This window comes from Cryptomeria japonica, chromosome 3 (assembly GCF_030272615.1).
Source record: "Cryptomeria japonica chromosome 3, Sugi_1.0, whole genome shotgun sequence".
In the NCBI taxonomy this organism is placed as follows: domain Eukaryota; kingdom Viridiplantae; phylum Streptophyta; class Pinopsida; order Cupressales; family Cupressaceae; genus Cryptomeria; species Cryptomeria japonica.
Window position 1 is genome coordinate 4,997,527 of NC_081407.1, and position 72,089 is coordinate 5,069,615.

Genomic DNA, 72,089 nt, shown 5'->3' on the forward strand with positions numbered 1-72,089 from the left:
TCCACCTACGGCTCCCCCTCCCATATCCATAGCCTCCTCTCCCCCACCGACATCCCTACTTCCTGCTCTAGCTGCTCCCTGTATCAGTGGACCATGTGATAGTCGTAAAGGCTGCCCACCTCTGCCTCTCCTCTGCAATCGTCCTCCTCCACCACCTCCATCTCCAAATCCATCCCTACCCTCAAATCCACCACCCCCATGCTCTCCCCCTCCTCCAAATCCACCAAAACCTCCTCCACCACCTCCCTCTCCCCCTCCCCCACCTCCATCTCCTGCTCCTCCACCACCCTCACCATCTCCTCCTCCACCCTCACCATCTCCTCCTCCTCCGTCGCCATCTCCTGTCATCCTCAAATGGTGGTATGGGCTCTGTAGGGTCTGAAATCCATGGAATCGGATGTCCGGTATGATACTGTGTGTACTCCTTTGTCACCCCCTGCATCCACAATATCTGACATCATCTACCATGGTCTCGCATGTAATGTCCAGAACTCTTCCAGGGCCTACTCATAAGGTAACACTGGCCCCCACTGAAATCTCTCTCGTACTACCCGTGCATACTCCCCCGAACCCCTCAGCAAACCCTGCCTCTGTCTAAACTGTCTCATCACTCTCCCTGGAAACTGTCTCTCCACATAGTAGGATGTACAAACAATCAAAAAACATGTCACAAATACATACAGTAGGGCCTCTCCATCATCCTCCCAGGGCTCACAATCAAGGTATGGCCTCCATATGACCGTATCTAAATCATCCAATGCCCGCCGCCAAAACTCCAACATCCCCAAATGGGGTTGGCTCATCAAACCTCCATACATAAACACATAGGGATGATCTATCGCCCTAAACCTCAAGTATACTAGTTGTGTGACTGGCAGGTGCTCCAAGCCCAGATATGAAGCAAAATGATCCCTACCCCTAGTGATCTAGCCTCTCGGTACACTGCCTCATGTAAATCCCTATACAGGTGTGCTAACGCACATGGCCCCCATGCATAGCGGGTCCCCTCAACCAGCGACCAATCCATGTGAACGTCGATCGGGGCAAAGAAAACCCTCGATGATCCCTGATAACACTGATGGTAGAGGCTCATACAATGCTATTGTATCCTCCCATGCCACAGAGTCATCCTCAATATACACGTCATCGACGAATATCCTCTGCACGACTGTCGTCCCCAGGTACCGATCATATGTCATAAGCTCCCCCTTGATCGGGATATGCAGTATCCTCCATACGTCCTCCAACATCACTATCATCTCTCCCATCACCAAGTGAAAGGAGCATGTCTCGCTATGCCATCACTCTGCCAAAGCTGTTAGTAGACCGCGATTCGTCTGAATCACGGGTAGGTACATCATGTCATACAAACCAATCACACAAACACAATCTATCTTTGCCTCCGTCAACTACTCCCACAGCTGCTATGTGGCAGGATGGCTCTCCCGCATATGTAAGACACGAAGATCCTCCTACACATATCAACTCATATCGGTTATTTTGCTACAAACTTTCTTAAGTTTTAACCTAGACTATCAATAGATACTTTGATCATGTATCTTCGGGTCTCAACAAGTAATCGATTATGGAAAACCTAGACTACAACAAGCATTTATCACAATGACCTAGTCTCAACGGGGTTGCTATGATTCCTCAAAACAACTAATCAATCCATCAACATAGGCATCAGGAGATATTTTCTCTAACACTGGGGAATTTTTACTACAATTGTGCTACTCTACTGACAATAGCACTACAACTTGTGCACAAAAGAGCTACTACAATTATACCATAGCGCTATTAAATGACAAAAGCGCTACAACCTCTACCAACAATGCTATTACTATGACCCAATTGCGTTAAATCGACAATAGCGCTACAACAACCATGCAATAGCGCCACTACAACACAATAACACTACTTTAGGTGACAAAAGTGCTAAAACAAAGTTTTAGCGCTATTGTCTTACTTGGACTTTGACGCTTGAAAAAACATGACAAAATGCATAAAAAGAAAAATTCAAGATTTGTGTACCAGTGGTTCCTAGTCCTCTGGCCGCTGGTATCGACGGATCCGCTGTAACCGGTGATATGCTATCGACACAACCATGATGACTGTTGCTCACTCCTTCGCCAAAGGTCACTATCAGAACTCTAAACTGCCATGGAGATAGGTGAAAATGAGTTTGTTTTTACCCCTTCCCCTCAATATAAACCCCCCTGCCCTAACCCTAATTCACCCCACTCACCGCCATGGTCCCCATGAACTTCGGAAGCCTCTAAATTCTCTATTTTTTCCCGTTCTTTCACCATTATTTTTAAATTTCTTCTAGTCTACCTCTCCCCAATTTCTTTCTCTTTTTCGAGAGATCGCCCGATTTTTCAAAAAAAAATCGGCCCATCTCTCGAGGGGGCATACCACCCCATTAAATTAATATTTATGGGACATATTTCTTCACACCTATCTTTCTTTCTTTGAAACGATGCGATAAATTGCATCGTCTCAAAGAGGGGCAAATATAGTCACATAAATTTGTCCACTTAATTAAATGAATATTTACTATTTATTTGATTATTTAACCATCAATAATCAGTTAATTAAATTAATATTTAATTACTTTCATCCTCAACCTCTTCTCTTATTAATTAAATAAATCATTCAATTTATTTAAATTAATTCATTAAGCCACACTCTAATTCAATTAAATGAATAAAGCACATTTATTTAATTTAACCCCCTTTCCTCATTTAAATAAATAAAAAAATATTTATTTAAATCCCTAAACTACCCTCCACTTGCATTATCCCAGAAATGCAAGTTGCACCTATTTGGTTGAAATAAAGTAATTTTATTTTAATTAAAATCCTATTTTCTCTCACCCACCAAACCCACTTGCTCTTTTAATCTCCTTCTGGACTCTTCTAACCCATTCTAGATTCTTCTAAACCATTCCTAATTAGCCTAATCACCCTCCCTAATTATTGTCACATTCCTAAACAACTTGGAGTCACTTCTCAAAGCCTCAAAGTCTTTGAAAAACATTAAAGGCTTTATGTCTTCAACAAGTTAACCCCTAAAGTCTTCCAAACCATTAATGGTCCTTACATAACCATTTATGGCTCTTACATGACCATTAATGGTTAAACTCAACTCACCCACATGGTTAGAGACTTTCCCTCTAACTCAACCCTCATTTAACTCATGGGTCACTTCAAGCATTCATTGCTTTGATCATGGTTATCCCCACTAACTCTTGCACAAGAGTTTGTCTATTGGATAAAGGCATTATTCATTGGATAAAGGCTTTATTCATGTAACTCAAGGCTAACCTTACCTCCCAAGATAACCTTCATGTAGTCTCAAGCATTTAATGCTTCTTCCCTCTCCTCTCAAGCCATCTCATGTTGACATTTGTCATCCTGGGATTGGGTTGAAAGCCCTCACATGGATCATAAACCCATCAATCCTGACCCTTGTTGAGATTACTCAATCTCAACCATCCATTGCCCGATTTTTCTTATAAATAGAGCCCATTCCTTCTTAAAAAAGACCCAAAAATCTTGTATGCATCAAACTTATAGTAAATTTGAGAGAGCATTTAGAAGCACTTTTCTTTGTTATTTTGGCTAAAATTAACATAGATTAATTAGGAATTTTCTCATATTTAGCTTGTTTGCATTTGCATAGTTATCTTCGTTTTCATAAATCTTGAATCTCCATAAGACATCCATAATAGTGCAAAAAGCTGAGAGCTACAGTCATGTGGAACTTGGGGAGGAGGGGAACAAGGGAGGATCAACTATGAGCATGTTGGAGGGCATCTTGGAGAGTTTTGTGTCTTTCCTTCGTTTTTGTATGCTCTTCATTATCTGTTTAATATCTCTCTTGGTATGCATGTTTAGGATCATAGTTTCATTTCTCTTTTGTTTTTTATTGTCACTAACAACACTAACGTTTGAATCTTATGTTTCTTTGCATCCTTTTTAGCATGCATCAATTTTAATTTAAAATATAATTATTCTATCATAATTAAATTTTTAATAAGACAAATATTTATAGATTAAATTAATTATAATAAATTTTTAATTATTATTAAAAGACATAAATAATTAAAATAATTTTAAACTTAACCAAAAATGAAAAAGAAAAAAAGAAGAAAAATTACAATTAAATAAAGGTGATTATTTCTTTTTCACTATTTTTTCTTTAGTTTTTTTTAAACTTAAAAAAGATAGAATATTCTAATAAAAGAAATAATATTAAGAGATATTTTGACTAAAAGTAGATAATAATAAAATATAGATTTTTTTATGCATATTATTTTTCTAATAAATAATTTTAAAATGCATATTAATTTGTATACCAAAGGCATTCCTATATGAATTGAACCACCTACTTATTGAAATCAATGGTTCAAAATTGAGGAGAAGAATGCAAGACTATCTCCTCAATTTTGAACCATTGATTTCAATAAGTAGGTGGTTCACTTCATAGGCTATGGCTAAACTAGCTCCAAAATAGCACGGAATGGATCAATAACCTTTGTGTTATTGATTTTTGCGAAAATTACACATCGTTGATCGTGATCAACAAAATTAACTATGGCTTTGATTTTTGAAAAAAAAATCAAAAAATCAATAACATGAGTTTTCAGATGTCATTAACGTGCCATTTTGGATCCAGAATAGTCGCACTTTGGCATAATGATTATAATAAAATATACATTTTATAATGAAAAAATATATATTTTTAAGTATAATCCTAATTTAATTCTAAAAATTTATATAATTATAATTGTAATAATAAAATTAATCTCAAATTTAATTGTTTTTTTGTAGTGTAATATTATATTATTTTTATATTTATGTATTATTAATTATAATTGGTTTTAATAAAACAACTATTAATAATTATAAAAGTGAAAATAAACATTTTTTAAATAACTTAATGAAAAATATTTAAAGTTATGATTAAAAGTTATTAAATTATTTTGTATATATTAAAATGATTAAAAAAATTATGATTTTCAAAAAGCATCAAAAAGTCCTTTTAATTGGTTTTATTATCTATATTTTCAGATAAAAAAGAATTATTAAAATTTATATGTCTATTTAGAAAAAATATATTTATTTATGTAAAATATTATAAATAATAAAAAATGATTTTTTTTTTTTTAAATAGACATTTCAATTTTTAAAATAGAAAGAAATCCAAAAAAAAACCTAAAAAATCTATTGCTCCTAAAAATTTGCTCCTATAACACCAATTCTTTTAAACTAATCATAATATAGATAAATAATTTTTATAATATCTTAAATTTAAAAATATAAATCTCAACTTTACAAAATCCAATTTTCTTTTTAAAGCAAAAATAATGATCAATTTTGATTGGTGCAAACCAATTGATTAAAGCGCTTCAGTGACTGCAATATTATTGCCTACGACAAGTACTAATAATATAATTATATGATAATTGTAACAAAGGAAATTTGCTACCTCAAGGATGATAAATCCAAGAGAACAAACCGACCCTCCAATACCTCACTCAAACTAGCGCTAAGATGAGCCAGGGGATAAAAATAATAAACTAGAGCAACTACCTACAACCTAGAACTCTCGGACGGCTCTGTCAAGCCTATCCTGAGGACGAGCATGCAAAGGTGGGACACCAATGCAGTGTGTTGTCATCATGTACAGATGAAGCACAGAGTGCGTATAGAAAGCTCAGATTGCAAGGTCAATGCAATGAAACATAGAAAGAAAACAAACTAAACTAAAATATATAGAATACAAAATAACTGAAATAAAACGAGAGAGAGAGAGAGAGAGAGAGAGAGAGAGAGAGAGAGAGAGAGAGAGAGAGAGAGAGAGAGAGAGAGAGAGAGAGAGAGAGAGAGAGAGAGAGAGAGAGAGAGAGAGAGAGAGAGAGAGAGAACTTACAACCAGTCCATGGTTGAAGCCTCCTACAAGAAAATAACTCTCTCTTGCCACCATCAACCTACACACAAGCAAGAAGGGAAAGGACAGGGGCGTGGCGCTCCTATCCCTGCCCTATTTTGGGGCAGGACCCTTCCTAGGGTTGCATTGCTAGTTGTGCCTCGAGTGGGAACCTCCCCCGATGTCTGCCCATGATGAAACTCAAATCTACTAACATATATTTAAGGGCCATTCATCCTCTCATTTTCATAAGTAGGAGAGGTGGAAGTTGGATAATGTTGGAGTGTGTTAAGTTGCATAAGCGATCAAGCATTCAAGAGCATTCAAGCATTATTTTCCAGCATTGATCACTCTCAAGTCTCCCTTCAAGGCTAGGTGTTTCATTCAAGTCAAGGATTCAACCATTGAAGAGGAGATTGATTTCAACATACAATTCCACACAAGAACTTCTATTAACATTGCTATCACAACCTCCCGTGAGTTGATTTACAATTCAGTCTTTCATTTACATTTACTTGCAAGTACTTTCTTTCATTACTTGGTTAATTCCAAAATTGGGATTTGACCTAAAGGCAGACCCCCAATCCCAACCCATTTTCATCTCTTTTCTATGTGTAGGTTGTAGGTGCGCAAGTGTACTTTCAGATTCGGGCTTCATTTGTAGAGGCAGAAAAACCCTTTTCATTTCATGGATTTTTCGGAGACCGTGTACATTCCCGCCACGGTCTGGACAACTTTTCCTCAAATTCACAGGGCGACTTCTTTTCAACATTTTACTGCCAGATCCAAGTGCACAACTTCATCCCATATTCCGATCTCAAGTTATAATCGATTTTTTGTCACTTTTGCACTACATAATTCAATCAATTTCCTTTCCAAATCAAACAAGGAAGAGGGGATCGACTTAGCATTCCCAATTCATTCATAATTCAATCTACCATCTTCTTGTGGGGAAATTGGATCTAGTGATTTATCATCTCCTTCTTCCTAATGTAATGGTGAAAAGTGATTTAATGGTAATCGATAGCGAAACTCTCATCTCTCTTTGAGGGAAAGGGTAGTTTCCTTCTTGATTTATCATTCACCATTTTCCCACCATTACACCTTGCAAATGACCAAATTCTACACCAATCTCCCATGTAATGATGTGAATACAAATAGTGATCAAGGATTTAGTGTAGCTCAATATTGTATAAATACTTTATTTCCCAAATCCACAAATAAAAGCAACCAATGCGACAACTAAATATAGATTTGCAATATGACTACCATGATGTGATAACTGCAAATATTCATGACGGACCTTGAAAACGTAAACTAAGCATCCACTTCTACAAAATTCCTTCTTATTTTGAAATATCACTAGCCATCAATAATTACATTCACTCAATGCAAAGCCTAACATGTTTACTGTGGCACGATTATCAAATGAACCCAATACCTGCACCTTACAGTAGTATGCTAGTTTGATTAGCACCAATTATTATTTAAATAGGACATTTGTTATAAAATTGGGATAAAAGCTTGAAACATCCTTATGCACCATTATGACATCAATCTAACCTACAACCATAACAACATCATTGTCACTTGGATCTGCGCATCCACAAAGACTCATACCTACAAGTTTGCATAAACCTCATTCACATTAATGTAGGCCTACCACTAAGTTGTTCATCCTACTGAAACTTTTAATCTTATTGTGTCATGGAGCAACAAGAAATCAAATGTCTACGGTTTAAATGTTTTATTCCCATTTACAAAACAACAATAATAATTTCAACGCTACTTGCAATAGTACCATCAAATTGGCTCATTTAATATTAATAACAATAGAAGCTGCATAACTTAATCCCTCATGCCATGATCAGTTTTCATCCAAAGATGCCCATTATTGATTTGTCATAACCATGACATCAAGAATGCAATAGAACATCTGTGCAATACTTCTTGGATTACTGAAGCATGCAAGGTCACACAAATTAGGCCCATTTATTTTGCAAGGAATCGTAACCTTCTAATCTTCTTAGGCAACATAAAACTTATGTCTCTTCCGCTATCCTACAGTACTGATTTACATAGATCGAGCTTACGGATCAAATACAATTATAGGCCATGTCATCAATCATATAGTAAAACCTTTGTATCACACTTTGAAGTACATTACTAATCTATCCATTGATCGGTTTTACCAACCACTGATGTAGCTTGCACAATCTTATATTGATGCATATTGATGCCATTAATAGTCTTAACGGCCCATGGCATAATCAATTATGCAAACACTTGGAAGATACCCACTACAACACATCCAAAACAAGCATTTGTTATTAGATTTGAAGACTTTACCACAATTAAGCAATATAAAACAACCAACATATTATGGAAATTTGCAACCAAGAAATTTGACATAGATATGAAATACATGTGTGTGCATTTTGCACCACTGCAGGATTTTACTAATATACATGTACACATTTTGCACCACTGCAAGATTTTACTAACTTCTTGATGGTATGATGAAAGAATAAGAATCCGGTCAATTACTGAGAGGGGGGTGAATCAGTAGATAGAAAAACTGATACAAACTTCACCAATCTCAAAATTAATCTCTCAAAGTAAACTTAGAACTATCAATGCAATATCATTGTCAAAATAAAAACTCTCAAGATAAACCAGTTGACTGTTACAAAAAATTAATAGTAAACAACTTCAAACTCATAAACATCCAAATGCTTTTACTGCCATAAATAAAACTTCATTTCACAATGCTTTTGGTTATCATGACTTATCAAAATGAATTAAGTAGTTAAGAAAATCAACCATAAAAATATAACCACAAAAACATTCACCACTTGACACAATATTTTTGACGTGGAAACCCAAATGGGAAAAACCATGGTGAGATGAGATTCACAAAATAACTATCTAAACTCTTTTGAAGTTTGCCCTGTTAGGAGCCTAACCTGTTAAAGCTTTACAAAAGTCCTGTTAAAGACAGATCCTGTTAGAGACCACCCAATTAAGGGATTGACTATAATGTCTTATTAGAAGCAACACCCTGTAAGGAGTAACCTCAGTAGAGGATTTGAAAATCCAAGCTAATGCATCACCTTGCTAGAGGATTTGAATATCACCAAATTTGTTAGAGCTTACCCAGTTAGGGGATTTCAATTATGCTGTAATTGTTAGAAAACAACAGGAGTTTGCTGATCTATTTGAATAGAACTACACTTGCTTGTTCAGATCCTTTTCATGCTCCTATCTGCCTTTACTCAAACTGCAAATACATCAACCGGTTTGGCAACCACACACTCAACTAAAATTTTGCCAACTCTGAAAGTAAACAACTCATCAACCTTATAAACAAATCAATTTGGTTGGTAACACAACAAAAACCTAATTCTCTCATAGAGATTACAAACAAGTCAGTTCAAGTATGACCGTTGGATTAAATAACAATCTCTGCACATCAATCAAGAAAACCTCGATCACTCCTTGATCACCGCTTCATTGAACTCAGTAACTCATCACGTGCTTTTCATTACATTCAATATACTTGGTCATTCCATAGACAAAAACCGTTTCATCAATGCGCCAAAATCACTTGAAACTCTCTTCATACAATAATCATGTGTCATAATCATTACCGCTCATCATCAGATCATAAACCAATATAACCAATTCACCAAACTTAATCGGTTAGGTTTATCAAATCAACAGGTAGAGTTTACCGGTTCAACTCTCCAATACATAGCAATACCGGTTCACTTCCATAAATTCTTCCTACCGGTTACAATTTCCTTTAACTAGCTCTACCTACCGGTTACAAAACATCATTACAACAATATCAATAATATTATTACCGGTTAATTGACATCAATGACAACCTAACATATCATTAATGCAATCTTCATGCAAATGCCAACACTTCCGACTTATTTCCTTGTGCTATTGTGCTTTCTTGCCATGTGACACCATCCACACACATATGCAACTATATGTATTAAGATTTCCTTCGTTCATGATAATATATTAGACTTTTTTTTCATGGAAAGAATGAAAGAAAAAAATATTCTTTTATAGTTTATGATGTTGGACGATTTGTATATGAGTCTACACATGGCTTATAGGAATATGGGACTACTTTGTGCTCCTTGAAGGAAACACCTAACTATGCTACAAATAAGACATACATAACTTACCCCCCAGTGGTATTTGAATTCGTGACCTCTTTCAAGTTCACGAATTCAAATACCAAGTTCTCCATTACGAAGAAATGTGTAATATCCCAGTCAATACAAACCCTCTTCTCTTGATTGTTACACTCTTGTACATTTAAGTTGCATGACATTTACTTACTTGTCCATGACATCATATACATGCCCACCTATATTATAATAAAAAACATCAAATTTCCTTTTTCATTTTCTCCATGAAACTTTTGATTTTTACATTTAAGTAATGACAATGGAATTGAAATTTAGCAAAATGGTGACCAATAGCTAAAGATTTAGTTTGGCCAATGTGAAAGCCTAACACTTTGTGTAATATAGTCAATCGATAAATGAAATCATATCAAGCAAATAAATGAATTGGTTTATATGCCAAATAATAGGGTGGTAGTGGTCAAGGGGCTAACAATAACATAAACTCCACATGCAAACAAATGGTTTAGCGACCTCGATTTTTGTTTATGGAAAAACTAACATGCTACTAATAAAAACCCTAAATTTTGACTTGGCAAGTAGTAGATTTTGCATGGACCATTAGACATAAGCATATTATAGTTACATACCACATAAGATATTGTACAACTACCACTAGTGGCTCATGTTCGGGGACACATGACTAAAACATGCATGGTGAGGATCCAAAAATCTTTCGGAAGCAGATCAAATGTTGAATCCATTGGGCACCTGCAATCTTCTCCAATTTGCATGATACCAAACTCATATAATCAGTTTTTCATTGGGTGGCCGGAGGCCACCAAAAAATAAAAGAATCTAAATTTGCTCCTATCAAACACCATATTCTCTATAGACTGATTCAGTTTGAAACTAAAAGAAATCCCACAAGTTACCTGTTTATTGATAATACTAACATTTCTTACCTTATTGTTGCATCCAAGCCTATCAATGTCATCATTGTAAAGCTACACTTTGTAATCAAGAAATAACTAAAAAGCACCATCAAAGGACAAATCACAGATATGTACATTTGAAAATCTATCCTACTAGTCTAAAAAATGAAAAATTTCATAACCCTGATAGCATAAATTTTAACCTCGTTTTCCTTTTCATAATCAAATATGAAGTATTCATAAGACAACCCAAATGACCCTTGTAGGTTATCAAAATCACATATTAATTTGCAACCAAGAAACGAACTAGAATCATACTCACCTGATAAATCAATATCCAAAATTTTTTCTTGCAATAAATCATCTTCTATGTGAATCTTCCTCAAATGTGAAAAAAGTTTTAAAGCATGCTTATATTCGCACTCATCATCAAATAAAAAATGATCACACTCATAGTTGTTGCAACCATTCGATTGAGAAAACCCATTTTTTGAAATATCCCCACGTTCATCATTATACTCAACAATTTCATCACTGAATTCTATCCAAAATGATTCATAAGAAGGTTCAAATAATTCAGTGAGTAATTTATTGCCAAAAACTTCATAATTACCTTCATCATGAATACAGTTTTCTTTTGCATAAGAAGTTTCCCACTTACGTATGAGAAAGCCCCTTCATCCTCTTTTACATCAATGCACTCATCATTAAAAGTAAACACTTCTATTTTCACATTATTTAGATGATTACCATCCACAAGAAAACAATTATATTCAACATATACATGGATCTAGAATTTCAAAAGAATCAACATCCTCTTCATACAAAATAAATTCATTTAAATTTGCTTCAAAGCAGTCATTACTAGCAGGAGGAAAATTGCTTATACTAGCATCACACTTAATATTGCTACAATCATTCACATCACCAATTGTAATATCAAAGTTGATATTTATGCATTTTTCTACATTCTTAGCTACAACACAACTACAAATCATAACTTCATGTATATATTTTATTTCATCTTGGGTGTAGCTTGCATTTGCACATCTTTCTCCGATAAGCTGATCACAAAGAACATTATTTCTATTACAAACTACATTTTGTGTCAAGATTTTTTTCTTGTTATGCATCATACGTTGTCTTTCCTCACATCTATCAATATTACAATTGCAACTATCATCTTGAGATTTAATATTGTAGTGTTGTAAATTGCATCATTATACAATTTTATACTCACTTAGGCCTCACTTTCGCGTTTTTGCCTTCTATACCTTGATTATGCTTGATTTTGCTCACAACAGTGCCAAATTTGTTATCCCCTTTCTTTGCTCAAATTCCCAGACCTTGATTCAACCTAGATGGATTGGACTAGGATGCTTAACACCCTTGTCCTCCTAAACTAGGATACCTAGCACCCTTGTCTAGATGAAAAGGGCCCATTTTTAACCATCCAACAGTCATAAGATATTGAGCGGGAATTGATTTCCAATGTTAGCCTTTGTTGTAATTTTTAACATGTTTAATGAGGATAGGTATACAAGAAAGTCTTATCCCCTCATTTGAAACATCTCTCATCAAGGAAATTCACTCATGTTCAAGTTCAAGTGAGAAAGCAATCAAGCGTCTTTAGAGCGGTGAAGGAGAGGTCCAGTATTCATATTTCAAGCATTCAAGATGACTCCATGATAAATTTCTTATGAACACATCCATGAATTCTTACATGACAACATCAACCTTTTATGGAGGCTTCAAGGAAAAAGAGATTCATAAATATGGTATAACATTTCAACTAAGCATTTCAATTCCAAATCTAACCTTTGTTCCATAAGGGCACACTCTCTTTTATATTTCATTTATCATAGAGTTAAATATTTCAAATTTGGGGTTTGACCTAGGCAAACCCCTATCAACTCAAAAACATTTCTACTCTCTTGTGTGTGCAGGTGACAAGTTCCGGAGAGAAGGAATGTAGATCCAAAAAGTATAGATTGAGAAGAATTGAACCAAACTTTGAAGAACCATTAAGCCTTGGACACTAGGCTTAGCCCCATCGTCCAACCCTTCTATGACAAAACTAAAGGAGAATCTTATGAGAGAGATTCCATTTCCAAATCTATTTTTGATATACACATCTGATACCTTTCAGAGAAGGTCACCTAGCCCCATTGCCTAAAATGTTTGAGCTCAAATGTCAAATATAGGTCCCTCTCTAGCTCTCCTGTCTAGATTTGTACTTATTGTCTACATATTTGTTCTGAAATTGTCTATTTATGTTGATCTGTCTCAATTTTGCATCATTAACCCTAGTTCTTGCATTTAATCATTCTATCTTATCCAATTGCAACAAATTCAACTCAAATAAGGTGAATAAAGTCCAATAGTTGAGCCATCCCTTTCCAATAGGTTTGAGGTTGGGCTTATTGAATTACATTCACCAAGTAATGTTATGTTGTTGTGAATGGGGTTGATTTATAGTTTGCATATTTAGACTAGTGAACCCCATTTTCACCATAAATTTTTTGGTGAACTTGACTTGTGCATTGCATAATTTCTAATTTATATGCTCAAATCTATTTTTAATTGCATATCATTTTTAGGTTTAGAAGCATTACTTATTCAATATCTCATTTCTATAGTGCATCTTTCTTAATTAAGTAGTTGATTGATCATTCTATTGGGAAATTACATTATTCAACCACTTCTTTTGATTTCATTATCAATTTTATAAGAGGCATTGTGTGTAAAAATCTATTTCATTAGCTTTTCACTCTCTGCGTATGAGTTTCATGACCCTTTGTCTTGAATCCAATATCCCAGTGAGAAGAAGTTATAGACTTATGGCTTCCCATAATTTAAATACTAAGGGTATTGAGCCTAGGTTGACTAATCAATTACATGAGAAGCTGGGTGAATCCTCTATTCCTACACAAGATATACCTAACATTATGGAGAACCATTCCCCTCATGCTTCTCATGATGAGGATGACTCCTTAACTTAAGTGAATATTGAATAATTGGGAAAGCTTGAGAAGAAATCGAGAGAAGTTAAAAAATGCACGAGTCAATAACACTTGGGTGGAGAGGTAGTCCCCTTGATTGAGGGTTTGAGGAGATGGATTCAAAGTGATAAACATGGTGTGAATGTGTTGCGTAGTATTGATCATATTGTGGATAGTAATGTTATGGCAATGAAAAGTTGTGCCAAATCGCTTGATCATCCAAACCCTAAAAATCAAGTTGAACCACCCATTCCTACTTCTTTTTTGAGTGTGATTACATATGCATCTTCCATCATGGCTACCTCTACACAAAATGTACATTCTACACATGTTAGTAAGGGGGGAGATCCTATCAATCAATACTTCTGCATACCTCCTTCTTTAGCCTTCCATTTGTTTCCCAACCATCTCCTTTACCCACCTATCATAATGTTCTACCTACTTCTTCTAATGCTCCACCTACCTAGATCATAATGTTACACCTCTATCAAAATCTAACATCTCCAACTCCAATTCATCCATAAAAACCACTATAAATAATGTGGTCCAAGATGTTTCATCTTTGCAACAACAATCGACTTCCATAACCCAATCCAAATTTATTTTTCCTAAATGTGATATAGCTATCCCACTCTCTTATTACATCTTTCATACTCTTGTCCCACAATACATGGAGGTTCCTTGTTTGGAGACATATAATGGAAAAGGTGACCCTCAAACTCATATGAAACACACTTTGTGTAGTGACTTCTCACATGATGATAGACTCATTGAAAAACTATTCACTCGTACCTTAAGAGAAAAATCTTTGCAATTGTTTTTCTCCTTGCCTCCTCATTCAATTGATTCTTTTCAAAAAACTTCTAATGCATTTGTGCAACATTTTCAAAACAATATTGGTCCTCAAATTACTTTGACCGATTTGATGCATTGTAAACAAGGAGTTAAAGAAAAAGGTTAACTAGATAATTAAAAAAACTAAAGGTCATATTATAGATTGACCTTACCAAACCCTAAGTGTCACCTTCTGCTACTTATTTGCCCTTTGATTTTTTAGTCAAGTTCGTTAGTTTTTTATAGCTTAGGGAGCTATTTTCCCTTATTTAAAGACTGGTCGGCCTTCATATTTTAATAATTATTTGTATTCTCTAGGGGCCGACCTAGAGAAGAGGTTGTTTAATTATTTGTATTCTCTAGGGGCTGACCTAGAAAATAAGTTGTCCTTCCTTATATATAAAGAAGGTGAATACATGCCATTTGTGGATCAATAATTTTCTCTCACTTGCATCTCCTAAATAGAAGCAAAAGTTTGCCTTTCCTTGCAGCAGGTCTGAATTCAAGAAGAAGTATCTTCATTTGTATTCAACATCAAGGAGAAATGTCTCCATTCATTGTATATACTCAGCCTTGTGTAAGGCCTGATTTTGTAAAGCAAAATTCTGCTCTTATTCATACTATGTATAAGAGATATATTCTGGTGGTTTTATTTCTCTTGACAAGGAGGGTTTTCCTAGGGTATTTGCTATGTTCATTTCTCTATGTGTTGTTGTATTTCTACTTATTTCTTTTCTGATCCTAAAATTAACATGGCATCAAAGCGGGTTCAAGAGATCTAATCAGATTTAATTAAGCGGATTCTCTATGAAGTTCATTTTGAAAGGCATTTAATCTAATGTAGTCTACTGGTGTGGCACTTGAGAGGAGATGTCTGTATTAGAGGCAGATAAGTGGAAAAGATCAAGCATCTAGGGCCTAAACATTCACGTATAATGTCTATCATTTGGAGTGTCTCTTCATTTACTTGTGGCTGCGTAGCCTCTGACTCTCGCCACTCACCAATCAGAGCCTTTCTCCACCTTCAGATACTAAGTACTGGCGGAACCATTTGGAATAGAATTAGGATCTCAAAAGGAGGCGAAAATTGATCATGTTGACAGGACTATATCTAGCAAATAGAAATTTTGATTATTGTCCAAGGCGTCATCTTTTTGTAGTGAGAGTAGCAGATCCTCCACAGACCTATATTTCAGGAGCATCTATTCTCATCACAAGCGATCAACATTATTGGAGACCCTATATTTGTTTGCCTATCTTATGGTTCCTTCGTGATCTCAATGGCTAAGGTAGGCGTTTGTTTTTCTTTTTAGGCTATTGTCATAGTTCGTGGTGGCTTCAGTTAGCGTTGTGGTTTGTATCCTTGGTAGCATCGAATCTCACAGGTTGTCAATTTTGTTAGGACCGGTATTTCCATGATCACTTCCATATTTGTGATCTATGATTTCATTATTTTGACCACTGCAAGGCTCTGTGACAAATTTGTTGGTGGGAATACAAGGTGGCTCTTTTGGAGGCATTATTTTTTTTCTCTTTTAATCAACTATTTATCAAGCTTCTTGCTAGAGGTTTGCAGGTTGGAGTGTATTCTTGCCTTGTGCCCAAGCTTACTTGAGTTGGTGATCAGACTATACCCATGGCTAGTGCATTATCTTCTCAACTCATGCAAGGAGTCTTTGACCGATTTCATTCATAGTGGTGACTATTTGCTTGGCATTTGAGGTTACAACATTATTTCTATAGAGAATTTTTGTAGAAGTCGTGTCTTGCTTGGAGATTGATCATAGAACTTTATGTGCTATATCGACCCCTCATTGTTTTTTTTTGGTCGAGCCTTGCAAAGGAGTGTGACATATTTTGGAGGATCCACATTGGTGCTTTATTTGTTCAGTATGCGTGCTATATGAGTTGGATCGTGGCTCCAGATGTAATTCAATTTCTTCAATGACATTGTCCTCAATGAAATCTTAGCTCCATGTTCCTGTGTATTTGTTCAACTGGCCACTATTGCTTATGTTTGGTGAGCGTTGATATTCGAGGGCATTCACAGATCCATTAGTATTGGCAATCCTTGGCTTACAAATTTATTCATTGGAGGCCCAAATTTCACTTCATCGGTAGTTGCATAACATATTTTCATGTTTGTTGTACGTTGGGTGATGTAGTTCAGGCGATTTGTAAGGTCGAGCCTTCAACCGTTATTAGTGGCAGATTGTTTGAATCAACATTTTATTTATTTATTGGCAATGACATACATCCATTAAGTCACATTGATTTGTGCCTGAGATTGGATTTTTTGTGGCATTAGGAATCGATCAAGCTCTCTTCTAGCTCATCCTCTCTTGTTTATATTGATTATTCTATCGGTCTGAGATTGGCCTGATATATTTTGATAGTGGTCATTGTTGCATGGTGTTTAGACGTGATTTGAAATAGTTGTGGAGTTGATTTGGTGACATCATAAGTTGCCGATGGGTGTGCTTCACTGGTGACTTTCTCGACAATGGTGCTTGGTGTTTCTATTGATATCTTATGGAATTTTGATGTTGGTAAATTCACCATCTCAACGAAAGTTTGTTGATCCTATTCTGGGCACACCTGCAACAAATTTGAATCTTTAGGTGAAAAGATCAGGAAAGAAAAATCGGTAGATTGAGAGGAAGATTAGACAATAAAGAGATAAGTATTTCATACCCTCGAATAATGCTCATAAATCTTTTATGTAGTTATTTGGAATAGTGAATCAAGTATGCTTCTAGCATTGATATTTCTCTTGGGATAGGTTGATTCTATGAACTATTAGTAATCTCTCTAAAGATGCTTCCAGGATGGATCGAGGAGCATAAGGATGATGTGAGATTGCATTCAAGGGAGGAAGAGCTTGATGCATCCTGTGAGGAAGTCACACAAGTTGAAGAATGGAGACACAACTTGCTACCATGTGGCTAAGTTGGTGGCACATAATTGAAGACATATCTCAAAGAGGAAGAACCTATTCGGATTGACATTATGATCAGTTTCTTCAAAGAGGAGGAATTAACATTCAGAGGGAGTCTGACAAACAAACAGAGGCAACCTTGGATGAGGAGGTTAGGAGGTTGATGCTAGTACTTGGAGCTTCAGAGAGAGTCACATCATCACGAAAAGACCTTGTAGTGTATGTTTCTCTGAGATGGAGAAACATGAGGTGAAATCCCTTGTAGTGTATATTTCTTTGAGACAAAGAAATATGAGGTGAAAGCCCTTGTAGCATATGTTTCTCTATGATGGAGAAACATGAGGTGAAAGCCCTTGTAGCATATGTTTCTTTGAGATGGAGAAACATGAAGTGAAAACCCTTGTAGCATATATTTCTTTGAAACAGAGAAATATGAGGTGAAAGCCCTTGTAGTGTATATTTCTCTGAGACAGAGAAATATGAGGTGCAATCCCTTGTTCATCTCTGAGATTGAGATGAGACGTCATGTTGAGAGACTCCATGATGATATCATGTTGAGAGACTTTGTGATGAATCCTTTTACTTGTGTTTTTCCACACATGGGAGTAGCCATGGTAGATGTCATGTTGAGAGACTCCATGATGACAACACATTGAGTGACTCTATGATGTGCACATGTTTCTTTCCACACATGGGAGTAGCCATGGTGAACATCATGTTGAGAGACTCCATGACGACATCATGTTGAGAGACTCCATGATGAACCTTTGAGTCTTTTCAACAAATGGGTGTAGCCATTGTGGGCGTTATGTTGAGAGACTCCATGATGTAGATATCTAGAAAATACCTCCCTATCTAAGAGGGAGTGTTAGTGTTTTATAGCTTAGGGAGCTATTTTCCCTTATTTAAAGGATAGATGACCTTTATATGTTAATAATTATTTGTATTCTTTAGGGGCTGACTTAGAGAAGAGGTTATTTAATTATTTGTATTTTCTAGGGGCCGATCTAGAGAAGAAGTTGTCCTTCCTTGTATATAAATAAGGTGAAAACATATCATTTATGGATCAATCATTTTCTCTCACTTGCATCTCCTAAATAGAAGCAGAAGTTCGCCTTTCCTTGCAGCAGGTTCAAATTCAAGAAGAAGTAACTTCATTTGTATTCAACATCAAGGAGAAGTATCTCCATTCATTGTATATACTCAGCATTGTGTAAGGCCTGATTCTGTAAAGCATATTTATGCTCTTATTCACACTATATATAAGAGATGTATTTTCCAAGGTTTTTTTTCCCTCGAGAAGGAGGGTTTTCCCAAGGTATCTATTGTGTTCATTGCTCTATGTGTTGTTGTATTTATGCTTATTTCATTTCCAATCCTAAAATTAACAGAGGTAAATGACTAATTTGCATCCTTTATTCTAGTGATACTTGTAGTGACCTTCAAGAAATGTAAACATCTTGGATTACAAAAGGGATCAAGGGCACATTGTAAATTAGCGTCAACCATGCCCATATCTTGTCATTAAGTTGCAAACCATTTCAAGTAATTGCTCTATCTAGATAGGTTTTCATTCTCCCATAATACTTTTTTTCCTTACCATTTTTTATTTGTAATTTCACCACGTCTTGAAAGGAACATCAACACAACATAAGAGTTTACTTGACCTTGGAGAAGAATCCACATACATTTCACCTAGAACCAATTCAATGGCGCGCATCACCACCGAGGCTTTCACTTTAAAAAAATCTTCATCCTTGCTTATGTGACTTTACCCCAAAAAACCATTTGCCTTTTTTTTTAGTAGATAGTTGTATCCATTTATAATGAGTTACATAGATGGGAGACTGGTGAGTTGATAGAGAAATCTAAAAGGGAGTTGCAATTATTGAGAGTGACATTTGTAGCTTCAGAAGCATTCAAATTCTCTCTTTGGCATGTCCATTCCTTGAAGTTTAACTTAATCATTAGTGCATATTGAAGTATACATGTCATAAAATTATGAGATTGATGTACTCAATGTTTAATGTGCTAATTGATAGGTCTCTTTATGTTGTGAATTGATTGGCCAATTTTCCATGTAATCAACCACCTCATTTTCTCTTTGATAAATATGTGTCACCTTAAGGTTACTAAGATTTGACAAGTTCTCCCATACTTCCTTGACAAATTTGTTAAGTCTCCAGTTGGGAGTAGATATTGTGCATATAATATTAATGGTGATCAAAGAGTTACCCTCGAGATGGATTAAATCCTTTTTGGGGCCTTCTGTAGATTCGCAGTCCTAAGATAGATGCTTGAAATTCAAATTCATTCTTTGTACCTTGCACAACTTTTTGGGCTGACAGTACTAAGATTTTCTTTTGTGATCTAACTCGAAATTCAACTTCATTGTGTGTACCTTGCACAAGTTTTTTGGTTGCTAGTTCTAAGATGTTCTTTCGTGATCTCTCACTACATAACCTATTCCAAAATTACCTAGATTTCCTTGGGAGGCCCCATCGAATTTTACTTTAGTCTAGTTTATATCTAGGTATACCCAATGAATGTTTTCTTTCACGCTATTGCTCAATGGAACCTTAAAAATCCCATGTATGGGGGTTTCTGATTGTTTTTTTTATAAATTTTACTCTATATTTTACATTAAATATATTTAAAAAATTAACTCAGAATTAAAATATTATTTTTTAAACTATATGTAAAATAATTTTTTTAATTGAGTTTTTTTTAATGTAAATAATCGCCTTTGCAAATTTTCGGGATGGAGCGAAAGGCTTTTGTTGGCAAGAACATCGTGGTTGGTTAGCAGAAGGTGGGATTTAGAGGTGGCAGGCTTGGTGGTAGGAGGTAGGCCCAAAGGGAGGATTTTAATTGGAGGAACAAGAAACCCATCTCTTTGGGAGCAAATGTTATCCCTGTGGGAGGATTCAATGCAACCGGTTCAAAGGAGAAATATAGAGTCAAGGCCAATTCGCCAAGTGGACATCTTCTTCTAGACAAAGGTTGGTAGAGAGAGGAACACAATTTGCAAATGAATTGATCTAAGTCGCAACTTAGAGTGCGTGGCCCTACTCTATCAGGAGGTAGACAAGATTCATGATAGAGAAATTAGAAGGATTAGACATTGCAAAAGGCCATCAATGAATCAAATGGGAAATCCTATTGCCCTCCCAATTAGAGAAGGATATTGATGGCCATTTCATTGAACATCACAGTCCTGATCTTTGATCACTACAAAGACTATGGTCTATTCGTCAAATGGATGGGTAAAGAAGCTGAAAAAATGAAGACCATTCAATGGTGTATGGACAATTATCATGGTTGGGTAAGTATCAGATCTCTTCCCAACAATGTCATCCTTTTGGATTGTGTACAATAACCTAGAAGGGTCAGATCCCTCTAGTCGCCTTCTAAAAATACCCCCATGTTGGTCAATGATCAACATAATATGATGATCAATGCTAAGATAATAAGATCAAAAGTGGAAGGTGCCCTAGCCCAATTTCAGGTTGATAAGGCTCTTGGACCAGTCCATATCCAACAAGTTTTTTTTAGAAATGTTGGGATATTGTTGGAGATGATGTGACATAAGCCTTGGTGACGGCTCAACAAGTTGGAAGGTTCCTCGGAGAGATAAATGACACCTATATAGCTTTGATCCCAAAGAAAGAAAATGCTACAAAGTGGGAAGATTTTCGACCCATCTGCCTTTGCAATGTGTTGTATAAGCTACTAGCCAAAATCATGGGAAAAAGACTCAAATCACTGCTACCCCTCCTTATCTCAAATGAATAAACTGGCTTTGTCCCAAACCGATTGATTCTTGATAGTGTCATCATTTCCTAAGAGCCAATACATTCTATATAGAGCCAAAAGTCAACCAACGTGATCATTAAAATAGATATTAAGAAAGAATATGATAGATTAGACTAGCACTTTTTATGCACGTTCTTGGAGGCCTTTGGTTTCAACAAGAAGTGGATCAATTGTATACACTCCTACATCTCTAGCCCCCGGTTCTCAGTTCTGGTGAATGGCTCCTCAGAAGGCTTCTTTGAAGTGTCTTGAGGTTTGAGACAAGGAGATCCTATGTCCCCCTTCTTATTCATAATCATTGTAGAGGATTTAGGGAGGGGCATAAGCACTACTAAGATGTTGGGTAAAATAGAGGGGATCTAGATAACAAGTGGAGTAGAGGCTAGTACTGACCAACAGTTGGCAAATGACACACTGTTGTTAGGAACTGGTAGTAAGAAAGAGGCATTGGAGTTTAGGAGTATCTTAAAGTTGTATGAGAAGGCCTCAGGGTAGACAGTGAGCAATGAAAAATTTGAGATCTTCTTCTTCAATATTGAACCTAGTAAGGAGAAAGAAATAGCAGATAGGTTTAGTTTCACAATTGGCAAGCTCCCTTGTACCTACTTGGGTATATACCTATTAATAGAGGAATTCAAACATAAAAATTATCTGACCCTTTGAAGGAAAATATGGAAAAGAGGTTATCTTCGTGGAAGGGTAAATGGCTATCCTAGGTGGGAAGCTATGATCAAGATAGTGCTATCGGCCATGCCAACCTATCTCCTTTCATGTCTGTCCCTATTTGTTGGGACCAACAAGAAAATCAATTAGATCATGAGGGAGTTTTATTGGCAAGGAGTGGTAGACAAGAAGAAACTAGCAATGATATCTTGGGAGAAGATCTACGAGGCAGGATGGAGGTGCAGGGATCAAGAACTTGATTTGGCAGAATCCTGGGCTCTTGGAGCAAAGATGGTATTGAAACTATACACTCATCCTCATATAAAGTGGGTTAAGGTTTTACAATCAAAATATCTTAATCCAGGCAATAAAGAAGGTATATTTAGATCACCCAATCCTCCAAAAGGCTCTAAAATTTGGAATTTCATTCTAAATTATTAGAAATCTTCTGTAGACACCTAAAATTATCCTATCTAATTAAATAAACATTTTTATTTATTTAATTAATTTAAGCCTAATTCTTCTATTAATTAAATAAATCTTTATTTATTTAATTAATTCATTTATCCTCTTCTAAGCCTTTGTCCTCATTCAAGTAAATACATTTATTTATATTAATTATCCTTTTTCTTAAATTAAATAAATACTTTTATTTATTTAATCGATCCCACTTCTTCTATTAATTAAATAAATCTTTATTTATATAATTAATTCATTAGCCTTTTCTGCCCATGACACATGTCATTCATCTCTTTTACCCTCTCATTATTTTCTTATTTCTTTTACATACCTTCTAATCCTAGCCGACCATTTATCTTTTACACCTCTCAATCTTATCCCTCCATTTCTTATAGTGTTTTCTATATAAGGAGATGCTTCCTTCAACCCTAACTCCTGGATTAGCATTCAAACTTTCATATGCGATCAAGCCTACTTGCAACCGCATTTCCATTCTTTGTTGAGCTCGTGTGCACACATAAAATCTGAGAGCAAATATATCAAGCAAGATCAAGGGAGATAGGAAGAATGGAGATCCAAACCCTATTGGACATGTGATGGTATAATTTTTGTGATTTTGTTGATTTGCATTGTCTTAGGTAATCTTCATATGTTATGGTGGATCTTTGTTGTTGTTAGGCTAGGTTTTGTGGTTGAATTCATTGAGTCTTTCAATATTGTTATTTTCATTTTTACCATAAACATTTTGGCACGCTCGGTGGGACTCTCATCCTTTTGCATTTAACATCTTTTGTCACAGATTTTGTGTTTTTGAAGTTGCTGATCTGACATTTTCCAGCAACATTTCAACATTTTCACGTCTGCGCATATCAGAATCACATTTTTTATTTTCTATCGTGTCTGTGATCTCTGTAATCGTGTCTGTGTTCTGGAACTGCATCTGTGTTGCCTAGGCGCGTCTACAAGGGTTTTAGGCACATCTATGATCTTTAACCGCGTCTGCGATAGGTTTAATCACGTCTATGTTTCTGATTTCACATTTTTTCGGTTTTTGTTCCAGTTTTTAAGGCTTTATTTCATCATTTTGGGTTTCAAATGTGGTTTATTTGGGCTAACATCTTGTGATGTAGCTAACAAATTGGTGCAGCTTGTCCTTGAAGCAACACGTCTTGTTGAAGGCCCCTTTATCACAAAGTCTTTTGGATCTAAACTTTACCTAACTTGTGTGCTTGCAGGAGGGGTATTATTGCAAAACTACTAACAAATCTTTGTTGCAGAATTTTGGCAAGGGTTTTTTTATCTTTATTGTGTGTCTTGTTTTCATAGATTACCAAACACTTCAATTGGTGCACTAAAATTGAACCAGTTTCTTTTGTGTCTTGAGCAATAGGCTCTTTTTATTTAATCTCTAGAGGGCTTGTCTCCCCGTGTGGTCATTAAGACTAGTAGTGAGGAGAGAACAACCCAAGTGGTAGCGAGAAAAATCCACCTCTTCCGAACCACTATAAATAACTATATCCATGGTGAAAGCCATGGGTAACGTGTGCTGATTAGTTCATACCAACACTATGTCTCCCCATAAATCTGTTTGATCAAATTTATTTGATCAGTTGTAGGGCGTAACCCCTACCGGGTGGGACCCTTCTATATTTACAGAGCTGAAAGTGTCGCATGTATGGCCAGATGAGCGAATGCCCTTACTAGCACCTTTTTGTTTTAGAAAGCCAAAATCCTTCTAGTTGTTGGGGTAGGAGGTCGGACCTTTGGAGTGGCCCACACACATACGGTTCTTAGTAGAGATACAAAGTTTTCCATAGGGAGTTTTCATGGGGATTGGTGCTTGGCTGCCCCGGAGAAGTGAGTGTCGAGGGTGGAGCTAGTGGGGTCAAGCATCTAAGTATCTTCTTTGCATAGCATAGCCTCAGGGGAAACCCCATGTGGGATCAACAACTATTGTCCTGGCCAACCATAAGAATTGTGCTTGTCTTCTTTTGAACATTCAAACATTCAAGATCAAACATCAAAACATTGTGTCTTTTGTATCTTCGAGTGTATGCAAAATATTTTTACATCAAACAAAACATTTTATATGGAGTCATTTTGAGTCTAAACACTTGCAAACATTAAGTCCTCATCAACATTGTGTCCTCTTGTCATGAAAAAAATAGTCAAAAATTCAGATTTGGTCACAACATCAACTTTATAAAATCGGAAAAATTGCACTCAGTTTCTAGAACACGTCTGTGCAGTGTTTAAACACTTTTGTGTCATTTAACCGCGTTTGTGTTATCACAAGAAAAACTACATGCATAAAATCTCATAAACACATTTGTGCAGTGTTCAAAAAGTGTCTGTGTCTGGAAACATAGGGAGAATGCTAGAGAAGTACTCCATAAGGTGAACTAGGACTAATGGTTCAATTGGTTTCCAAAAGACTTGTTTGTGTCTATTACATATGTTTGCCAAAATCAATTTGAGTTTACAATGCTAAGCATTTTGTGCATATCTTCTCAAACAAACTCCCTTTATGAGTGAGCTCATACCCCTACTCAATTCGCTCCTCCTTGGCTGTCTATACTCTAACTTCAATGTCTTTCTTTCTGGGCATTCATACCTACTACACCAAGACAAGGCAAACTCCTCCAAAGGTTCTATGAAGCAAGGAAAAGGTTTTGTCTTTGATCATGTATGTTCTTATAGCACTTAGGCATTTTTGCTCTTCTACTCAAACCCCTTTGCTAGGTGACAAACCTCAAAAGTTTATGTCCTTTGTCAAGAAGGTGGAGGGGTATATCTTAGTGTTCCTAGATATTTCACCAAAAGTTTCACAAGTTCCAACAAGCCCAAACCAATCGGGTCCTTGAAAATGTGGTTTTGCAGTCTAAGAAGGCCAGTAGCCAGTGGAGGGCTAATTGGCATCTTTTTGCTCACCCCGCCCAACCATGGGAATTTGCACAAACAAACTTGTCTTGGATGATGTTTTAGAGGTCTAAGCTCAAGGATTTTTTAGGTCTTAGGCTCCATGAAGCAGGTTTAGTGACTATCCTCAATTTTGGGCTTAAATGTTGGGTTTAGTGAGGGTTTTGATGCATTTACCATAGGTTCTCACTACCAAGATTGGTTCAAGCTCCCACGCTGCTAGGAACCTCTGCCACAAGAAACAAAATCATCCCCTACCACTGACAAACAAGCATTATGCCAAACACTTGGTGATCAAAGTGTAAAAGAGCACAAATTCACTGTCAATCACTGTTTTTCTGACTTTTCACTGTTATTTCTGCAAGGCAGTTGGTTAGGAGCACAAATAGAACACCACCATTGTAAATTAATGCTACCAAACAAGTCTTCAACTTTGCTACAACATCAGGAATCATTTCCCAATACAAAAGTATTCATAGAGCCAATTTAGTAACAAAACTAATCACTTTCCCAAAACAGGGAATTCACTGTCCTTCACAAACAATGACACATTACAATGAAAAATGGATGAATTTTGGTGCTCCAATCTCTTCAAAATGCTTCTAGGATAGGTACAGACCTCTGTCCATGTTTGTTTCAACACTTGGTGCTTTAGAATTCAAATTTTGAGCATTAAGGAAGAATATTAGCCAAGTTAGACAACTTGCCTAATAAGTGCTCAAATTCACCTTTCCAAGCATAACTCTGGCATAAAATGAACATATATACACTATGTACATGCATTCCAACTTGACCAAATCCATTTTGTGGGAGCCCAGACCTGGATTAATCAAGTTGCTGCATTTTGAAACTCCAAACCCTTGACAGAACAGTGAGCACACAAAATGAAAGAATTTTTATTTAATCAACTTACAAATGGAAAACCAATACAATTATCACTTGGAGATAATTAGGAAAACAATATGAACACTACCCACAAGGTACATTACAAACCAGATGTGCTATAGTACGGACTGCTGCTCTAAAAGAGGGAAAAACACATTAAAAGCCAAAATTTCATCATTTCCATATTAGGAAAAATTAGTCAATACTATCACCAACATTTTACAAGGAAATGGGAGGCCTTTTATAGTGTTTCAAAGTTGGTTATCAAGCCCAGTATGGACATGAGGCTTCCACAACTCCATTATACTAGAAAATTCCAAAAATGACAACATTTTTTTGCTCCAAAAGACATTTTTGACAACCTAACCTCATCAACTTATCTAAACACCTAATACATGCTTTAAAAAACTTAGAAAACATGTTTCAATGCTTTGGGAAGCATTTCTAGACCTTTTAGGACATTTTACACATTTTTGCCCTTTTTGGCCTAGAAACCCAAAATTGTCAACTCAAATCTTGAAAGACAAAACTTGACCTCTTGAGAAAAAAATGAGATCAAAACCACTTGAAAACACACAAAAAAACCTAAAACAACATAATAAACCTAACATAGGACAATACAAACATGAAAGCATGAAAGACTCAAAAAGGAGAGTTTTTACTCAACTAGGTGCTCTTGCACCATACTCCCCCAAAGACAAAGAAGTCATGTGACTCCTTGAGGAAAAAAAGAAGAAGGTATTCCAACTTTCTAAAAGTTATCTTTAGGTATCCATGTGGCCTCTAAGATAGGCTTATCCTTCCATTTGATTAGGTGGTCCATATGGGTGTGATTCCTTGTCTTCTTGAGAACCCTGGAGTCTAGAACCTGTTCTGCTTGAGGAATAGAGAGAGAAGGTAAAGAAAGATCAAAAAGGGACTGTATAACATCTAAAACTCTTTGAATCTCCTCAGGTGGCTGCCCCTTGAAATTAATCAAATCTGAAACATTAAAAATGGGAGACAAAGAAACATCAGTAGGCAAATCAACTTTGTAAGCATTAGACCCATACTTAGCCAAGATTTTGCAAGGGCCTATTCTCCTCATCTGAAGTTTTCTTGGAACTCCTTTTTGTGGCCTTGCCTTGTTCAAATGAACCATCACATAATCTCCTACCAAAAACTAAACATCTCTCTTTGTAGCATCCACTCTTGCCTTGACTTTTTGGGAGGTATCCTGAAGAGCCATTCTCACTTGCTCATGAACCTCCTTCATGGATTGAGCCATGTCATCTATTCTTCCAATCTTAGGCTGCAAGTTAGTTATATTTCTCAACTCCATTATACCCCTTGGATGCATACCATAAATAACTTCAAGAGGGCTTTTACCTGTAGACCAATTGACACTATCATTGTAGGCATATTCTGCTTGATGAATGAGCTAATCCTAACTCTGTCCATATTCCTTTGTCAAACACCTAATCAAGTTTCCAAGAGACCTATTCACAACCTTAGTTTGGCCATCAGTTTGTGGATGATAAGCTAAACCAAAAGAGAGATAAGTACCCAGTCTCTTCCACAATGTTTTCCAGAAATGACCAAAAAATTTCACATCTCTATCTGAAACAATGCTAGTAGGCAAACCATGTATTCTAACAACTTCTTTGAAAAACAAGTAAGAAATATGACTTGCATCATGTGTTGTCTTACAAGGAATAAAATGAGCCATTTTGCTAAATCTATCAACTACTACAAAGATGTTATCAAATCCTGCTTGAGTTCTAGGTAATCCTACTACAAAATCCATACTAATGCAATCCCAAAGCCTATGTGGAATGGGAAGTGGCTGATATAAACCAGCATTGGAGGAATTACCTTTTGCTTTCTGACATACCAAACACTGCTCAACATACCTCCTGATGTCTCTCTGCATCTTGGGCCAATAGTAGAATCTTTGAACCAACTCTAAGGTCTTGTTGAGACCAAAATGCCCAGTTAAGCACCCATTGTGCTTCTCCTGAATAACAAACCATCCTGCAAAGTGAAATCAGCATATGCACCATGGAAATGATTCTCAAAATCTTGACAAACTTTATAAGCTTCAGCAAAATCATCATCAGTAGGATACATATCTTTAAAACTATCAATACCAATGCTCTGTACTTGAATCTCATGAACAGTTAACAACCTTCTACTCAAAGCATCTGCTACTTTATTCAACTGACCCTTCTTATGCTTAAGAGTAAAAGTATAAGCTTTCAAGTACTCTACCCATTTAACATGCCTATGATTCAGTTTATCCTATGAGTTCAAGAAACTCAATGGCTGATTATCTATGTATACAACAAACTCTTTAGGAAGAAGATAATGTCTCCATTTCCTAAGTGCCTGTACTAATGCATAAAGTTCTAAATCATAGGAAGAATACTTTTTCTTGGCATCATTTAACTTCTCACTAAAGAATGCAACTGGTCTATTGTTCTGACTTAAAACAACTCCTACAACAATATTGCTAGCATCATATCCAATAGTAAAAAGCTTATCAAAACTAGGTAAAATGAGCACTGGTTGAGAAGCTACTTTAGTTTTCAATAATTCAAACCCTTTATTGGTTGCATCTTGATAACTCAATGATGAATGAATAGTACCAAACCGGTACTGAGAGGGGGGGCTGAATCAGTACAGACAAAAACCCAGTCTTAAACCGGTTTGACAACAGACACTCCAAATGACTGGTAAATAGTGATACTGGTTTGAAACGAAGTGCAACCAATAAAGCTAAGAGTGACCGAGACAAGCATTAACCAGTTAATCACTTAGCTTTCCACTCAACTCAAAACTACACTACCATTTCACCCTTATGCATGAACAGGTAATCTATCATCAAAACATAATAATAGCTAGTTCAACATGTTTTATTGACAGGCATAAAACACAGAACCTTCATATGCTTGATAGACAATAACAAAGCATCACAAGATAAAAGCATCACACATGACACACATATTTTTCATGTGGAAACCCAACTGGGAAAAAAACCATGGTGGGGATGAATACCCACAAGCTGTTTTTGAACTCTTTAGAAGTCCGCTCTGTTAGGAGCCTTGTCTGGTTAGAGACATTACAATAGGTTCTGCTAGGAACCGATCCTGTTAGGGATCACCCGGTTAAGGGATGGCTAGAATACCTGGTTAAGGGTTAAACCTTGTTAAAGGTTACCTTGTTAGAGGATTTCAAGAACTCAATAGCTAAAGGATTTCACTAACTCAGTAGCTTCAAGTTACCCTGTTAAGGGATTTACAGCAAGCCGGTTAAAGCTACCCTGTTAAGGGATTTCACAACTGTTGAAGTGGTTAAAGATCAATAGGTATAAAAATGATTTGATGATAGCACTCAATGCCAATGCAGATCCGCTTAAGCTCCTCTTCACCTTCTACACTTACACTCTACAGGTATCACTTCTCTCCTCTGGTCTGGCAAGAATCACGTATCCTTTCTCTTGGATACACACACACAACTTTTGCCAACAACTTTAGAAAGAAACACAACATCGACCTTATAGGAAACAAACAGGTCGGAATCATAAACCCTAAACCCTGAACCTATTAGGTTAAGCAATTCAAACGGTTCAATCCTGACCGTTGAGCATACTGCATTAAATGCAACAGTTCTTGATCCAATCTCAAGACTTTCTCCATCGTCCATTTTCTGCCAATTTCATGGCGGCTGATAACCCATCATGCGTTATCACCATTTAGAAACTTCACACATTCCTGAGGTAGATAGGGATAGTCTTCTTCATGCAAGATCCTTCACGTGCGAAAGGATTACATGGCAACATGATCTATTCTTCGTTACCATGCTAACTCATCACACAAAGATCATCGATTGAGTCACACAAGCTTGAGGCACTTCAACCAGAAACCCTGACACTACCAACCGGTAGTCACACAAGGGTTCCATGTACCAGTTCCCATAACAACATGCCAGTTCACCTTGACATGTCGGTTCACCATGAACAAATATACCGCTTCACTTTGGCATATATATACCGGTTCTCACATATGTCGGTTCACTTCATATCACATATTGACATCAATGACAACATACAGTATCATTATGTCCTCATACCAGTTCACATAATGCCAACACATCTGTCCACTGAAACTTTACCTTTACACCCCCTTTGATTGTGTCTAACATAGGGGCACAAATCTCAGTGAATCCCCTGATGAATTTCCTGTAAAATTGTGCTAAACCATGAAAGATTCTGACATCACTGGTTGTTTTAGGAGTTGGCCAACCGGTTATTGCTGCAACTTTAGATTGATCCATTTTCAGACTGCCTCCTAATACAACAAAACCAAGATAGACCAATTCTTGCTTCAAGAAATCACATTTTTCTAGATTAATGGTTAGTTGTTCTTCAGATAAATTTCTCAAAACAATAGCTAAATGCTTCAGATGCTTTTCCTTAGTTTTACTGAAAATAAGAATATCATCTAAATACACAACAACAAACTTGCCAATGAAATCATGTAAAACTTCATTCATGAGTCTCATGAATGTGCTGGGAGAATTAGAGAGTCCAAATGGTATGACAAGCCACTCATAGAGACCCTCATTCATTTTGAAAGTTGTCTTCCATTCATCACCCTCTTTGATTCTTATCTAACGGTAACCACTCTTCAAGTCAATCTTACTGAAATACTGTGCACCCCCCAAGCAATCCATCAAATCCTCTATCCTGGGTATGGGAAATCTATATCTGATGGTGATATTATTTATGGCTCTAGAATCTGTGTAAAGTCTCCATGTTCCACCCTTCTTAGGTGCCAACACTATAGGTACTGCACAAGGACTAATTCTCTTCCTAATCAACCCTTGGTCTAAGAGTTCCTGTATTTGTCTGGCTACTTCTTCATTTTGTTCAGGGGTCATCTTGTAGGCTACCTTATTGGGTAAAGAGGCTCCAGGTATGAAATCAATCTAATGGCTAATGGCTCTAGGAGGTGGTAAGGTTGTAGGTGTACCATCACTGATTATTTCTTTGAAGTTATCAAGGATCTATTGCACCTCATATGGTATCTCAACTTTCTTTTCTATATTTTCTTCCTTGGGTTTCACTATGAGTGCAAATCCTACTCCTTCACCTTCTTCAAGTGTACTTATGAGCTCTTTTTCATTCACAATCAAAACATTCTGATTTGTTGACTTGCTGCCCTCTTTCTCATCATGAATGGACTGAATTTTGTATGCAACTCCATTCTTCTAAAACAAGTAGGAGTTCTTTTCCCCATTGTGGATGGCTTTCCTATCAAATTTCCAAGGTCTACCAAGAAGTAGATGTCAAGCATCCATTGGAAGAATGTCACAAAGGATCTTGTCTTGATACCCTCCTATGGTGAATTCTACCCATATTTATTTATTTACAAGGACATGTTGCTCCCTATTCAACCATGTGACTCTATAGGGATGTGTGTGTGAGATTATCTCAAGTTTGAGTTTACCAATTTCTTCTTCTGAGATTATGTTATCAGTGGATCCAGAATCTATGATCACCTTGCATACCTTTCCCACGATCTTGCACTTAATTATGAACAATGACCTTCTTTGAGTAGGTTCCTCCTTGATTGATTCTTTTATCAACTCTTCTCATCATCAGACATTCCCCATCTTCTGATGCTAAGCTCACTTCATGAGCCTTACTACTTGCTGCATTTTCTTGCACATAGTTCACTCTTCTTTCACCCCCCTGTGATGAGGTGGGTTTCTCTGGACATCTATAGGCAGGGTGTCCCAACTTCTGACAGTTGTAGCATTTCATGGTGGAGAAGTAGGACCCTCTTCCTGGTCCACTAGATCTACTTCTACATGGGTTTCTAGATCCCCTTCCTCTATAGCTGCTCTTGCTATATGAATCCCCACTTTGCTCAATAAGTTTGTATTCTCCTTGGGATCTTTGATCTCCTCTTCCACCAAAACTTCCTCTATGGCCTCTACCATCTCTACCGCTACCTATTCCTTTGTTACTTTGTTCTTGCTTTCTCCTACTTTTCTCTTCCACCTTAAGTGCTAGTTGATAACACTTATGTACTGTTTGTGGGCATAACAAACTCATATCTTCCTGGATGTTCCATCTCAATCCATTCAAGTACCTTTCCACTTTTATACTCTCATCCTCTACTACCTTAGATCTCATGCATAGTTTTTGAAACTCCTTAGTGTAACTACTGACATCTAAGTCTTTTTGTCTCAAATTTTGTCTTTTCCTGTGGAGTTGGACTTCATAGTCTTCAGGAAGGTAGGTTTCTTTTAATTTGTCTATCATTTCTTTCCAAGTGGCTATAGGTTGCTTACCTTCTTTCAACCTTTCCTCTTGGATGAACTTCCACCAAGTTAAAGTTGCCCCTCTCAACCTTGATTTTGCTACCTTAACCTTTTGCGCTTCAGTTATTTCATCACATTCAAAATGGTTTTCTAGACCTTCAATCCACTCTATAAGAGCATCTGGATCCATCTTTCCACTGAAAAGAGCCACTCCCTCTAAGGTTTTACTACTAATATCTCTCAAAGCCTTTAAGAATAGTTCTTGCTCAATAACAGGGTCAAGTATGGGAACCTCATCTTCTATTGCCATCATTTTGCCCCGATCTCCAACCTTATCATGGACTTCTTCAGTTTTGATACCTTTGTATGTTATTGATGAAGAAGAAGATACACCTATAACAACTCAACAATGATTTTGAAACATCATCAAAATACAAATTATGTTGACCTCAAGGTGTTGATTCATCAATATTATGTTTTCTCTATCTCGGTCTCCCCTCCTCTCTCTCTCCATCTCTCTTTCTCTCATTTATCTCTTGTCTCTCCCTCTCAGTATCTATCTCTCTATCTCACTCTCCTCCTCTATTAGGTGTGTCTCTCTCCCATTCCCTCGCTCTCCTACCCCTCTCCCTCTCTAGGGACATATGGTATTCTTAGGGTTCATATGGTATCCTAGGGATCCATGCATGTGTCCTATAGGGTCATAGGACACCATATGACTTGTAATGATACATACGATGTCATATGGAGTCCTAAGGGGTCATAGGTTGTCTCAATTTAAATATGTTAGTGCACTTTCCCTTCTTGGTGATTTTGGATCTTGGTGTCTCAATTTAACCATTGGAGGTCACCCTAATTGGTGCAAAGAGAGGGAGAGAGGGAGAGAGTGAGAAAGAGAGTTAATGAGAAAGGGAGAGAAGGAGGGGGAGGAGAGAGGGAGAGAATAAGAGAGAGATACACCTAAGAGAAGGGGAGAGTGAGATAGAGAGGATGAGAGGGAGAGACTTTAGAGAGAGAGAGAGAGAGAGAGAGAGAGAGAGAGAGAGAGAGAGTGGAAAAGAGAAAGGGAGGGGGGAGGTAGGGAGAGTGGGAAAAAGATACACTTGACAGAGGAGGAGAGTGAGATAGAGAGATAGAGGCAGAGAGGGAGAGAGACTTAAGAAAGAAAGAATGGGAGAGAGAGGGGGAGAGAGAGAGAGAGAAGATTCATGTAACATTGTTTAGGCACATAACATTTTGATGGAAGATTCGACTAACATATCGTGTTAGTCGCTTTTGCTAATTCATGGATTGTGTGGCTGCCATTTCCTTTTGCCCCGCGAAACAACGAATTCAACTAACATAGCGTGTTAGTATATTTCACTGATTCGTGGGCTTCGCGGCCGCTATTTTCTTTTGCCCTGCAAAACTTGTGAATTAGACTAACATGGCGTGTTAGTCTCTTTCGCTAATTCACGGTCTGCATGGCCGCCATTTCTTTTTCCTCGTGAAATATCGAATTCGACTAACATAGCGTGTTAGTCGCTTTCCCTGATTCACAGATTGTGTGGCTACCATTTCCTTTTGCCCCGCGAAACAACAAATTTGACTAACATAGCGTGTTAGTATATTTTGTTGATTCTTGGGCTACGTGGCCACCATTTTCTTTTGCCCTACGAAACCTGTGAATTAGACTAACATGGCATGTTAGTCACTTTCACTAATTCGCGGACTGCGTGGCCGCCATTTCTTTTTCCTCGCGAAATAGCGAATTCGACTAACATAGCGTGTTAATCGCTTTCACTGATTCGCGGGTTGCGTGGCACAAATGAAGTGACTACATCAAGGAAGCATACGCCGATAAGACCGAAACAACCCAATAAGGAGAGTAAGGTTAGTCAATCGTAGCCGTTCATTGCACCTTACAACAACAAGTTAGTCAATCGTGTTAGCGACATGTTAGTACAGCGTGTTAGCGACAGGTTAGTACAGCGTGTTAGCGACAGGTTAGTACAGTGTGTTAGCGACATGTTACTCAATCGCAGCCATTCATTGCAAAATCGACAGTGTAAAACACGTGACAAACACGCGTGTTAGTCGATCCATATTGTCATTTTGGACCTAGAATAGATACGTCCGGTGGAAGAAGACTCATCGGGATAGCTTACGCTATCGGAGAAACATTTTTAGAGTTGTGTCGATACCCGATGGGCAGAATGCCACAGTGGTGAGATCTATCGGGGAGACTATAACTATCAGAAGCAAGGAAAATATGCTATGCCGACGACCAATGAAGCAATCGGTGAAAGTTACGCCGATCAAAAAGAAAGTTAGGGATGTCATCTGGCCCCAAAATGACAGTACAGATTTACTAACATGCGTGTTAGTCGTGCGTTTTACACCATCAATTTTGCAATCATTAACTATATGATAAAAATAATTTACCCTAATGAACATATTCAATTTATTAACTTAGGGCAAATAATATGCATATGAAAAGATTGCCTCAAAAGACCAAAATCCATTTTAATAAATGCTATTCATCATTTTACCTGGGGTAAAAAGAACTTTTCAAAATACATTTTCTTCTTTGAACAAAATATAATAGTCACACTTTGGTCCTCAAATACATTATTCATACAATAAAAAATAATATTTACCCTAATATGGATTCAATTCTGTAGCGTGCTAAAATTGCGACACTTGCAATTTCGACTGCATTTGGGTCTTCACGATGGCGGCGCAACGTTGAACCTGAATGGAGACCCCGAAACCTACTTGCGACACCAAAAACTGCATCTTTTTGCACCTTGGCCTGATCCCTCCTTGCACCCTGCTGTCCTGGGAGGTGGGACCATGGCGCCCAGCGCCTTGGTCCTTCAAGACTAGGGCGCCCAGTGCCTTGGTCCCCCAGGACCATGGCGCCCAGCGCCCTGGTCCCTAGCCCTATTTTGGGCCCGGTCTCTTGTTGGGCATCGGGTCTTGAAGTTTGCAAATTGGAAAATATTGTTTCTAGTTCGGCCTAAGGTTGGGAAAATCAGTTTCTCAACCCTAATTGACAAGTATATAAACTACATTTCCTCTTCTAGAAAGGGAGTAAGAAGAAAAAAGGGGAGAGGAAAACATATGTGCGCAAGACGCGAAAGCGATATTCAAATATTCAAACATTCAAACATTCAAGCATTCCTTCAAGCAATTGAGCATTCTAAGTCTCCATTCAAGGCTAGGTGTTGCATTCAAGACAAGGATTCAACCATTGAAGAGGAGATCATTTACAACACACAACATACAACATACATTACACCTTCGCATGTAAGGATACAAACATTCTTACAACAAGGTATCAGTACTTGTTTACATTACAAACATTTACATTTACAACATTCTCATTTCTTGGTTAATTCCAAAACTGGGGTTTGACCTAAAGGCAAACCCCTAATCCCTAACCCCCCAATCGTCCTCTCTTTTCTGTGTGTAGGTTGCAAGTACGCGGCTGTAATTGAAGATCTGGAATCCTTGTGCAGAGACGAACAGATCCCCCTTCATTTCGCGGATTTTTCGGAGGACCGTGTGCACTCCGGGCGCCATCGTCCCGTCAAATTTCACTCAAATTTGTAGAACAACATCGCCTCGACATTTTACTGCTAATTCCAGGTCTGCAACTTCATCCCGTATCCCTATCTCTGTTTATAAGCGAATCTTTCCTACTTTACATGCATTCCTAGTTCAATCATTCTATCTGCATTCTTTACAAAAGAGGGTATCCTTGATGTCTTAACCCTTGAAACTCATTTAGAATCCAGTCTTGCATTGTGTGGGATTGGATCTTGTGGGTTTCAACCCCTCTTTTGAATGTAAAGTCTCTCCTAAGTGAAAACCATCAACCCTAGTGACCTCCCTTCTCTCTCCTTGGAGTTGGGGAGGGGAGAACAACTAGGGTTCGATTTTTCCGCTTTACAAATTCAAAAAAATTAGGGTAAAAACATGATGAGAGACAATATCATTAGGTCACCATATTGAAAGCACTTATGTATAAATATAATTTCACCTTTGTCAAAATATATTCTTTTATAACTTTTTCAAAGGCAATTAGAATATTATCATAATTATATTAAAGACTACAAATAAGATTTGTTTTCGAAGTGCTTTTGCAAATAAATAAAGATCATTATGTGGTGAGAAATAATCCCTGCTCAACATGTGTTCATATTACACAGGGATATTTAATTATTTGCCCCTTAAAATAGGATTTTAGGGCAAATGTTTACATAAATAAGAATCCCTAACATTCAAATGATTTTCAAAGATATCTTTCAAAAGTTACACTAATCATTTTAAAATTTCTCAAAGATTTGTCTATTTAAATTTAATAATGTTTAGAGAACTTTTTACTTAATAAATTCCGAAAATTTCCCATAGTAACAAATCCCTTTGGAAATATTATTTCTCTCTAAATCAACAAAAGAGAAAAATAATAAAAATATACTCATTCTTTGATATATTATATTAATAAAAAAAAATGTAAAATACTAATATATCAAATTTAAGTTTACAATGGTGAAAAGTGAATAATTTGAATTTGTCTTCATATATCGTAGTTAAGAAAATGCAAATAAATTTATATCTTTAAAAATTTAAACTTGATTATACTTCTTATAAGGTAATTGATATGTGAATAGTAAGCTAAATTTTTCCTATAAACATTGCCATCCACAAAAATGATACAACTTATGAAAAATACATTTTGCATTGACCTTAAAATTTATATGAAAATATAACATGTTCAATAGATGTCACAATCTCAAAAGTTCTGCAATCTGTTTTTTTTTTTTGACAATATATTTTTATACAGTTCTACATAATTACATTCGTGTCAACTTGGATCACAATAAATATATTGCTATAAATCCAACGATTTAAATGTTTCCATTAAAAGCTATACTAAACTATAAATACGTATCATATTCAGATACATTACAAATACTTATAGACATGTCTATTCTGGCTCCAAAATGGCATACCACGCGACTAACACACGATGTTAGTCCCACCTTTTTAACCTGTAAAGCGGAAAAATCGAACCCTAGTTGTTCTCCCCTCCCCAACTCCAAGGAGAGAGAAGGGAGATTCACTAGGGTTGATGGTTTTCACTTAGGAGGGACTTTACATTCAAAAGAGGGGTTGAAACCCACAAGATCCAATCCCACGCAATGCAAGATTGGATTCTATATGAGTTTCAAGGGTTAAGACAGCAAGGCTACCCTCTTTTGTAAAGAATGTAGATAGAATGATTAAGCTAGAAAGTGAGAAAGATTCGCTTACAAGCTGAGATAGGGATATGATATGAAGCTGCGGACCTGGAATTAGCAGTAAAATGTCGAGACGGTGCTGTTCTGCAAATTTGAGCGAAAGTTGATGGGACGATGGCACCCGGCGTGCACACGGTCCTCCGAAAAATCCGTGAAACGAAGGGGGATCTGTTCGTCTCTGCACAAGGATTCTAGATCTTCAATTTCAGCTGCGTACCTGCAACCTACACACAGAAAAGCGAAGACGATTGGGGGGTTAGGGATTAGGGGTTTTCCCTTAGGTCAAACCCCGATTTTGGAATTAACCAAGAAATGAGAAATGCTGTAAATGTAAATGACTGTAATGTAAAACAAGTACTAGTACCTTGTTTTAAGGATGTTTGTATCCTTATATGCAAAGGTATAGATGTTGTTGTTTGTTGTATGTTGTATGTTGTAGCATGTGATCTCCTCTTCAATGGTTGAATCCTTGTCTTGAATGCAACACTTAGCCTTGAATGGAGACTTAGAATGATCAATTGCTTGAAGGAATGTTTGAATGCTTGAATGCTTGAATGTTTGAGTATCGTTTCCACCTTTTTTCGCCTCTATCTAAATGAGAGAGGAAAATGTAGTTTATATACTTGCCAATTAGGGTTGATAGACTGATTTTCCCGACCTTAGGCCGACCAGGAAATGTTATTTTCCAATTTGCAAACAAAAAGACCCGAAGTCCCATAGGAGACCGGGCCCAAAATAGGGCCAGGGACCAGGGCGCTGGGCACCATGGTCCTAGGGGACCAGGGCGTTGGGCGCCCTAGTCCTGAAGGACCAGGGCACTGGGCGCTCTGGTCCCACCTCTCGGGACAGCAGGGTGCAAGGAGGGATCAGGCAGGGTGCTGGAAAAATGCAGTTTTTGATGTTGTGAACAAGTTTCGGGGTCTCCATTCAGGTTCAGTGTTGCGTCGCCATCGTGAAGACCCAAATGCGGTTGAAATTGCAAGTGTCACAATTTTAGGATGCTACATTTAGCCCCCACTTTAGCGGGAGTATAAGCGTACGCTCATACTTCCGGTAAAGTACAAGGAAACAACATTGAAAAACTTTCACCACGTCAAGGAGGCAAGATACACCAAGCCCCGTGGACTAAGGATCTTACGACTTCAATTGAAAAAGTAAAAGGGAAGATCACGAGGGAGAACCATGACTGTCAGTAGTAAGGTTCCCTCACTATGAGTCATGCAAGAAAGATATCAAAAATTTTCAAGGCAAAGCTAAATTTGTCAAGAAATTTTCAAGTATCTTGAAAAGATATGAACGGGATGTATGCCCCCCTACGTTAAAGCGATCGCACACGCCTCATCGGGGGTGATTGCTTTAAGGTAGTGATACATATAAGAAATGAGAAAGGAGCATGTTATCGCAAGGATTTAGCCCCCAAGTGTGAGATAAGCCCAAGGATAATAGACACAAAACACAAAGCACAAGGTGACTTCGCTTTCCTCGGGGTCAGTATGTTGTATGATAATTCATGTATATCATATGTATGTATGCATAATTGTTCTTCATTCCCCAATCAAGGAAGGTCACCTAGAAGAAGGGAACACATGTGTCTTTTGAGTCAACATGAGAGAGACCAAAAGAGATCTCAATGTTTTGCATCGTCCTCAAGTAGACAATACTAAGGACAACAAATAGAAGAATGAGAATAACACATAGAAGAAGTAACAAAAGAGAGGAGGAGAGAATCTGCTATGCTAATGAACTAGTCTAGCACGTCATCTACCCCTCGATCTTGCTGATCAACGTTTCGGGAAGGCAGGGAACACGCTAGAGGAGGAACATTCAACATAGCAGATGGAGCTATCACAAGATCCAAACAAGGGCTATGTTCATGTTCCAAGCCACATTGTTCTTGTCTAGGAGCTAGGATAAGTGCTTTAGAAAATTCATTAGATAAATGGTTATCAATATCAACAAGTTCATATTCACTATCAGAAGCAAGATAAGTAACATTTTTATCATGAATAACATTTTCATCTATATCATCATCAAGATTTATAAAAATAGGATCTTTAACTCGCACAGGATCAAGACCATCATGCATCTTATGTTTAGGAGATTTTGGCTCAATTTCCGGCTGAGGAGAAAATGGAATAATGCTTGTTGAAGGTGTTTTTGGGGATTGCAAGGTTTGAGAGGCAGCTGCCTGAGCTCTAAGACGACGCTTTCGTCGGTGTTCACGTGCAGAACGATTTCGTCTAGTCTTAGTAGGAAGTTGAGAAGATTGAGGAGGAGGAATGTTCTCATCCTTATCACTTGGGTGTTTAGGTTGTGGTCTCTTAGGCTGAAAAATAGGAGAAGAGGAAGGTCTCTTCTCTCCATAAGAGGAAGGAGGAGGAACTGCTCCATATAAAGGAGGAATATTTGGTTTAGGAAGGAGACCAAGTCCATCATGACGAGGAGGGATAGGTCTACTTTTAGGAAGTTTAGTAGATATAGGCATAGTCACATCCATAGGGATAGGTTGGGAATCTTCTTGAGGAAAGACATTAGTTTTATCTTTCAAAGGAAGAACTTCCTTCTCAAGAATGATAGGAATGTCAAGTTTGGGTGTTCTAGGTTCACTTAGAGATAGGATCATATCTTTTTTCCAATTTTGATAAGATTTGAAAAGATGATCACTTCGCGGAGGAAGAGATTGGAATTGTTTAGGCCAAAAATAATCAATAGGAACGCTAGAAGTTCTTTCAGTTGGTTTAAAGAGACTATGATTGACAGTAACAACTTCACCATTATGGGGAAATTTCAAACACTTGTGAATAGGAGAAGCAATAGCTTTCATGGAAGATAGCCAAGGATAGCCTAGCTTCACACGAAATTGTTCGGATGATGGAATAATAGCAAAGTCCACATCAAGGGATTTGTTATGGACCTCAATAGGTAATGTAATAGAACCAATTGCAGGAGAAGAAAATGCATCAAATAATTTCACAACCACATCTTTTTTGTCATAGATCACTTGATTCAATTGCAAAGTAAAAAGAAATTCTTCAGTAATGACATTAACCATGCAAGAAGGATCAATAAGCACTCCACGGCAAGGTGTATTTTTGACTTTTGCAACTATGTATAAAGGACCATCAGGTGCCCTGATAGTTTCGCTAGAATCAAAGGTGATGGAAAGTTCTTTAGGGATTTTCTCCTGCTCCACAAGGTTAATCACATTCGGAGTCATGGACACAAGATCATCAGGTGAGACAGAGGAATCATTAGTATCAATCACATTAGAGGTATGAGAAGGTAATGGATCAGTAAAAATCTGAAGATTTTGGTTAGGAGGAGCTACAGATGTGTTGCCTTTATCATTCACTCCAGAAACAGAGATAGTATTATTATCAATCAAATCTTGAATTTTACCCTTTAAAGCAAAACATTTTTCAGTATCATGCCCAGGTTGATGATGAAATTGACAAAAAGATTTGTTATCAAAATAGGGTGAATTAATCTTTGCAGGATCTATTTGCCTTATAGGAGGAAGAGTAAGCACATTTTGTTCCAATAACTTATTCATAATACTATGCAATGATTCATTCAAATGAGTAAACTTTCTTTCTTTCTTGAAAAACTTAGAAATAGGAGGCACACCTGATGCTGCATTCACATTGTTGTTGATGATGTTTTCATTGAATTTAATGGACTCTCTGTTCGGTTTAAACTTCCCAAATGGTTGTTGACTACTATCACCCTTATCACTTGGAGCCATAGGATGTGATTGTTCCATTTGACTCACAGTCAGTTGATAATTGTGAAGAGTTGCGCACAACTGTTGGAAAGAAGTAAACTCAGAAAACAGGAGTTTGTCTCGAATATCTTTTTGTAAATTAGAAATAAATATTCTTTGAATATCATTGTCAGGCACTGGAAAAGAAATTTGAGCATACAAATGCTTATATCTACCAATGAAATCAGTCACTTTTTCTTTAACACCTTGTTTACAATGCATTAAATCAATCAAAGTAACTTTAGGACTTATATTGTTTTGAAATTGTTGAATGAAAGCATTTGCAAGTTGTTCGAAAGAAGTAATAGAATAGGAAGGCAACGAGCAATACCATTGTAGGGCTTTGTCTCTTAATGTTCTAGTAAACAGTTTTGCAAGCAACCTTTGGTCATAAGCAAAATCAGTACATATTGTTTGAAAGGTCTTAACATGTGTTAGAGGATCACCCTTACCATTATAAAGCTCCAAATGTGGAATTTCAACATGTTTAGGGGGAATAGCTCGAACAATGTCAAGAGAAAGTGGGCTCGCAACATCAAATGTGGGCACACTAAACTTAGATTGATTCATAGAGGCAATTTGTTGCTGTAAAGAAGAGACAGTTTGTGCAAGATTGTTAATGGTCGCTTCAGTCGAAGAGTTCATATTAGACATGTTAGATTGTGATGGATGTGTTATGTTATTGAAAGAAGGTAGAGAGTAAGGTGGTGGGACACTATGATAGTTAGTCATAGGAGATGATTGGAAAGGAGGAACACTACAAGGAGGAATGGAAAACGAATTGCCCCCTTGTGTCATGTTCATTTGTGGTGATATAATAGGAACACTTATTGAAGGAATGAATGAAGAAGTCGGATTGAATGAAGGAAGAGGGTTGATTGAAGAAGAGGGATTGCCCTCATGACTAGTGATCATAGGAGGAATGTCTTGTATTGAAGTAGTCATTATGTTTGATGTAAAAGTAGGTATTCTAGCAATAGAAGTCGTCAAAGGAATAGAATGATTGTCTTGAGTAGGAGGTTGTGTATAACCTAAGGTTTCGGCACAACTTTTCATAGGCATCACATTTGAATCCACAATGTGTGCAATACCACGCAAAATATCAATTCCATTCTTATCACTTTGAAGCATACGTTTTAGACCCTCAATTAAAGGAAGAGCTTGACTATCAGGGTATTCTTGAGACATCCATTGTCGAAAATCGTCAAATTGGTTATCCAATTTTGAAAGTTGTTCTACAGAAACCTCATGGAGAGCTTCTTCATCATTAAGAGGATTAGAGGAATTACCCATGTCCTCGTTAAAAAGGCCATTCAAATTAGGTTCCATCTCCTCAGTAATTAAACCTTGGAAGGACTTAATTCTAAGGCTTCGTCTAACGGGAATAGTGTAAGTAGGACTTATTGTTGTAAAACTCATGCACTAAAGAAAGAGAGAAGATTTTGAATTTTAGAGGTAGCAAATTTCAGTAAAACCAGCCAATCTTCTAGATTTAAGCTGTTAAATACAATCAGGACAATCTCCCAAAATTTCGGAAAAAATGTCCGGGACCGTGGCGCTCGGGGTGCACACGGTCCTCGCAACTTTTTTTGAAATTTGCAGGGATGAAAGTTATGATGATTTTACAGCTAACCTGAAAAAATTGAGTGATTTTACGATCTGTAGATAGGCCAAATTAAAGTTGGAATCTCAAAATTGAACCCTACCAAGATTGTCGAAAAATGCAAAATTTGAATTTTGAAAAAGAGAGGGAAACTGAAATTTTGAATTTTATGATTTTAGAGGGAAATGTTAAGAGCAATGCAAGTTTTGAAATTTAGAAGTTGACTCAATTTCACGCAAAATTCAATTTTGAAAGCGGAAATCAAAGTTGTTGTAATTAAGCACTTAATTTCAAAAGTCACAAATTGCAAGAATTTGAATAAAGCACTGAAATTTCGAATGAATGATAACACACTTTTCAGATTTAAGACTGTAAGAAACACAATTTTGACACAAATTTCAATTTCAACAATTTTTGAATGATTAGAAGCCTCAATCCAAGCAATCGCTAGACCAACTTTGACTGTAATTTTGAAAGTGTTAGAATTGATGAAATCAGCCAAAATTCTGGATTTTAGCAGAAAAATACAGTAAGATCTAGCTCCCGAAATTTCGGAAAAAATGTCGGGGACGATGGCGCTCGGAGTGCACACGGCCCTCGCAACTTTTTTCCAAATTTTCAGGGATGAAAGATATTATGATTTTATTGCGGAATCCAAAGTTACAACTGATTTGGAGATGTTTTGATCAGTGAAATTGTCGGACAAAGGTTGAATCAAGAGGGTTTCAAAAATTAGGGTTTTGACACTTAACCACTTAATTTTCAAAATTAAAGCACAAATATGAATTGATAATTTGTAATAGAAGGGCAGATCTGAAAGAAGCATTAACAATTAAACATTTCACAAGTTTGATTACTTAAAAAGAAAATTTAGGGTTTTTCTGCAATTAACCTCTAAAATTTTGCAAAAGATCAAACATGGAAATGTAATTAGGAAAGCAAAATTTTCAGATCTAACCATGAATAATCAGAATGAGGATGTTCACGTCGGGTTCACCAAAATGTAAAGCGGAAAAATCGAACCCTAGTTGTTCTCCCCTCCCCAACTCCAAGGAGAGAGAAGGGAGATTCACTAGGGTTGATGGTTTTCACTTAGGAGGGACTTTACATTCAAAAGAGGGGTTGAAACCCACAAGATCCAATCCCACGCAATGCAAGATTGGATTCTATATGATTTTCAAGGGTTAAGACAGCAAGGCTACCCTCTTTTGTAAAGAATGTAGATAGAATGATTAAGCTAGAAAGTGAGAAAGATTCGCTTACAAGTTGAGATACGGATATGATATGAAGCTGCGGACCTGGAATTAGCAGTAAAATGTCGAGACGGTGCTGTTCTGCAAATTTGAGCGAAAGTTGACGGGACGATGGCACCCGGCGTGCACACGGTCCTCCGAAAAATCCGCGAAACGAAGGGGGATCTGTTCGTCTCTGCACAAGGATTCCAGATCTTCAATTTCAGCTGCGTACCTGCAACCTACACATAGAAAAGCGAAGACAATTGGGGGGTTAGGGATTAGGGGTTTTCCCTTAGGTCAAACCCCGGTTTTGGAATTAACCAAGAAATGAGAAATGCTGTAAATGTAAATGACTGTAATGTAAAACAAGTACTAGTACCTTGTTTTAAGGATGTTTGTATCCTTATATGCGAAGGTATAGATGTTGTTGTTTGTTGTATGTTGTATGTTGTAGCATGTGATCTCCTCTTCAATGGTTGAATCCTTGTCTTGAATGCAACACTTAGCCTTGAATGGAGACTTAGAATGATCAATTGCTTGAAGGAATGTTTGAATGCTTGAATGCTTGAATGTTTGAGTATCGTTTCCACCTTTTTTCGCCTCTATCTAAATGAGAGAGGAAAATGTAGTTTATATACTTGCCAATTAGGGTTGATAGACTGATTTTCCCGACCTTAGGCCGACCAGGAAATGTTATTTTCCAATTTGCAAACAAAAAGACCCGAAGTCCCATAGGAGACCGGGCCCAAAATAGGGCCAGGGACTAGGGCGCTGGGCGCCATGGTCCTGGGGGACGAGGGTGCTGGGTGCCCTAGTCTTGAAGGACTAGGGCGCTGGGCGCTCTGGTCCCACCTCCGGGGACAGCAGGGTGCAAGGAGGGATCAGGCAGGGTGCTGGAAAAATGCAGTTTTTGATGTTGTGAACAAGTTTCGGGGTCTCCATTCAGGTTCAGTGTTGCGTCGCCATCGTGAAGACCCAAATGCGGTCGAAATTGCAAGTGTTGCAATTTTAGGTTGCTACATAACCATAGATTTTTTATTGGTTACAACAGTTTAGTCTGGGGTTAGTTCAGTTCTAGATTCAATTTTAAATTTCTTCCTCCAAATCGAAAGATTATAAACCCTTATCTTAAGAAAACCCTAGATTTCTCTAGATTCAAATTAAAAAAACAGGATACACCAGCAAGAGCATGCCATACAGATCCTTGATCCACCTTGTACACTTACGTACCTGTGGCTCAAAAGGAATTTTAAAAGCTTGAATTTGGGTTGGTTGTGGTATGAGGCAATTTTACAGCATCTATTGTTCGTCGAGAGACATGGAAGTGGAATCTTTTGTGCTGTGGTTGTAAGTATGTGGAGGAGATTTCCACATACTGTTGGGTGCACTTGTCTCCAAATAAAACGGACCATCAAAACCTGATAGTGGAGCTTCTTCTTCAAGTAATTTGTAGAACTTGTCTCATGCCAAGCCTGCCTTCTAGGTGATGATACGAATAGATCAGACCCAGTTTTAGCGGAATTGACTTGATGATACTCTTGGCATAGGGCACAACACTCACAGAGGCAATGGACAAGGAATTCAAAGGTTCAATACTTGTGAAGATGCAATTTAACCACATGAATAGGTACAACTGAATTTGATTCAAAAGCTTTGAGGGGAAGAGTTTACCAGATTATACACCAGTGCCAAGAAAACTAGCACGACTTTGAGGGGAAGAGTTTACTAGATTATACACTAGCACCTACCTTTGCTACATAAATCCCAAAAAAAATTGAGAATCATAAAAATCTAAACATCTCACCATCATGTAAGAAATATCATATAATGAAGGCTGTGAAAAAAAATCAAACCTTTGGATGAAAACAGTCTACTTCCACACCCATGGGCCCTCAAATCCCATGGCATTTTTCATTCCTTTCATGCTTTCTTCATCTGGCTTTCGTTCATGGCTGCACCTTACATGGAAAATGAAAATGCATCTAGTTTTAGGTATTTTAAAAATTTTGAATTGTTTGAGCGGGAACATAATTTCAAAAAATTCCCTCCCATGTAGTCATTTCAAATTTAGCCGTGCGCGTGACTATGACCGTGAGAACCGCCGAAAAATGTTAGCTGCATGCAAATTTTTTCTGTCAATGGCAAAATGGCAATATGCCTCCACGTCAGCTTGATGGTGGATCCCAGAATGTGTTTGATGAAATCATGGAGGGCATGCGATTTTGGAACCGCATCATGGCATGGCATGCCTTTTTGGAGCCAGAATAGCTACAACCATCTGCTAATGGCATGGTATATTACAAAACCAATGCATACATAGACTACTTATATTGCTAATGGCATGGTATGTTGCAAAACTCATGCATACATTGATGACTAATACTTGTCAAGGATAGGAAGGAAGCACAACATAAACAAAAATCATGCATACACGGACAACTTGCAAACCCTGACTAAGATTTCTCACCACAAGATAGACCCTCTAACTTTGGCCCAGAGGTCCTTTTTAGCTTCTTCTTTGGCACCAAACTGCGGTCCACATACTCGCAATCAATATGTTGGGGCAAGTGTTGGGTTGCAACAGAGGATTACACGACCATATTTTCATGCACATCACGAGCCTTACTTGATTTCTTTGATGGCCTATTAGGTTCTTTAGACGGCTTTGAACCCACCATGCCTTTTATGACCACATCCTCCATCGACCACAACTCAAAACCCTTTGTGATAAGAAAATATTACCACCAATATCCATTTCCCAATGCCTTCTACCCAAGCCATTTCTGCGAGAATTCGATATTTTTTTCTATGTCTGGTTTCTTGGCCTCAAACGCAACTCCATTCGTAACCATGAGGATGGGGCATTTTTTCTTTATGTGCCCTCCTCTCATCAATATCCCCCAACCCTATCATGATGCGGTAATCTTTCGGATATGGGATCATCAAATTCTCATCCACATTATTCACCGCCACATTTAAGTCACCCAAGAAGTCCTTAGTGAAAACCACTTGGCAACAAGTTACGAGTCCCCCATCACCAATAGAATAGCCACAAATGTAATCGAGATGTTGCAATTTCTATAATAGCGTTGTTTAGACATAATAAATTTCTCCCCTAGGATCTGCTCGACTGCCCAATTCACCAAATCATCCTCTAATAAGAGGATTTCCAGCCACCACTTGTGTTTAATTTCACCTAAAAATGACATTTGTCTTTTCTCAGAGGTTAATCATAGGGTAGACTCCATACTGCAAGGCTCGATCAAAAACATCCATGACTTGTGAGAAAAACTTAATACAACGTTCACAACCATGTTTCTCTTTTTAAAGCCCAAACTAGGCTTAATCCACAAAAATGATCACAGATTCATGATGTTTTTGCTCATGGGAGGGTAAGTTTCACCTCACATACCACAAATGTCATTACTGCAAGTGATGTGATTAAACCTCTGCACATGTTTTCCACCCTTGGCTTGGTACTATTGGGAATCTCTATTATATGCAAATATTCTCAATATCGAGATAACATCATGACCCAATGATGTCATGATGTGGAAAGTGATCATAGTTGCTAACATACAAAATTTCTACCCTTCCAAGTCATTTCATCTACCTCCCACGGTGGCAGTATTCATGGCAATATTATCCAACTCAGCGGGGTCCACATTATTCCCATCATCACCCCTATTTGCTACGTTATCAACCATATAATTGGCTTCACGGTATATGTGATTTATCATATAATCCTATATAGAGTGTAGGACACTTAGGGCCTGATCTAGGAGGCTTCTCAATTTCCAATTGGGTGTAGATCTCGATCTTAGGGTGTTAACCATAATTGTTGAATCTCCCTCGATTTCTACCTTATAAATTCCCTTTGATTTGCATAGCAACAACCCTTCAATAATGCCAAATAGTTCTACAAAGTTATTGGTGGGGTGTCCCAAGATCACAACTTTTTCTGCAACAATAATACTGTCCCATGAGCTTACAATGCAACCTGCTCTAGCCCTTCCAAGGTTCCCCCACGATGCTCCATCAAAGTTGAGCTTGTGCCATTCATGTTTTGGAAGAGACCAAACACAATTCCTCATTTTATCTTGACTACCATTCTGAGCATTCCCAAAAAATGATGGAATCCTCAATATTGTCCAATTCTTATGCATTTGATTGTCCCATTTAGAGAACCTACACTCCTTGATAAATTTTGAATTTCTACTATTCACCACCTCAACAATATCAGCTTCAATCTTTAGGAGAAGTCTACCTAATCTCTTTCTCCTTGAATATTTTACTATTTCTCTCTTTCCATAGTTCCCACAGAATCAAGGATGGACTACAAATACATAGATTGCCAAACAAACTGCATTTCATTAATATTGGCCAACTTTTAAACCACTAAAGGATATTTGGGGAGAGAGAAATTGACCATCCTAGTTTGTTTATTAGCCACATCCAACATGATTGGGCATAGGGGCAGTTGATGAGAAAGTGAGAAGAGCTTTCCACATCTTGTTCGCATAAGGCACATCTTGAGGGCCCTTCAAATCCAAGTTTCTTGAATTGCTCAGCAGTTAGGATTCGTCCTTGAATGGTTTCCCAAGAAAAAAACACTAGCCTTACACAAATAATGTTTATCCCAACACAATTTGATAAAGAGACTGTCCCTAGATAGGATTGATCTCTTGTATATCAAATGGAACCCATCCTTGGAATTATATTGTCCATCCTTAGAATTAAGCCATATCAACTTGTCAAAGCCATTTCGAAATGTGATAACTCTTCCTACAAGTATATGCTTCCATATATTCCAATACTCTAGACTTGTGACACTAGAGAAATCCTTCTATTTCCAACCTAACACTGAATGGGACTCATCCAACTCCACATATTTTTTTATATTTTTACCCATTTGAATGAAGGGGTCCTTAAAATGAACTAGTGTCCATTAGCTTGTCTATGAGAGGATGAACTCCCCAAGAATCTTCCCAGAAGAGTGCAAACCACCCATCAAATATGTCCCATGATAGGTGCCTAAGTAGAATGTGTTTATGGTAAAAATGGAAATAACAATATTGAAAGACTGAATGAATTCAACCACAAAACCCTAGCCTAACAACAACAAAGATCCACCATAACATATGAAGATTACCTAAGATAATGCAAATCAACAAAATCAAAAAGATTATACCATCACATGTCTAATAGGGTTTGGATCTCCATTCTTCATATCTCCGTTGATCTTGCTTGATATATTTGCTCTCAGATTTTATGTGTGTACAAGAGCTCAACAAAGAACGAAAATGTGGTTGCAAGTAGGCTTGATCACATATGAAAGTTCGAATGCTAATCCAGGAGTTAGGGTTGATAATGAAGGAAACATCTCCTTATATAGAAGACACTATAAGAAATGGATGGATAAGATTGAGAGGTGTAAAAGATAAATGGTCGGCTGAGATTAGAGTGTAGGTAAAAGAAATAAGAAAATAATGAGAGGGTAAGTAGTGCATGAATTAAGAGATGAATGATATGTGTCATGAGTAGAAAAGGCCAATGAATTAATTAAATAAATAAAGATTTATTTAATTAATAGAAGAAGTGGGATCAATTAAATAAATAAAAGTATTTATTTAATTTAAGACAAAGGATAATTTAAATAAATAAATGTATTTATTTAAAAGAGGGCAAAGGCTTAGAAGAGGATAAATGAATTAATTAAATAAATAAAGATTTATTTAATTAATAGAAGAATTAGGCTTAAAGTAATTAAATAAATAAAAATATTTATTTAATTAGATAGGACAATTTAAGGTGTCTACATTTTGCCCCTCTTTGAGACAATGCAACTTGTTGCATTGTTTCAAAGAAGATAAGATAAATTGATACAAATTTGCCCCAAGATGGGAATGATATGCCCCCTTGAGAGATTGGATGAAAATGTTTGAAAAGATCGTACACAATCTCTCGATAAGAAAGAAAGGCTAGAAAGGACTGACAAGATAGGATAAAGTGACAGAGTCACGGGATAAACAAGACTGACACAAGAGACTAGGGCTAGGGTAGTCTATAAGATAGACTACGAGGGAAAACATACTCATTGTCATCCACACACCTAAGAGATTAGAGTACAGAGAAAGCAGAGAGTAGTCAGCAGCGGTGGCATTGGTGCACAGATTCGATTGCGTTTCTCGATATCAAAGGCCAACAGATGCAGGAGAGCCGGTAAGTACCGCAAAACCTCTTTGTACCTTGTTGCATTAATTGTTGTCATAAATGCATGTCAGGTAGGGTAATAAATGTGCATTCGGTAGGTTAAAAAAAATGTCAAGCGGGGGGAAAATGCCAAGGCATGTCTATGATTCTAGTAGCATCTGTGTTCAATGCGAGCGTGTATGTGAAATGCAAGCACGTTTGTGTAGGATAGGCACGTTTGTGTAGAACAAAGGCACGTCTGTGTGATGCAGGCGTGTCTATGCAGAGCAGGTACATTTATGAAGTATGCAAGCGCATTTGTATCTTCAAGGCCAAATCGACAGTTATGTGATAAACATACGATGTTGATTAGATAAGTTGCTGAGAGGATACACTCAAGCAGGTCCTCTAGGGAAGACTAGGATAATAGATAGGGCTAGGATTGACAATTTTGTGATAGAACATGCGTTGCCAATCAGGAAACTACTCAAGAGGATACACTCAAGCAGAGGCCCTAGGATAGGATAGAGCAAGGCACTTTGTGATGAACAAGGAGTACCATAGAAATTGACAATGTTGTGATAGAACATACATTGCCAATTTAGATTAGGCTAAAATTAACAATTTTGTGATAGAACATACGTTGTCAATTGGATAAGCTACTTAAGAGGATACACTCAAGCAGATGCCCTAAAAGATACAAGTTGCACTTTGTGATGAACAGGGAGTACTACTAGAATAGAGTGCCATATGATAGATATAAGCACTAAGATAAAAAGCAACACTTTGTGATGAATAGGGAGTACTACTAGGATAGAATTCCATATGATAGATATGAGCACTAGGATAAAAGAGCAACACTCTGTGATGAACAGGGAGTACCACTAGAAGAGACAGATACATGTAGTGAGGAGTAGAGGTGGATTTTTGTTATAAGTGCCAACAGTATAGGTTCCGGGATAGGTACAAGGTTGGGGACAAGGACAAGAGTAGCCATAGGAGCAGCCATAGGGATAGGGTGAGGGGAGAGAGGAGGAGAATGGGCTACTATCCTTGAGGGAGATCTGCTAGGGATAGGCAGATGAGATTCAAGACCTGGAGAGGGATACGACTAGGCTCAGGAGACAACTGAGGGACATTGAGTGGGAGAGGGATCAGGCTATCCAACGCTATATAGATGTTGAGATAGCATTGAGGGTAGGGAGGCAGGCAGCACAAGACACAGCAGTCGAATACGCCTATGTTCTGCCGGTAGGGGAAGAGATAGCCTACTGGTGAGACTTGTACTATGGAGTGGTGCCACTAGATCAGCAGGCTAGGAGCTTTCAGAGACCATCATGGATGACCACGACCACTTGAGGGAGAGACAGGAGACAGGAGACAGGCTAATCTGATTAAGGATCTATGACAATTGTTTTAAAGAATGCTTAACAATAATTACAATTAATTCAAATTTTTAATTAAGCAAATTAACACAAATGAAATGCTTAAACAAATAAAGCATAATAAATATGATGATAGAAAGAAAGAGAGTAAAGGGATAGAAGGAAAAACACAATTGATAACGGAGTTCGTCCGTCTGGACTTCGTCTCTAGGTCCCTCTCCAATAAGGTGACCGATCCAATTAACTCCAAGAAATCAATTACATGTGCTTACAAGTTATTCCCCTCAAGTACATTAGATGGACATTCCTTTGTTGTACGGGAACAATCACAAAGTCTCCAAAATCACAATCTCCTTCTCATCACCTGAGTGTCTTTCAAAAGGCCCATCACCCCCTTTTTATACATAAAATTAGCCATAAATAGGCTAAATCACCAAAACCCAAAAATAATCCCCCTTGGGAAAATAATCCTGTAAATATCCCCTTTACTATTTTATGGTTTGGATTTTACTCCATTATTAGGGGTTTGTTTTTAATAAATAACCTTATTTAAATAAGGTTAGGCGGAATATATTTGGGTAAGTAAAATATCCTCCAAAAATATTTTATGCACTATTAATAGCGCACTGGTTATCCGTGGTTTTAGGAGACCAGTGGTTGGGAGTTCAACTCCCATTGATCCCTTTTTTAATAGCACTAGGTAGTTTATACTTTAAATAAAACTTGAGTGCTATATTTAGTCAAGCGTGAATCTTGTGGTTCAATGGTGGAGAATTAAACTTGCGTGCATGAGGTTGTGGGTTGAAAACCTTCGAACAAAATCTTTTTAAAACGCATACGGACTTCGTTTTTGATGAAATGAACGCCGTTGGAAAGCTCTCCACGAGCTCTTCAATTTGGGACCAATCTTGATCCATTTTGGAATGATGGATTTTTCTGCCTTTTTTATTGGCCTTTGTGCCTAGTTTGACCAAAACTTTGACCGGTTATAACTCAGATGTATGGACTCCTTTTTTGCCAGTTCGGGATCTCAAGCACTTTACAATGATGCTGATTTTTGGAGCTTTAGAGATACTTCAATTTTTGGTGAAAATATCCCCCAGATCACAGGCATCTAGCAGTGGGGTCATGGGTCCTCCACCACCACCAGATAGAGGGGGTAGGAGAGATGATCCTGGGGCAGGTCCTTCCAGGGCTCAGATTCCATCGAGGCCAGTCGGCTCCAAGGGAGGGAGTTCATCATAGCCTTAGAGGGCTCCCTATGTATCCATTTTGTACCATTTTGTATGATGACACCTTTGGGTGATTGTAGCCATATGTATTTTGACATCATTGTATCATAACACTTATGATTTTGATATATATATGAGATGATTCATATTTGCGGCAGCTATATGCATGTGTATCTATGTGATGTTGCTTCTATGTGATGCATGTTTTTATGTGTTAATGATATGAATGCAAATATGTACAGGATGAAATACAATATTTTTGTTCTTTTATGTTTTTAAATGTTATGTAAATGTAAATGTCAATGTATGAAATGAAAATGAATATGACGAGGATGTAAAATGTGCTAATATATGTTGTGTGCAGGATGTGATGCAATTGTGATATCTATATGTACGTATGAAATGCTAATATGTGGTAATACGGGTGCAAACTACATGAAATGCAAATATTTTTGGCGTGTCACTATACTCGATCATGTGATAGCAAACTACATAGAATCAGAAAGGACAATGGAGGTCAATCAAGAAAGGGGGATGGAAGATAGAAGATATGGAAGTTGAAGAGCTTCTTGTGTGTTATCATCATTGAGATTTATTATGGCAAATAGGTTATGACAATCGAGGTATATGTTCGACCCAAAAAGTCATTGTACCCGTTTGCATGGAGATCAAACAGTCACAAACAAGGAATGACCCAGTTCATACTAGACTCTCAATATCCTCATATTCTTGGACAAGTCATAGAATTACTAAGAGACAATCCACAAACAGCAAAGAAAAATAGGTGACGATACCCCATCCTTGCCTTTCAAGTCAAAGACATCTTGGAGATAGAATCTCTAGTTAGAGACATCCTAGAAAAGCTAAAAGACATGTCACCAAAAGATAAAATCAAAAGAAAACCAAGACTCGACACCAACATCTACTGCAATCCTCAAGTTTAGTGTCTCTTGTCACTTGTATAAGTCTATTTGATTGTGGTCGCAATGTTTACTTTCACAAAAGGATAGATAGCACTGAACCATAATGTTGTCTAAGTCTGTTGAAAGATTCGATTTGTTGAAGCCCATTGTTGTTGTTGTGTCTCATCAGAATTGATTGAATCCATGAAACTAATACCTTATTGTGGAGAAGATTGAACTTTATTGTGGATTAACGATGAAAGTGTTGCTTTATTGTGGATTGTGCGCGAGTAGATTGATGAAAACTAGAAGAAACTGTACTCCTCGGAACGTGTGATGCTCTTAGTTCCACACCCATCACTAGACTTAGGATTTGCCTTAGTCACAGATAGGAGCTGATTTATTATGGATGGAAAGGGTGAAAAGGATAGATTATTATGAATGGCTAACCAATCTTAGGTATATCAATAACAAGCCATGATGGGAATGGGTAAGTTTATTATGAATGGATAGGTTGTGAATGTGTGCAAAGTGAAAGGATGAAATGGAATCCTTAAGGAGGGAGGAGCAATGTCTCTACACACGACGCCGGTAACTCGGTTTTCACCATGGTACTTTCCCAGGGCGCCACCGAAGTAGTTTTCATTGTCGGATGAATTTATTTCTCTTTACTTTTTTTGATTTTTTTTTTGTGTGTCATAAGGCGCCTGTTTGCCAGGTTTTCACCAAGTAACAATTTTTTATTTTTATGATTTTTTTGTAATTTTGAATTTTTGATTTTTTTGTATTTTTGATTTAGGATACTCCGAAGAGCTATGTGTAAAACCTACAAAGGTGCATGTTGTTGATAGGATCCTCCAAAGGTTCTCCATCTAGGGTTGAGAGCTGATATGCACCAGATCCATAGGTTGTTGTGATGCTGTAAGGACCAAGCCAATTTGGTTCGAACTTACCCTTCTTCTCTCTGTCTTGCTAATTTTTAGGATTTTCTTTGAGAACTAAGTCACCTACCTTAAATGTGCAAGGCTTTACCTTGTGATTGTAACTACGACTCATTCATTGTTGATAAGCCTTGAGATTATTAAAAGTAGTTTGTCTTCGTTCATCCAATAGTTCTAATTCTTGTAAGCGAGAGACCCTGTAGTCTTCATCATTGATAATGTTGTGCAAAGAGACTCATAAGGATGGTAACTCGACCTCAATAGGTAAGATATCTTCAGCGCCATAGACAAGTGAATAAGGTGTGGCTCCTATAGGTGTGTGAACACTTGTGCGATAAGCCCAAAGTGTGGGATTAAGTTAGATATGCCAATTTCAGCCAACGCCATCGACTATCTTTTTGAGGATTTTAAGAATAGTTTTATTAGATGCCTTAGCTTGACCATTACCTTGGGTGTAATAGGGAGTGGAGAAACAATAAGTAATATGGAAGCAATTACAAAGTTCACGAACATCTTGGTTTTTGAAGGGACGTCCGTTGTTAGTGATGATGGAAAGAGGAATACCGTACCGACAAATGATATAGTTGAGAATGAATGTAGCAATATGTTTTCCAGTGACTTGTGTAAGAGGCACGGCTTCAATCCACTTTGTGAAATATTCTATGGCGGTGATAATGAATTTGTGGCCATTGGAAGAAGAAGGGTGAATCTTTCCTATGAGATCGAGTCCCCACTGACAAAAGGGCCAAGGAGTCGCAATCGGTTGAAGTTCTTGTGCTGGTGCATGAATAAGGTCTCGATGAATTTGACATTGCTTACATTTCTTGACAAACTAATATGAGTCTTTTTCCATATTGGGCTGGAGTAATATCCAATCCTGATGAGTTTCTTGGCTAAGGTAGGACCACTAGAATGTGGACCACATATTCCTTCATGAACTTTGTGTAACGTAATCTAAGCTTCATCCCTTTCTAAACATCTAAGGAGAGTGTCATCTAGACCTTGACGGTATAGGATATCAACTAAATTGACATATCGAGAAGATTGGCGAATGAAAGTACGACGATGGTTGTTGGATAAGTCAGGAGGAAGGGTGTTGTTACAAAGGTATGTGAAAATGGAACCGTATAATTGGGAATTAGGACCAACAACACATATCATCTTAGTAGGAGTGATCTCATATGAGGGAATCAAAAGGTTATCCACCAAGAACTCATAGCGGGTTTCATTTTGCGGTAGATCGATCAGTGAGGCAATAGTAGCCATGGCATCTGTGGCTCGATTCTGCTCTCTTAGTATCTGCTCAAAAGTTAACTTCATGAAATGTTGCTTGAAGTCATCTACCATTTTTTTTGTAAGGCATTGATTTTTATCCTTTGTTTGGTATTCATCAGTTGCTTGACGAATTACAAGTTGAGAATCCCCAAAAACATGAAGTTCCTGGATCTTCCACTAAACTACAATCCATAATCCAGTTGTTAATGCCTCGTATTCTTCTATGTTATTAGTACAAGGGAATGACAATTGGTATGATTTGGGAATGGAATCCACTTGAGGTGTGATAAAGAGGATGTCAGCTCTTGCTCCATGTTGCATGTAGGAGCCATCAAAGTACAGTTGTCAAGGATTTGTGTGTGATACCATCAAGATGGATTCATTTGGAAACTCTGAAGTTAGAGGAGCATCATCTATCATGGGTGCATCTGCTAACTGATCTACAATAGCTTGTCCCTTTATTTCTTTTCTATCCACATATTCAATGTCGAATTCACTCAATAGAATCACCCATTTGGCTAGTCTGCCAGTAAGCGTCGCCTTATTGAGAAGGTACTTCAATGGATCGATCCTTGCGACTAGCTTAGTTTTATGAGTTAGCATGTAATGTAATTTTTGCGAAGCAAAAACCACAGTGAGACACACACACTCAATTGGTGTGTAGTTTATCTCATAACTGACCAAAGTACGACTGATGTAATATAGTGCCTTTTCTTTGCCCTCAGCATCTTGTTGCGCTAAGACTGCCCCCAGTGCTGTTAATGTAGCTGTTATGTAGAGTAACATGGGTTGTTTTAGGACCGGTGGCATCAAGACTGGTGGATTCAGAAGATAATCTTTGAGTATCTAAAAAGCCTATTGACATTTATCATCCCATTTGAATTTGATGTTTTGGTGTAGCAAGTGCTGAAAAGGATGGCATTTATCTGCAAGTTGTGCTATGAATCTTCGTATGGACTAGATTCTTCCCTGTAAATATTGAAGTTGACTGATATTTCTTGGTGGTGGCATTTCTAGGATTGCTTTGACTTTTGTTGGATCGACTTCAATTCCTCTTTTTGAAACAATGAATCCCAGGAACTTCCCGGAGGTTACTCCAAAGACACGTTTCTTGGGGTTTAGCCTTACCTTGTATTTTTCCAACCAATCAAAAATGACTGAAAGGATGTCCAAATGTGTATCTCTGTCTATTGATTTTCTCAAGAGGTCATCAACATAATCTTCTACAGTTATGTGCATGAGATCATGAAAGATAGTAGTCATAGCTCGTTGATATTTAGCACCTGCATTCTTTAGTCTGAAGAGCATGACATTCCAGCAGAAAGTTCCCCAGAGACAAGTAAATGTTGTTTTGTGCTGATCCTCAGGTGCAATTTTTATTTGATTGTAGCCAAAGAATCTGTCCATCAAAGATAACATTGCATGACCTGTTGTGAGATCTATGATCAGGTCGATGTTTGGCAATGGAAAGTCATCCTTAGGACAAATTTTATTAATGTCTCTAAAATCTGTGCATATTCTAATGCTGCAATCTGGCTTACTGACTGGTACTAAAATGGAGATCCATTCAGGATAATAAATTGGTCGTATGAATCCGACATCCAATAATTTTTCAACCTCTGCCTTGACTGATAATGCCACTTGTGGATGCATCTTTCTTAATTTCCGTTTCACTAGCTTTGCCCCTAGTTTAACTATCAAATGATGCATTACTAAATCCAAATCCAGTCCAAGCATATCAACATAGGACCATTTCACTCTCTGAATAAACTTATGAACTTCGATGTTTCTCTCTCTGTCAGAGATTGTGCCTGGAATATGTTATGGGGAATCTCTTCTATACCAATGTTTGTTTTGGTGGTCTCCTCTACTAACATGGATGATTTTTCTTCATATGATGTTGGGAGAATGTCGAGCCTTCCATCTTCGGGCGCCTCAAAGAGTTTTCCACCCTCAGATACGTCCTTTCTTTTTATGTTTTAAGGGTCAGACAGTGCCACAATGTAGTTTTCACTGTAAAACCCATGATTTGTTTTTATTTTTACATTTTTGTGACTGGAAGGCCCAACACCCTCACCAAAATATGCCACATTGTTGAGTTCTATAGTGTATCCTACCTTATTGTCCCCAAGTGGAAGATCATCTCGTATGCCTAAATAGTCAATAAAGGCTTCATCATTTTGGAATGTGTTGAATTGTACTGGTCTTTCATTGTCCTAGTCAATAAGTTGGTGGTGAACAAGAGGAAGACCTTCAATGTTTTTGAAGTCAGTGGATGCTAGGGTGCAGATACAATTATATTCAAGTATGTCAAGGTAGTTATCGAGGTCATCTGTAAGGACCCGCTTGTCCTAACCCTAGTTAAACAAAACTTAAACTCATTGTTTTAATTAAAAATTAAATTAACCATTATTGCACATGCAAAAGCAATGATTATCAACATGCAAGTAATAGATAAGTAACTAAACAACCATGCAACTCATAAATAACATGTAGAAATTAAATGTGCATGCAAAAAATAACAAACTAAAATTACGCATGAGGACCAAATAGAATGCAAACCATAATTAGTTAAGATGTCGAGTTATGTGTGCGCATGTGTAGCGTAAATCGTATGCATGAAATTATTACAAATTAAATTACCATGCAAAAACTCATAATTAAATAATCTACCAGATAATTAAATATGATCATGCATGCATGCGTAAATGAAAACTAATCTAAGAAAGTAAATCATGCATGTTAGTGGGTTAGTATGTTAGTAGCCTTTTTTCTTCTTTTCTTTTGTTAGTTACATTGCATGGCGACTTCCTGTTGCTTTACATCAAGTTACCTTATAGGTCCTTTTTCATAACTTCTACATGCGACCATTCTAGTCTTTACAATGAAATAAAATATACATCTTTAATTATTACATAAAATTTTATTTGGAATCCCTGACTTTCTTTGTCTCCGGATGTGTCGCCTCTGTTTGACCTGGATAACCTCCTCTCGCAAATCGGATGACAGATATATGACCTAGGGATTTTATCCACCCAACCAAATGAAGCATAAGCTTCCCGGTGCTCTTGATAAGCTCCTGTCCCTCACGACGGAGTATCCTAGCAAGCTGGTACCAACTGGTAGTAAAGGAATCCTATGCAATCATGTAGAACTAACAACCCATCCTAGTTGAACTAACTACATGTGTTATGGTAGGGAGATAAATAAATAAATAAATATGATGGCCATCATTACCCTATTGGGGAGGTGAAGAAAATCACCCTTCCCTGGTTAGCCCATAACAAGCACTCTCATTCCATAAATATCCCTCATAGATAGAAAAATAATTAACCCTCCGTGGATTAATGTCACATAATTTTATATATATATTAAATATTTTATTGCTTTTATTCTTTTCTTAAAAATTCTTAAATCAATCTTGAAGTTAGAATTTACCACTATCAAGACTTTCCAAATACATTCGTAATGTTTTAGTCATTTCTTAAAAACCCAGATCCCAATTTCTTTGAAATTTTCACAAAACTTATAAATCTTTGAAACACAAAAACCCAGTAAATTTCATAAAACCCCAGTTTCTACTTTTCAAGATAAATGGAGTAGAAGGCGTTGACAACACCAAACAAACTAGCATTAAATCCACAATATCCAATTACTCTCAGCAACAAAACAATACTAGTCAATCGATTTCATAGATAGAAGTCTTGTGGTAAAGAAGAGATTAAAAACCTACCTTGAACAAATTTATTTCCCGTACTTAAATTTTATATCAGAAATTATGACAAGAAGAACAAATTTTAAAGGAAAAAATCAAATTAAGACTCAAATAAAATATGTAAAATAAATGAACCTAGCTATGAGAAAGAAGAATCGCAGGCGTTTCCCAAATTTCAGACAATCTCTTCAATCTACCTTGTCGACTTCATAGAAATCACACGAATCAAGAAGCTCAAAAGGAATTGGAATGAATCAAATAAGAGATTTATCCCTATATTTATAAATATTAAATTCTCTAAAAATAAAATTTAACTGATTGCATGATTAAGCTAAAAATAAAACCAAATTTTTATTTATAAAATGCATGATTAGAACTCACAAAATAATTCTTAAATTAAATCACAAATTTGTTAGCATGATTTTAAAGATTTAGTTGTAAAGAAAATAATCTACTAATTTAATTATTTAGTTTTCATCATGCCTTGCATGTCGTCTATATTTTTAGCACATAATTTTCCCTGAATTTAGTATCTTACTATTTACTCATGCATTGTATCTTGCATGTCGAAAATATAATTTATAATCTTGATTATACATATATATTTAAATTATTTTATTAATTAATATTTTAATAAATTCCTTGAATTAATCCCTATTTTTTAAAAATTAGTCCTCTAATTATTTACAAGATGTTATCTCTTTAAATAGCTTTTATTTATTTTATAATTTAATTATCAAATAACTTATATTTTTTTTAATTACTCACTTTTAAATAATTATATTATAATTAATTTCTAGCTTGATTGTAATATTAAATACTTGTATATTTAATAATTTATCCTTATTTTTATTTTATTTTTATTTTAATAATATTATTTTATCATTTTATATTAAACTTCCTAATTTAATTTACTAATTGCTTATCTAATTGGGTACTTTGCACAAGTTTCCAATACTTAGGTTGCTATTGGCGAGCTAGAAAAACCCCTCCTCGGTCATATGTCTACCTTCGACGATTAACCTGCAACGTACTCCAACTCAACAAAAGGTCGTCAGATCACGATAATAAAATGCATTATTCATATTATCAGGTTTAAAATCTAATTAAAGCATTAATATCATTAATGATCACAATTGAAAATAATAATTCATCATTATTAAATAACGATATTATAAAATAACTGACCATCATTAATGTCATTAAACCACAAAATACCATCTAACATCATGAAAAAGATAATCAAATAATTACGTGTAAAATGTCAATAGTATAAGTATCTGGCATAGTAAAGTAAATCTAACTAGGGTCCAAGTCGGGTCATGACATCATCGTTGGCACTCTCCTCATCTGCCTCGATCATGAACAAGTCCAAATTGTCATCACTAAAAACGCATTCTGGAATGGGTGTCCTCATTCTTTGTGATTTCGACCTAGAACCTAAAGATAAAGACTGTGTGGGATCCTCAGGGGTTGTTTCTTGACCAACTTTGAATTTTCTATGAAATTCCTCTTCTTTTGTCAGTTCACCTAGTTCTCAGAATGTTTCGATAAGTTCATAGTCACTGGAGGGAACCCCATTCCCATCCATTAGAGTCAGTGGAATAGCAGCTCTCTTGTTGATCATTGGAAATCATAATTTGTAATGCTTCTTCTGATTTGTGAGTGTTTACCCTGGAAGAGATGCAACCAAGCCCTTTTGAGCGTTGATTTTTAAAAGTCAATTCTGGTTGCAAAGGTCGAGTGATACCTTCCTTTCTTAACCCAAGAGGACTTTTTCCATCATACCCAAACTTTTGTAGGATCTTGAATCCTTGGCCATATTTTTCACATGGTATCTCGATGTGATCTTGTGTACCATCTTCAGGGTCTTTGTAAAGCATTTTGTATAAGTCTTCTTCTTCCGTTTCACCCCACTTTTGGAATATAGTAGGATCCCATTTTAGTGTAATGATAGATACCCGTTTAGAAGGATGTGGTCGTCCATATTGTTTTGGTGAACTCATAACTTGGTGTAAGCACATGGTTTGATTTAGAGTGTATTCACTCATGCCTTTGTCCTGATATTTCCCTTTAAGCTCACCTTGCTTTGATGTTGAAGGTTTTAATGATTCAGGGTCAATATATGCAGAAGATGGGATAGCCTCTCTATTAATTGGAATTATTGTCTTGACTTTTGGCCTCACTTTATTGCAGTATATAAATGGATTAGGATCACCATTAACTATTACTTCAACTCCATTGTGAGGAAACTTAATTCATTGATGGTATGTAGATGGGACTGCTCTCATCTCATGAATACATGGACGTCCTTGCAATATGTTGTATGTGAGATCCAGGTCTAGGACTTGACAAACCACATACTTCATAACTGGCCCAACTCTGAGAGGTAAGGTGACTGTGCCTTTGGATGAACGCTCATCATCATATGCCTTGATGGTAATTTTGTTTGTAGCATTCAAAACTTTATCTAAATATCCCAATTGTATTATTGTGTTAAAAGTACATATATTGAGACCCGCTTCTCCATCTATCAGGACTCGTTTTATTTGATGTTTGTGTAAGAAGGCTTCAATGTGTGAAAGTGCATTATGTGGTTGGCATACAGAGGTGTCATCAGCTTCGGTGAATGTAAGAGAATGTGGAACGGAAAGGTATCCCACCATGGCTTGAAACTGGTCCACGTTCAGATCAGTGGGGACAGAAGTGTCTCTCAAAGTTTTGTCAAGAATTGTTTTATGTGCAGGCGATATGCATAAAAGCTCAAGAATGGACATAAGCGCGGGCGTCCTCCCTAACTGTTCTACCAGGTTGTACTCAGGTTTGGTTGATGAGGAAGTGATGGTTTTAGCTGGAGCACCTTGTAAAGTGACCTTACCTCGACGGGTTGTGACATTACATTCAGAGGTAGATTCAAAAGAAGGTTCAATGCCTTTTAGGACAACTTTGGGTCTTTGGGTATAATTTTCAGGTGTTTTGTCCTTTATGATAATGGTAGAGACATAATTGTCCACCAAAATGTGATTAATAGTTGAATCATAGTTATAGGATGCTCTAGTATAGTTAGTCTGCTCATCTGTGGCTTTGGATTTTCCTTTGTCATGTTTAGGGAATGGTTCCTTAAACATCTCATGCTCTTGATTGGATGAATGTCCTTCGATCTCAATGACACCTCTATCAATAAGCTCTTGTATAATGTTCTTCAAGCGATGACAATTTCCTGTTTTATGTCCCTTGCTCTTGTGATACTCACAGTACTCATCATCATTCCACCAATTTGGTTTGACCTTTGGCTCATATGGAGGATTGTCTGGAATTGTTATTATCTTGTTTGCCACTAGCTTCTTGAAAGTTGATTCAAGTGGTTCTCCCAATGGGGTGTATTTCCTTCGTGGTTTGGAAGTTGTTTGAGTATTCACTTGGTTGTTTGTAGAACTCAATCCAGAAAGAATGATTTTGGGTCTCATTGTGTTAGCATCAACAATCATTGTGTTAGCATCAACAACACCATCATTTTTGTTCCAAAATCATGGCTTGGCTTTTCCTTTAAAATCCTCTTTATTTTCTTTGAATATCTTAATTACTCCTTGTTCAATTAGGACCTTCTCTATTGCTAAGCATTTTTCAATGATGTCCTTGAAAGTGGACAAGCAAGCTTTCCTTAAATCATAACTAATTTCTTAGTTGACATTCTATGTGAACATCTCTACCATTTGTCTTTGTGGAATTTCACAAGAGCATCTTCTGGCTAGATTCCTCCATCTTTGTAATCATGATGAAAATGACTCCCCATCCTTTTGCTTGGTGTTGCACAAAGTGGTGACTGATATATTTGTCTCTATGTTGTATGAGAAATGTTGTATGAAAGCTTCCGCTAGATCACCCCATGATTTAATTCCAGGTGGAAGTTGGGAGAACCATTCCATAGCTTGATCACCCAAGCTTTGTGGGAACAATCTCATCAAGTACGTTTCTTCTTATGCTACCTCAATGCAAGCTGTGAAAAAGTGTCTTATATGTGCCTTAGGGTCTCCCTTGCCTCTGTACTTATCAAACTTTGGTATCACGAAATGTGTAGGAAAAGGAGGCATTGGAATGCTTTTATCAAATGGATAGGGACATATGTCTCTCATTGTGTAAGTTGGCTTTGGTGTATTTATTTCCTCCATTTTCTTTTGTAAGTCCTTTATTTGTTGTTCCAAATTGTTCTTAGGTGGAGACCGACTTCTTGGACCATATCCCATGCCCGAGCCACCGGGTGGAGGAGGAGCATACTGCATGTATGGATGGTATTGATCATAAACATGTTCATATGGAGGAGGTCTATAATGATGTTGCGTATTGGAACCACCTAGTATAGAGTCATCATGAGGAATGGAATATTTACTTTGTCCATGTATATCATATTCTATAGGCATGTCATGAGTTTGTTCTAGTGTGTTGCCCCCAAATTTGACACGGGTTTCCTCGTGTCCAAATTTTAAGCATGCCTTTGGATATCCAATTGTTTTGGAGGTTGGTCCTTAGCATTGGTATGCAATTGAGTTTATTTATCTGCATAATACTTCCATAATGGTCTGTGTAGATGAAGTTGTTCATGAGATGCTCTTTCATGAGTATCATAAGCTTGACCATGTGTATTTGGGACCTCAGGTTTTTGAAACAAAGATGATGGTGACTCAGGCATGAAACGTGGTCCTCTAGTACATGATTAATATTCAATAAACCCAAAAACCAATTTAAATGAGATATCAAGAAAGATTGAATAAGAACATCATGAAAACAAGAAAAAATATACTCATGAAGCTCCCATTGCAAGTAGCTCTTCCTTGTCCTCCTTGCCTCCACAAACTTTGCTAGCTCAAAAGTTTGACTAATGGAGAGTTGGAGAGAGATGGAGTGAATGTGGATTTCTCTCCTTGTGCTCAACAAGATAAGTGCATTTGATAGGATTGGATTTGAGTGATGGATTATGAATTTGATAGAATTGAGAGAGAATTAGAAGAGGATGAGAGAAGAAATAAGCAGTATGACAATGCATGAGAAGTGGATGATTTGTGAAGAGAATTGGTTCCAATTTATAGATTGGAGGAGGCCAATGGAGGGCCAAGATTTATTTGATTATGAAGGGTTGAGATTGATTCTAGACAAAAGGCATGGATCAAGGGTGCCTTGGGAAAATAAATAGGAGTATAAAATTCCTTGGAAAAAGGTGGGAGAAATTTGAATTTCAAATATGAGGAATTAAAAATTCCAAAATAAGGATGTATTGAGGGATTCAAAGAAATTTGAATTTCTTTGAGAGACTCAATGTTGATGTGACATGAGTGGGAATTAAAAATTGATGGATAATGATAAGCATGATTATGAGAGATTCTAGAAGGATTAATTAGGCTAATGAGATTAGGAAAAGTGATTGGTAGGAATCACATGACTAGGTTAATTAATTAGAATTAATTAACTGAGTGGGTTTAGAGGAAATAATTATTGGAGGGGACTTTAGAGGAATAGGGGAATAATTAATTTATTTGATAAATTAATTATTGGACAATAGTCACAGGATTAATTAAATTAGATTTAATTGATCCTAAGAGGGATAAGGATAACACAATTAAAGTCACTTAATTATGTTGATAGGCTTAAATTAATTAAATATTAAGTTTAGGTATCTACATTTTGCCCCTCTTTGATATAACATCGTGAAATGATGTTATATCAAAGAAGAATAAAACATAGTGGAAGAAAAGGATAAGGACTAGTAGCATGATGCCCTAGTCACGAGATGAAGAAAAGGATAAGGTCTAGTAGCATGATGCCCCAGTCATGAGATGAGGAAGAATGATGAGGAGGAAGGATGATAAGGAAGCAATGGTATGCCCCCTCGAGAGGACATGCGGGTTTGAAGAACACGGGTGTGCTCTCGAAAGGAATTAGAAGAATAAGTGATGAAAGGATGAAGATAATGAAAGAGGGAACTAGGATGGGTTGGAGTGTTGCGAATGAAATGAGACAAAGAAATGATAAATGGATTGGATTTCTTGTTGAGCAAGTATAGAGAGCAAACCTAGATTTGATATTGCCATGGATAGTCTACACCACTGATTATAAGAACCAGGATGATATGAAGATCCGAGGCATGGACTAACACTCAGTCGAACAGGAATGCCTTGCACACAATCATGCAAGTGTTGATAAACACTAATGCACGGTTGTCGGTTCATACAAGGAAGACCTTCAAACACACCATGCCATCAAAACTATGCCCCATTATACACGAGCCAAGACATACTGAGATATAGGATGATCAAGGCAGTCCTAAACAAGTATAGTCCTGGGACACAAGATGAAAACAAAGCAAAAAGATCAAGTATGAAAACAACATGCACGTGACCAACTGACATCTCTTGCCAAGAGTAGGATATGGATTTGGATAAGCTGCCAGACTAGGGAAGGATGCATCCTGATGGGCAGAGTGGTGGATTGATTGATGGATGATAAAAGACAAGTTGGATGTGCAAGATCTGCAGCTGAGAGGATTGTTTCTTGGATTTGATTACCCAAGTATGGATGGGTGCTTGGATTAGGCACAAATCAGTGCGAGCTCAAGTAGATGGGGAAAGCTCGGTTTGATGGATTGTATAGGATTAGAAGAAGGATAAATGATTAGATAGGATGAAAAAGGGGGATGGATGATTGAATAGGGTTGGAGTGGGGATGGGATTGTTGATTAGATTGGAAGAGATGGATAATATGATTGGATAAGATAGGATTGGATTAGAAATTGGATAGGATGGGGTGGATTGGTGGATAGGATTTGATTGAATGAAACCGATGACAAGGAGGAACCAAAGATTGGTAAGAGGATGGATGAATGGAAGGAGGGATTTATTGTTTGGATAGGAGACAAATTGGTGGATATGTATAGGATATGGAGGACTGGAGGGTAGGGTGATGGAGACCCCAGGACTATGCTACAAAGGAGTGCAATGCCCCACACTAGAGGTAGTGGAATTAAGGATGTAAGGATGGTGGATAAAGATGTATGAGTTTGAAGGATAATGTGTAATGGATATGGATGGTAGTGAATTCAAGGCTTGAATGCTCGAAAGCATGCATGCATATACATTATTTTGCCTCTTATATGATCAAGATGAAAGATAGGAATGTAGGATTTATTTTGATAGGATGAGGGATATGAGATGGAGGATATGGATAGGATAGTCAAGATCAAAGATATGAAAGGAGAATGGACTTAGATATGATGTAGGTGGATGGGAGGATTGTGTGGATGGAGCTTGCCCCCAAGCATAGAGTGCAAGGGTATGAGGGGATTACACATGATGCTTGTTTGCCAAGTTTTCATCATGGTACTTACCGAAGGCACCACAAGAAGTGGTTTTCACCATGGGATGAAATGATTTTTCTTTACTTTTTCCTGATTTTTTTTTGTATTTTTCTTGATTTTTTTTTTTTTTTTTTTTAATTTTTGGAATAGTTTGGATGGATAAGGATGAGGATGAGTGGATATGGAAGATAGTGGATGCGTGAAGGAGAAGGGGGGGCTAAAGCATCTAGTTTCATAGATGGTATCCCTTAATATTTCTTTGAACTAGAGGCATGCTCATAGATGTTGCTAACAATAATTGGGGAGATGAAATGGATAGGGGATGGAAGATAAGGATTTTGAAAGGATTGGACTAATGGAATGGGATTGTGAAAAATGGATGGTGGATAATGGATGGGGTTTTGAAGAATTTGTGGAAGATAAACATTGGCACACACCTTGAAGGGTGTTGGAGTAGTGGAGAAGAGTGCTTTGAATTGGATGGGGGATAAAGTGTGTATTTTAGGAAATGAGGACTCAAAATAGAAGGAGTTGGGATGGTGGATTTTGGGACATAAGGACCCAAAATGGATTTTGAAGATGGAGGAGTGTTAGATGGTGGATTTGAGGACTTATGAATGGTTGGAGCTTTTGGATTAGCAAGTTTGGATGCCAATTTTAATTTTGCTTTGAGATGCATTGCTTCTTTGGGAATCCACATAGTTTTTGATTTTTTTCTTTTGGGGCTTTTGTGGCCTTTTTGATTTTTCTTTTGAGCACGTCGTTTTGAGATGACATGTTGATCCTTTGATTTTTGTGGATTTTGAGCTTTATTCTTTTTAGATTGGGCATCCAAAGTGCTTCCAATAGCAATGGGATGGGTGCATGAGGATGAAGGATTGATGGATTTTATGGATGGGATGGTGGAAAGAGAGTGTTGGGAGGCATCCAAGGATGTGTGCCTTTGTTGATATTGCTTAGGGATTATTTGAGGTGATGGAGTGGTGGATGGAGGGATGTAAGGACCCAATATGGATGGAAGGGATGGAGGATTGAGCATCAGAACATAGGGGCCCAAAATGGATGGAAGGAATGAAGGGTTTAACTCTGGAACATAGGGTCCCAAAATGGATGCGGAAGATGAGGGATAATGAGATTTTGATTTGTATGAGGTAAATTTGGATTTAGGAGGGATAGAGGATGTACCAACATCTTGAGAATGATCTTGAGGACCCTTATTATTTCAGAAACAAAATGCGAGTCCATTTTGAGGGGGATGAGATGTGGAAGGAAGATTAGGATCTTTAGATGGATTGGGATTATGACATGGAGATGAAGGGATACTTTGATCTTGACTAGGGAGGGTATCATGAGATGGAGTGGGAGGGGTGATTGGATCATGAGATAGAAGAGGATCATGAGATGATAGAGGAATCATATGATCATGAGAGGAAGTGGAGGGGATGGGATCATTGGACGGAGTGGAGGGAGATGCATCATGAGATGGAGAGGTTTCAATGCTAGCATGCTTTGGAACAATATTTTGGCATGTTTGGAGTTGTGGCGATTATGTGATGGAGGAGGGTATGGAAGCTTCAACTTGGGTGGATGGAGGAATGATGGTATCATGAAGTGTGGAGGATTGGGATTTGTTTTGAGGTGGAGGTGATTGGGGTGGATGGAGGACTTGAGGAGACTTGGCCACTTTTCTTTGAGGTGAGGATTTTGTCTCCTTTTCTAGCATGTCTTGGATAAGAATTATGGATGATGGATTTGGAGGATGTGGACAATATGGATTTTGGAGGATTAGGATTAGGTGGGGAATTGGGATTGGGATTGGATGGAGAATTAGGATTGGATGGAGGATTAGGATAATGGATTGGGGAATTAGGGTCAATGATTGGAGGACTATGGAGTAAAGGATTTGGATGGGGAGTAGAGGTAATGAATGCATTGTAGAAGGATGGGGATTGGGATGTAGATGGGGGGGAGATGGAGGTATACATATTGGATTAGATGAATATGTGGATGAGGGATAATATGGAGATATGGATGGGGAATAAGATGGATTTCCCTTGTCAAAGGTAGAGGAAGGATAAGAGATATGGTATAGATTGGGATCGGGTGTAATGCGTTGAGATGGGATGGATGAAGGTATGATAGGCGAGTGGGAGATTATGGGATTAACATGGTAGGCAGGTTCATGAATTTCCGTGAACATCTTCTCATACCAAGCTTTGAAATTTTGGGTAGTCATGTTGAGAGTGAAGGATTAGATTGGAATTGGATGAATATGTTTTGGAGGGGAATGATTATGAAGATGATGTTAAATGAAGATGAGGATTAGGACTTGGCTTGGAATGATGATGGATTAGATTTGATTAGATTTGGATTGGATTTGATTGGATTAGTCCTTGGATTAGGACTTGGTTTGATTGGTCCTTGGATTAGGACTTGATTGGATTTGGATTAGATTAGATTGGTTGATTGGTTGGATGGATTGTATTGAATTGGATTGGATTGAATTAAATTGGATTAAATTAGATTGGATTGGATTGAATTGGATTGAATTGAATTGAATTGTATTGGATTGGATTGGATTGGATTGGATTGGATTGGATTGGATTTGATTTGATTTGATTGGATTGGATTAGTCCTTGGATTAGGACTTGGTTTGATTGGATTTGGATTAGATTAGATTGGTTGGATTGGATAACCGGATTAGGAAGATGGATAGATTTGATTGATTGGGATTTTGGAGATTTGATTGGATTAGAGGAATAATGAATATTAGTTGAGCAAGGATGATTGTTTTAATGCATGAAAGTGGATTGGGGATTGGAGAATTTCTTGGATAGATAGAAATGGATTAAAGATTTGATGATGAGGAGATGGAATTCGGAAAGAGGGAGGATTGATTGGTTGTGGGGGATGGACTTGGCAAGAGATGTCAAGTAAAGAAAACACAATGGTCAAAAGAAGTTAGACTCAAAAGACACTCATGCTCCTTCACAACATATCCTATGGCAAGAAAAGACAATAATCAGTGGATCCTAATTGGTTTCCCAACTACACTTACCCAGAGCGGGCACTTAGATGCTTGACCCCACTAGCTCCCCTGCACGACACTCACTTCTCTGGGGTAGCCAAACATCAATTCCCATGAAAACTCCTCATGGCAAACTTTGTGTCTCTACTAAGTGACCTCCTGCACCAATAAATAGAAGGTTTTTGGCCACTATGCACAAGGTGTTTAGTATGGCTTCCCGTTAGGAGCTACCCTTCGCAGTTGTGCAAGCGCAATTGAGGTATATAGCCAAATGAAGCACCAAGAACTTAGTAGTCACGCAAGCGTGATTGAGAACTCTAGGATCCTACTAAGAACCCAATGTGAGAGTGAACTCTCATATAGCCCCAACCATTGACCCTTTCGTAGTCAATGGCCTATTTATTATAGTGAGTTGGGAACCCCAGGTCCGGGTGTACTCACTTGGGTCATTCCCCTCTTACCTTCTCAAAGAGAAAGTTGGGAGGGCAGGCCCGGTAAGGGTAAGCATGCAATTAAACAAGAAAAGGTTCGAGGGTCAAGATTTCTGATTGTCTGTGCAGACAAGAGCATACTCTCCTACCTCTACACTTTCCTCAAACACAAAAAGCAAGAGTTATTTTACCCCTAATTAAGATCTAGGTGCTTAGAATAAAAAGATTAGGAAAAACACAATGTTTGGTCGGATTTCCTTAGGCAACCTGCAAAAAAAAGTGGGTTAGTAGTTTGAAAATGAAGTCTTCAACAAGTGTCTTGCAAAAGACAAAAGAATGACAAAAATATTTTTTTTTAATTTTTTGGGAATGAGTAGAAAAACAAGAATAAAAACTTTTCTACTAATGACAAATGTGGATTTGGAGGAAACTTTGGTGGGTAAATGGGGTTTGACTAGGTTTTTTCCACTTTCCAAGGTATAAGCAAGCATAAAATGGGGATTTTGGAGAAGAGATGAAGGAATGGAAAAAATTGTCCAAGAGGGACAAAGAAGCAAAGATTGAAGATAGACAATAGGGAAAAATTTGGAGGTGATTGGATAAAACTAGGAGTTATTGCAAACCCTAAAAATGGAGAAATGTGGGATTTCGGGCTTCAAAAAGTGGAATTTGGGATAAGGTCCCCAAGGAAGAAAATCTGAAAAAAGAAATGGCGGGGGATCTAGTGAAGTTTGGAGGAAAACAGAGTGAAAATGAAGAAGATATGGTGAAAAAATAGAATATACTTTGATTAATTGTTGCGGTTGCGCTAATTTGTAGACAATCGCGCTAATGCACTCGCGCTCGCGCTAACAAATAGATTATTAATATTTAAATAGACAACAAAAAAAAAAAAAATGCAGGCGCACT